General features: G+C 33.5%; 7 protein-coding genes across 7 annotated transcripts in view; 3 read left to right on the forward strand and 4 right to left on the reverse strand.

Annotated features, from left to right (window-relative positions):
• Positions 1–9060: 9060 nt before the first annotated feature.
• LOC111696372 (uncharacterized) lies at positions 9061–9813 on the forward strand. Its single transcript, XM_023465964.1, has one exon. The coding sequence runs from the start codon at positions 9071–9073 to the stop codon at positions 9692–9694; it is 624 nt and encodes a 207-aa protein (XP_023321732.1). The 5' UTR covers positions 9061–9070; the 3' UTR covers positions 9695–9813.
• A 3857-nt stretch (positions 9814–13670) lies between these two features.
• On the forward strand, positions 13671–19812 carry LOC111696341 (uncharacterized). The gene is made up of 7 exons (XM_023465926.1): positions 13671–14555; positions 14616–14678; positions 15482–15643; positions 16015–16224; positions 16593–16649; positions 18295–18469; positions 19572–19812. Exons 1-7 carry the CDS (start codon positions 13914–13916, stop codon positions 19742–19744), a joined length of 1482 nt encoding a protein of 493 aa, XP_023321694.1. The 5' UTR covers positions 13671–13913; the 3' UTR covers positions 19745–19812.
• An 8913-nt stretch (positions 19813–28725) lies between these two features.
• On the reverse strand, positions 28726–36929 carry LOC111696371 (sodium-dependent serotonin transporter). Its single transcript, XM_023465963.1, has 14 exons — positions 36836–36929; positions 35521–35575; positions 35057–35251; positions 34478–34542; positions 33864–33939; positions 33596–33801; positions 33016–33122; positions 32668–32813; positions 32229–32322; positions 31310–31965; positions 30964–31232; positions 30800–30903; positions 30184–30266; positions 28726–28885 (listed from the first exon to the last, which is right to left on the reverse strand). The coding sequence occupies exons 1-14, from the start codon at positions 36876–36878 to the stop codon at positions 28798–28800; spliced, it is 2187 nt and encodes a 728-aa protein (XP_023321731.1). The 5' UTR covers positions 36879–36929; the 3' UTR covers positions 28726–28797.
• A 4913-nt stretch (positions 36930–41842) lies between these two features.
• On the reverse strand, positions 41843–46438 carry LOC111696364 (uncharacterized). Its single transcript, XM_023465955.1, has 7 exons — positions 46427–46438; positions 46017–46124; positions 45087–45199; positions 44817–44893; positions 44634–44716; positions 43470–43535; positions 41843–42053 (listed from the first exon to the last, which is right to left on the reverse strand). Exons 1-7 carry the CDS (start codon positions 46436–46438, stop codon positions 41871–41873), a joined length of 642 nt encoding a protein of 213 aa, XP_023321723.1. The 3' UTR covers positions 41843–41870.
• Positions 46439–48269: 1831 nt separating this feature from the next.
• Positions 48270–50345, reverse strand: LOC111696370 (uncharacterized). The gene is made up of 6 exons (XM_023465962.1): positions 50141–50345; positions 49920–49990; positions 49521–49596; positions 49275–49388; positions 49151–49206; positions 48270–48770 (listed from the first exon to the last, which is right to left on the reverse strand). The coding sequence occupies exons 2-6, from the start codon at positions 49963–49965 to the stop codon at positions 48436–48438; spliced, it is 627 nt and encodes a 208-aa protein (XP_023321730.1). The 5' UTR covers positions 49966–49990; positions 50141–50345; the 3' UTR covers positions 48270–48435.
• Positions 50345–57228, reverse strand: LOC111696369 (uncharacterized). The gene is made up of 9 exons (XM_023465961.1): positions 57107–57228; positions 55692–55836; positions 53985–54087; positions 53469–53598; positions 52812–53053; positions 52480–52604; positions 52256–52323; positions 50622–50741; positions 50345–50551 (listed from the first exon to the last, which is right to left on the reverse strand). Exons 1-9 carry the CDS (start codon positions 57179–57181, stop codon positions 50366–50368), a joined length of 1194 nt encoding a protein of 397 aa, XP_023321729.1. The 5' UTR covers positions 57182–57228; the 3' UTR covers positions 50345–50365.
• A 6310-nt stretch (positions 57229–63538) lies between these two features.
• The window catches only part of LOC111696351 (ATP-citrate synthase), a 9172-nt gene continuing 1564 nt past the window's right edge, over positions 63539–71146 (forward strand). Inside the window, exons 1-12 of the mRNA XM_023465941.1 lie at positions 63539–63651; positions 64055–64124; positions 65008–65130; positions 65981–66249; positions 67024–67108; positions 67447–67628; positions 67745–68095; positions 68185–68347; positions 68682–69005; positions 69061–70146; positions 70428–70753; positions 70816–70907. Of these exons, the coding sequence (XP_023321709.1) occupies positions 63566–63651; positions 64055–64124; positions 65008–65130; positions 65981–66249; positions 67024–67108; positions 67447–67628; positions 67745–68095; positions 68185–68347; positions 68682–69005; positions 69061–70146; positions 70428–70753; positions 70816–70907 (3157 nt within the window). The 5' untranslated portion in view covers positions 63539–63565. The remainder of the gene's footprint in view (positions 63652–64054; positions 64125–65007; positions 65131–65980; positions 66250–67023; positions 67109–67446; positions 67629–67744; positions 68096–68184; positions 68348–68681; positions 69006–69060; positions 70147–70427; positions 70754–70815; positions 70908–71146) is intronic.

Below are 71146 nucleotides of genomic sequence, written 5' to 3' on the forward strand. Positions count from 1 at the left end.
AGACACACCTCAAACTTCTCCGGAGTTAATAACTTAACACTACCCCAGTACCCCACCCACATCGTTTTTTATCTGACTTTGGTATACAAAAATGACAGCATTGGACGGGCTGCAATGAATCGTATTCTAATAAATTTGCCAAAACTCTAAAAATAATTTATTAAATAAAAAAAGTTAAAAACACTTTTGCAATGGTATATGCCCCGCACAATAATAATTTTTCTTTCTCAAACTAACTAAATTTGAAATTATTTGAAAAAATAAGAAGATTAAAAAAAATTCTGTTTAACAATCCGGCCGTTTGTTCTTGAAAATGGAAATAATAAGAATATTGAAACAAAAGAAAAACTGTCCAGCTAATACCATGATGAAAAAAAACAGATTATTGTCTCTTTAACTCATTTCCTTTATATTTGTTCTTGAACGAATATATCTTACTTCAGGGATAAAAAGAAGAGGGGAGGGTTACCAGGGGGTTGGGGAACACCGGACAAGCATGAGAATTTCCCGGTATGGAATGTTAAATTACACAGTTTTTCTTTCATGATTAATTTTCAAAATAAACAAAAACTATTTTTGAAAATTAGTGTTTTACATTAAAGGTACAATATCCATGCAGCACATTCTTTCTGTATTAAGCTGTTTTAACAAAATAGTTATTTGAAGACCATGAAGTAAGTTCTGTTTTATATTTACATAAAATTAAATTGTTAAAAGTTCGTTTACACAGCATCCACATATTTTCTGGAAAATATCTAGTTTTTCAACGATATTAGATGTCTAAATAGACGAGTTTTCTTTTTGCTTACAATTTTTTACAAAAAAATAAAGTTTGAAATGACAATGGATATTCTCCAGGTTTTTATTGTGTTCCCAGGATTGGTCTGGGAAGGCTCCGTCCCAAGGTTCGGGTTTGGTATATCTCTGTGTATATATGGGAACATGGAGAAATCCCACGGATTTCACTCAAATCCCACGCTGGGGAGATTCTACTAACCAAACCTGGGAATACAACAACAACACAGGGTTATTTACAACCCTTATACAGCTCATATTCATATAAATATATATTTTATATTCAATAAATAATATATAGAAACATTTATGTGAATTCATGCAATAAAAATATGTTTATAAATACTTATATAAACAACGGATCGAATATAATGTACGAAACAAAAATTATTTTTTAATTTTAAAACGATATGCATTGTATAAGATTATAAATATGAAATGTGAAATCATTTACACTTCCCTGTGAAGCACAGTTTTTGGGTTTACTCAGTACTCAAAACGTTATCATAAACAATAAACTTCTACACTCAATGCATGTTGCAGGGTGAAAAAAGTTAGCAGTCCCTTTGGAGGTTGTTATATTATCGAATAAGCATCTTATAAATATGGTTTCAAAATGTCCACGCAACATCTGAGCCCAATGGAAATTTAGTTGGTTTTCGGAGAGGATACACAGGGAACATTATAGTTTTTTCCATCACCAACCATAATTTTAAAATAGAATTTTACAATGTTCCAGATTTAATAATAACAATCTATAAAATATAATGTTTTCTTCTAAAATTAATAATTATGTTTTTACAACATACATTTTCTCCTTATACACCTATAAACACGCTGCTTTGGTCGAGGTTCGGGTTTCATGTGTTGGAATACTCCGGAGTTCTTGCATAACAAGGTTTGAAACCTGAAACTTAAACTCAGGCCTGAACTAAACCTAGAGAGAAGAACTGATCATCTAACACTGCTCCTGCGGGTTTAGAAAAGTTCGGCTCCTTTGCTCCATCTTATCTTGATATAGGATATTTTGGTCGGAGAGGCAAGACAAACAGTTTGTGAGACTGATGAGAGGAGATACCGTCCTGTACTAAAAGCCGTAAACAAATTCTCTTATCTATCTATTATAATAGTTCTCACGAACTCAAGTTCTCAAATCGTCATATGATTATCTCTAGGTATCATGCTCTACACAACATACTTCTCTCCAAGTATGGAAATGGCTCTGAAACTGGAAACTGATCTGGAGTTTCCACATGATATGGTTTTCAGAATTTGTTTTAGACCCTGAGCTAGCAGAGCGGAGAGAAGCATCTTCAACAATGGTTGGAATCTACACACTCTCCTCTACTCAACCGTCGTTCCCAGAACATTCCCAATCCTAGCTTTCATCACATTCTCAAACCTTTTCTTCTAGGATTTATTAGATTTCAATATTGCGGATTTTCTTCAGAATTTGAATTAGATTTAGTATTTGTTTAATATTTACTAGCTGAAGGGCCAGAAGTTTCCCGTGTAAAAAATCTTTAAAAAATCAAAATAACAAAAAAAATTTTGAAAAAAATTCTACTTTTTTTAGCCAAAACACTCCGGCCACCCATGAGCGATTACTCTAGACGTCCATAGGTTTATATAAGTAATATATGACATGGCACTTTTCTTGCTCAAAGATTGAAAAATCTTCGCCCAAATGCCTTTCAAGGAATTATTAATGATATTTGACTTAATGCACGGTCTCCCTTAGATTTGAAAAGAGAATTTCTGAGAAAGGTTCCATTTTATATTTTGGTATAGAAATAAGTACAAAGAAGCAGGTGCCCCTTGTATCCCTGGATCCGGGAATCTAAGGATTTAAACATTAAACTTCTTCACACACATTCAATACAAACTAGACACAAGGAGAAGGTCAATTTTACACTTCTAGGACAACTTTGTGACATTGTAGCTCCTTTAGATCTCGTTTTACGCACAAGTGTGGGGAAAGCAAACTTATCTGTATACATATATAGAAATTCAAAACATTTTTATTCTTATCAGTAACTAGTTAAAAACGTTTAAGATTTAAATTTTAAATAAAATTTACTTTACTTAATTTACAAGAAATCAAAATATTTTTTCAGTAAAGAAGTTATGGTTGAAAACGGTTATAATTTAAATTTTTAATAACATTTTCTTTAGTTTAACTTGAATACTAAACACCGAATAGTTAGAAGAGAATAACATTGATTTCAAAATATTTCACAATTTTGTGACATAATCATGAAAGAGTACAGTTATAACTAGAAAACTGTGGAATATGAAGTCGACATTAAAAGCAACACTTAACAATATTTGATGTTACATCTGGCAAATATTTATACTTTTAACTTATACAATACTCATTAAGTGAAATTGGACACTGCACAATGGCTGTGTCTCATGTTCATTGACCTTTTTAAAAACAGAACTAGAGTGACAATGTCGTCTTCCTATTCCAGAGTTTTCTATTCCTATTCATCACTGTACTAATCTCTAATTGTGCATTTGATGACGCTCAATTTAATATCAAAATATTTATATGTTGATTTTAAGCAATCAATGTACTTACGTGGAGTTGCTTGGTTTCAATGTTTTTGAACATCAAAAGGTAGACACAGCAAATAAATCTCAGACTATCTTTAAAAATCCTGTTTCTGTATAAAGATTATAAAAGGTAGACACAGCAAATAAATCTCAGACTATCTTTAAAAATCCTGTTTCTGTATAAAGATTATAAAAACTCAGATCCCTTCTGAGATAAAACCAATTGATATTACATTCACACGCATATGTACAATATACATACACACTTTCATGAGTTAATTTCCGGAGATACGAATCCGTTTCCTCTTGATCCGTATCCATGCCGGATCCGCATCCACCGGATCTAGGAGAGGATGTTCGTCTAGGTTTGGAGTAAACAAAACCTCTATTAGTTCATTCTTCTTCGTCGGCATATATGGATTCCTAGCTGAGATGCCCAGTGTTGCCCGTGGACATAAAGAAAAATAAAATTCAAAATAAAATAGAATTTCGTTAGACTTTGTCACCCCGAGGATACTCATGGGTTTCCTAAAAATTAAGCGAACAGCTTTATTATATAGATTTTGTTTCCAGTGGGAGTTTAAAATGTAATCTAAATCAAAATTTAAAAAGAAAATTAAGTAAATGTACGTTTTTCATTTGAAAGATCTTGTTAAGTTTTTATTTTGAACCCGGAGCATAATCCCTGTTCCAGTATTTTTAAACCAATTGTACAGACGGAACCTTAATCTATACGATGACCTGAAAACCTTTATTTTAATCTTAGTAATTTAAGGCTTAGAATCTTTTGAGAATACAGCTTAAAGTAGAGGAAATAATAGTCAATACAAAACCTTGAAAATATTAAATCGTATCTGTATAGCTCTACAGCTATATAGCTCTATAGCTTGTATCTAACAAGAAGAAAACAAGCCAGACACCTGGAGACGTAAATAAAGAAGAAAAAATATATATATAACGCTTCTCTACAACTTCTCAAACTGGTTAGGAAGGTTCTCAGATAGATTTAGATTATGGATATGAGAAGATCAAATGAGTCATTTTAACCGGGTTCAATAATCCCCCCCCCCTACCCGCCACCTTTGTATTCCCCACCCCCTCCTGCACCACCTTTATATATCCCCCCCCTTATATTCCCCCGTATCCTCCTCCAAGTGGCCATTATCCATATTTGATTGGTTATACTCCCTCTGTGGGAAAACTGTAGGATATGTGGGAATATTCCTGGTTCCCTTCCTTTCCCGTCTCCGTCCTCAGGTTCGACTTGTATCTGAGAACTCAGGCTAATTATTCTCCGTCCAGAGGGAGATCCAACATTCCCCGTTCCCAAGAAGATTGTAAAAATGATAAGCTAGCCATATTTCAAAAACTATTATTTCTAATTTTCACTCCTAATTTCTGGAAAAGATTTGAGTTGTTTCGTTTACTTTTCTATAATCAATATCTAACAACAACTATATTATTTGTAACTAAGAATTACCTAGATGGATTTTTATGAAAAGTTGTCGACTTATTTTTGCACGACAAGCAACTAAAAAAGACAAAAGAAAAAAAACAAAGTAAAAAAATCAAGGTTTTTTATTTTTATTTTCATTCAACTGTTTGGACGGAAACATTTAATATAAAGTTATTTCCAAGAATATAATTTGATTTCTGATTTCCGGAGAAAAATGATTCTGAAATTGTTGAAAAGTTGCTAAATATTCAAAAATCTTTAAAAACCAAAACTCACCAAGATATTTTTATGTTTATTAATAGTGTAATAAAATCAAAAAAATCGATGAACTTTTTATCTGCTGCTATTGTTATTATTAATCCTATTTAATATTTTAAGGTTGATATTACACTGATTTTCATAATTATCTCAATTAAAAATCTCAATAAGACGACAAGTCGGTCTCGAAGGAATTGAGACTTTGCCAGAAACTTTGATTCTCTATTCCAAATATTTTTGAAATTTAATGTCGTATAACTTAGATATTTCAAACTATAAATTATGTTAAATCAATTAATAAAAGTTTGAAATATCAATGGTTTGCACCATCAGGCTGAAAATATATAGAGATGTGAAAATTTAGGTTTGTGGCAAATACATGTTTTGGTTGACACGGTGTATGTTTATATTTTGGGTGACACGGTGTATGTTTATATTTTGGTTGACACGGTGTATGTTTATATTTTGGTTGACATGGTGTATGTTTATATTTTGGTTGACATGGTGTATGTTTATATTTTGGTTGATATGGTGTATGTTTATATTTTGGTTGACATGGTGTATGTTTATATTTTGGTTGACATGGTGTATGTTTATATTTTGGTTGATATGGTGTATGTTTATATTTTGGTTGACACGGTGTATGTTTATATTTGGTTGACATGGTGCATGTTTATATTTTGGTTGACATGGTGCATGTTTATATTTTGGTTGACATGGTGCATGTTTATATTTTGGTTGACATGGTGCATGTTTATATTTCGGTTGATATGGTGTATTTTTATATTTTGGTTGACATGGTGTATGTTTATATTTTGGTTGACATGGTGTATGTTTATATTTTGGTTGACACGATGTATGTTTATATTTTGGTTGACGTGGTGTATGTTTATATTTTGGTTGATATGGTGTATGTTTATATTTTGGTTGACGTGGTGTATGTTTATATTTTGGTTGACGTGGTGTATGTTTATATTAATACAATTAATCTAAAATTACTCATTTTCCACTTCTCCCAAGATAAACACTAGATTCCTCACATTGTTTTCTTTTAGGGTTTAATCATTTTCAATCTACAATGCGTCATCAGGTTCAAGTATCCAGAATTAATTTATTATTTTTTCAATAAAATTGGGATTAAGAAAGGAACTGAACACTTTAGTTTTCTAGTCATCTTTGCAACCTTTTAAAACCATTTTATAAATCTAACCAATTTTAACAATACAGATAATTTCCAAGATTTTAAATGTAAAATATATTAGTTTTTACAAAATTTACCACAAATTTTAAGAAGAGTTTAAGCGTTTAAAATCTGAACTTTTTCTCGAGTGCACTCTGCCAAACCAGAGAAATAGTGCCTTCATATCAAATACTTTCCGTTGTTCATTAAATCTCACCACTTCATAAATTACTTATGAAAAAAAATATTTCTAACATTTGACACATAAAACGATTATGAAATTTTCCCCAAAACAATTAATGTTAGTTTTATATTCAACAAATAGGTTTAACTGAAGAAAGCCTGGTAGAGTTTACAGTTGAAATCAGTTTCCGTTAAACTATTATTAACCTGAGCGTCCCTATGCCAAAATGAACCCGGAGAAAGGACGCGGAGTATTCACAAGATTTGGGAAACCATTGAGACGGAGCAATCTTGTAAGACGAGAGTATTGAATATTAGACAGTTTTATTACACATGTCCAATTGTAAACTGAGAACTTAAATCATGGAATAGTAAGGAGAGGAGAAAAGTATATTTACAATCTCTGAATCAAGAATAAATCTAAATCTAAATCACAGAAAAATTTGACATTTTCCAGAGTTTTCAGCTAAATATTCAATTGTATTGAGAGAAAGAAGAAAATACCCCCCCCCCCTCTTTACATTTACTACTTTTCCCATCAGTTATATTTACATCTCTCTCCAGTAGTCCAAATACTCTATTTTTCTACTTTCAATCCTGTTTTCATTTTCAATCGGTTTTCTTATTTCCCGTTTCCTTCCTTTTCTCTTTCTTTCCCTGCTTCTCCCATTCACTCCATTACAAACTCACAAACACAAAGGAAACTTTCCTGAAAAAAACTTGATTGCCAGATAAGACCTATCTCCCATAATCCGCCATATACCAAAGTTCTTTCTACAGTAGTCTTTCTGAAGTTTATCATGATGCCCTGATAGTCCCATCTCATCCTAGCTCTTTTTCCTATCTTATCGTAGTCCTTTTTCCCCATCTCATTTAAGCCCTTTATTCCATTTCATTCTTATCCTTTCTTCTCCCATCTCGTCCTAGCCCTTTCTTTTCCCATCTCATCCTATTTCTCCTTTTCTCCCATGTGATCCTATTCATTCATTTTTCCCATCTCATCCTATTCCTTTCTTTTCCCATCTCATCCAAGTCCTTCCTTTCCCATCTTAATCCCTAACTCCTAATGATTAATCAATGTCTTCTCCCGTCCCCCTTCTTTCCCCACTTTATCTTAGCACCTCCTTTTCTACTAATGGTACCACCTCCTTTTCTACTAGTGGTACCACCTCCTTTTCTACTAGAATCCCTTTTCTCCTCCTTGCACCCTTTGTCCAATTTTATCACCTTAATTCCTCCTCATATCACATTCTTTACACCTTTTAGCCCCATTTTCTCTTAGAACCTCCTTTCCTTTTTGCACCTCCTTTCCTCCTCCTAGCGCCTTCTTTTTTCCTCTTAGCTCCTCCGTTACTCCTTCTAGCACCTTCTTTTTTCCTTTTAGCACCCTTTTCTCCTATTAGTACCTCATTTCTTCCTCCTAGCACCCTTTTTCTCCTCTTAGTACCTCCTTTCTTCCTCCTAGCACCCTTTTTCTCCTCTTAGTACCTCCTTTCTCCCTCCTAGCACCCTTTTTCTCCTCTTAGTACCTCCTTTCTCCCTCCTAGCACCCTTTTTTCTCCTACCTTCTCCTTCCTTAGACTTCTCCACTTCTATGCACACCGTCTGCATTTAACTAATTACAAACAGAAATACAAAAATCAGCTTTTATTACAATTGCAACTTAATGAATATTACGCATAAATGTTTTAATTTACAATGTAAAAACCCTAATGAAAATTTAAATGTAATATTTCAATATTTCTTTTTAATTTTTAATTATACCATTCGCGGGTAGACTGCAGAGTACAGTGTATAGTGTGTATACCCGAATACTAAAAAGCTTGCTTTATGTGCATATATAACAAGGTTTTTATTCAACCTCGGACAGGAACCGTTAAACGGATATTTAAGAATTCAAAGAATAGTGTTTATGCAGTTTGCTCCGCTAATTTCAGAGTAAGATTAACGTTATTGTTATTATATCTTTTCATCATGTTATATGTAGCTCTTCCATGTTAAAAGGTGAATATCAAAGTTTTTATTTATCAACCAACTGTTTCGCTAGAAGCGTAAACAAAGGGAATGATCTGATCCCCCCCCCCCTCCCCTAGCCCTGGATAAGTTAAAACTATGGTTTCTCTATTGAGCCCTCATCTGTTATAATAAAAAGGTGTCAGCCCCCTGAAAACATTCCGTTTATGCCCCTGCCTTTCAATAGAAAATATTAAAAGGCTCATAATAGGGGTGCACTGTTTAAAAAGACGAATACGGCAAGAATTTCTTAATGTTTTTGAGACTCAACTTTTAAATAATTTGTATTATCATTTACTTAGAAAGCCGACAAAACTTAAAATAAAAATGGATCTGTAAATACAGTTCTTTTCTTTGACAATCGAGGAATAGTAAAAACACTTATTTGAGTTACAAAAATGCCCTCCTCCTCCTCATTGATTAAGAATAAATGTATGAAATAACTTTGGTTTCTAAGTTTAGCGGAGAGAGGTTTGGTTAGCTGCCGCAATATCCTCCAATAGGAATCCTTGCTCCGGGGGGATCCTAACTAAACCCACGGTGCAGAGCAGTCAACCCGGTCCTAACTCAGATCGTAACGTATATCGTATTCAGTTCAGTCTACTTCCGACCCTACCCCAGACAGCATGCATATCCCGCAGTATACATCCTGTTGTGTTCAAAATAGAAAAAGAAGATTATCCTTCTCTTCTCACGAGAAGAATTTTGAAGATAGATCCGAGGATCGAACCCTGATATCTCCTGTAACTCCGCCCTGCTCAAGTTCTGAAATCTATCCTGATTCTCCTGCATCAGTTCTATCCTATACCGAGGACTCTGATTACGAAGAGGAACCTATGTCTAAGGTTCCAAGATATATCGGAACTATTTATGAGGAACGGCTTGCTCCCCTCAGTCCTGTCACTTCCCTCCCCGTTCCAGTTTATGTCGGAGCAGGACACGGAAACTCAAAGAACAATATACTTCAAGTTAAACTTTTAGAATTAATAAATCTTGGAGAGGAAACCGTTCTAGACGAATTCCTAGAGGAGAACGGGAAACATGTTGATATAAACCAATACAGTGAGGATGGAGTTACTCCTCTACAGTTAGTTTGTCAAGAGGGAAGAAAGGTTTCTATAGCCCGAGTTCTTGTCAAGTACGGAGCTGATCTTAAACTTACATCACGGGACGGATGGTCTCCAATTCATATGGCAACCTTTTCCGGAAACCTGCAGCTGATGAATTTCATCCGAAATTGTCCAAAATGAAGAAAATTACAATTTCCTTATAATTCATCTCCTGATTAGTCAGTTATTCAGTCTTGTCATTTATTTCACGATTATACATTCAGATCTTTAAATATATTATATATTCATATACATATTCATATCAACTTGTTATTTTCTGAATACGAGAGGAACCCAGTTCTAAATTAAATCATGTTAAATATTAAAATGTTAGACAGATACGAGATAAAAGAGTACGATTTAATATCCTTACAATTAAACTACGATATAAATTTTAATTTCAGCAATTCAAGGTTTAATTTCGATAGTATTTGAATTGATTTATCAAAACGATAGTTCTAGTTAAAGGATATTATGTATTAAATGTAAGGTTCACCTAAAAAAAATATCACAGAAGGAAAACTATGAGATTGAATTTACTCAAGAAAACCTGTTTTAACTGTCCTGAACTAACCCTAACCTAATCTAAGTTTAAAATCTAGAGAACTAAAAAGTGTAGCATAACCTAACATTTTTACTGAACGTTATTCTTTACTCAACTATACCAGGTGCTGGTTTTCTTAATTATTCAACGAAAATTTTTTTGAAAAAAAAACAAATGGTTTCAATTTAATTCAATGAAAATCTAAATTTTTTATTTCCTTTTATTTTAAATCCAAATTGCTCAGTTTTATTTAAGTTCGAAATAAAACGAGATTTACAAACCGGGTTTTATTCAACTATCAATTCGTTAATGAATGGGGTTCTTAAACTCTAAGTTATTCACGAGTGTTTTTAAAAGGGGGCTCTTGCAGAAGTAAATTCTTTAAAGGGGTGTAGTAGGTCACGTGGATTTAACGGTTCTGTCAATGTTTCAGAAAGCTGTGACTTTCGATCACCATTTGACCCCTTACACATAATTTTTTGACCTTTTTCTTTAAAATTTTTTTGTCGGTATATACGTTTTGAACGAAATAGTATTAAGTAAACAAATCTGTAAGTTTAAAGATTGTTGAATTATAGACCAAAACACGTTTGATTCCAAATAAAAGAAACCAAATGATTCTCACACTGGTTAGTTTGGGATGAGGTGTAGTCAATGTAATTCATAAAGGGATTATTAATATTGTCTTGGTCATCGTGCAATACAAATCCTCGAGATTTCTATCATGATCACATATTTAACAATTTTACCGAGTTTAACGATTTTAACGATTTTATGCGTAACTCCTAATTAAATGAGTGCCATTAACGATTTTAAATCTAGAGTTCTGTTTCAACCATTCTCTAAATTAAAATCTTCCAATTAATTCAAAGTGAACTTATCTTATTAATTTAGTTTATTCGCTCAATGAACACGAGGACTCCCTTGCAATATTTAAATCAAAAATGTTCTTTCAAAAATAAAGATCATTTGGAATCATAAACGATAACCAGAAAACCATTGAGCTTGCGGCACATCAATTCTGCAATGTAAAACAGACCCATTTCACTTAATAAGTGATATTTTAACTTACTATTAAAGCTATTTGCTTTTTAACAACATCAAAAATGCAGTGCAGTATTGCTTTAATGTCGTTTTCCTATTTTACAGTTTTCTGGGAGAGGGAGGGGGGGTAATGTGCCGGAAAAGGAATCGTGGTTAAAAGGAAGAAGTTCGAAAAGAAAAAAAGGAAAGAAGAAAGAATAGAAAGAGGGTAAAAGATGGAACTAAGAAGGAAAAATCGAGAGAAAAAGGTAGAAAAGAGGGCGGAGACGGAGAAAAAGAGGAAAGAAGGAAAGAGGGATAGATGAAGAGACGAAAGAGAGAAGAAAAGGAGGGAAAGATTGAGAAGAAGTAAGGTATAGAGAGAAGGAGAAGGAAAGAAAGAAGAAAGGAGCGAAGGAGAGAGTTAAGGAGAGAGAGAAGGAGAGAGAGAAGGAGAAAGAGAAGGAGTAAGAGAATGAGAGAGAGAATGAGAGAGAGACCGAGAGAGAGAGAATGAGAGAGAGAATGAGAGAGAAAATGAGAGAGAGAATGAGAGAGAGAGTGTGAGAGAGAATGAGAGAGAGAATGAGAGAGAGAACGAGAGAACGATAGAGAGAATAAGGAGAGAAGGAGAATTTTTTGCAGGTGGAGAAAAATGTAATAGGGTCCATTTTTGCAACATTTAATTGCGCTATAAAAATCGTTAAGATTTGCACACAGATTGACTTTCATGTTTAAATTATTGTTAAGTGACAGTCAGGAAATATTATTAAAGAGTTTTAATGTTTGGAACATTGATTTCATTCTTTAAGAACACTGTAAAATTTTTGTGTCCGCTGTTGCAAGTGCTATCTCCCAAAGGATATAAGAATTGAAAGCAGTATCTCCTGTAGACCAAACCAAGCCAGGATAATTATGAGAACATATATCCCGCCTATTGATCCCTGATTTGCACTCCAAGCCCCCTTTTCCTGATCTGTTTCTGTTCCGGAGAAAAATTCTCGGCATTCTCTCATGGTTGCGATCTTTGACAACAGTCTACAGTCTACAAAGTCAGCTCCGCTAAGATTGACCTTACAACCTATTTGCATTCCTAAAGCTGAACCTTCTTTGTGAACATATTATAATATTATAACAGATAATATACAAATATTCAAAACCTTTCTTTACAGAAAATAAATCTTAAATTCCTATCATCAAAGCGTAAGATTGCTAAGGTTTTTGTTTAAAAGAATTTTCACACACTAATTATTTAATGACCCTTTAAATAAAGACGGCAATTGAAAATTTACTTTTAACCTTTATTTGATAAACAATGATTGAAATTTTGTCTTTTTTATTTGGAATGTTTTCTATCTGGAATATTTTCTATCTGGAATGTTTTTATCTGGAATGTTTTCTATCTGGAATGTTTTCTATCTGGCATGTTTTCTATCTGGAATGTTTTCTATCTGGAATGTTTTCTATCTGGAATGGTTTCTATCTGGAATGGTTTCTATCTGGAATGGTTTCTATCTGGAATGTTTTCTATCTAAAATGGAAAAGTTTCAGATAATTTCTTTAAAAAAACTTTGGCTGAAAAACAAAACAAAATATTATAGAAGAAAACAATTATAATATTATGTAATAATATAGATAAAACTAAACTAAATCAAAAAGAAAAAACTAATTCAAAATTGTAAATATCTAAAATGTAATAGTAATTTCTTAATTTTCATTATAAATTTTGAAATCAAATTTTAATTTGTAAATTGTAAATTATGTAAATTGTAAATTGTAAATGATAAAGCTATGAAATATTTATGGTTTAGTGTCTTCATTAAAATACGCCTCTAGACACCTAATCTGAATATATTTAATTTCATGGAAAATAAATAACGTTTTCATAATTCTTGGAGATTACATTTAAAACAATCTTGTTGAGTTATTCTATCAAAACTTTATTTATTTCCATGTTGAAATTGATTTCAATCGGGTTTTTCTGTTTAACCGATTCAATTTAGAACTTCATCTGAGATTTTAAACCGACTTCATCTGAGATTCTAAACCGACTTCATCTGAGATTCTAAACCGACTTCATCTGAGATTTTAAACCGACTTCATCTGAGATTTTAAACCGACTTCATCTGATCTACCCGTGTGAGCTGAAAGGCTGGGTATATATACTGACCGTGAGAAAGGTTGAACTGAACAGTTTTATGTAGATGATTATACCATTTATGCCATTTATACAAAGCGATATCATCTTTTCATGCTGAGACAAGAGAAGAACTCTAATACTAGCTTCTGGTTTTTCCTTTATTCAACTAAACCCAAACCTTTATGAGATATCTAAACTACTCTAGGGTTGTAATTCCTTTATTATTTGTCCAATTAAAGAAAGATAACTAGTAAGAAACACAATATTATCTCAAGAGAGATAAACAAGGAAATAGAATTTAAAAAGATTTTTTGTCATCCGATGTTAAGATAACCTCGAGTATGAGAAAAACACGGGTTGGCAGGCAAACTCTCAGCTTTCTCTGGGGTTAGTTCAAGACTGCACACACCGGTCAAAGTTTAGAAATAAACTGCACTTGCAGACAAATATAATATTTTAAGTGAAACTAGTATTAAGTTCAGAAATTGTAAGTTAATTGAATTATTATAAAATATTCTAGACATACAAATGTTTTAGATATTTTAAGAAAATTCTGCAAAACATTCATTGAAACTAGAGATTGGTACAACAAATGAGTTTTGGTGAAATTATTTATGAATATTTTTTTGAGTGTTATATTCTGAGGCATATTGATGTCTAAATCGGTGAAAACGACAGGAGACTGGATGTCACTTTTTCTAGGATCAAAATCAAGCTCCAGAGATACCCAGAATACCAGTACCAGGTACTCAGGTAGGTACTCACCACCTGGTGACTACTCCGGATCCAGGTATTCGAGTAGATACTCACCCACTGCAGACTTCTCGGGTAGCAGGTACTCCAGAGATGCTGTTACTTCTCCAGTAGGAGACTTTAGCGGGAGAAGAAGTTTTAGAACCGATCAACCTTCTCCTGGTCTTGAATATACTGGGAGTCGGTACTCCAGAGACGAAATATCATCTCCTCCTCCATACAGACGAACTCAATCTTACACTGCCAGCTCCAGATACCTTCCACAATACACATCCAGGTTAACAGATGAGAGTTCAGTTTCAGAGAAACCAGATTCAGGTTCATATCTAAGACGAGAGAATGAATCTGGATCTTCTCTCCAGAATGGGAAAGTACAAGAGTCTAAAAGTCGGAGTTCTGTCACAGTTCTCAATGAAGGAACCATTGTAATAAGAAGAGAGGGAGGAGTAGAAGACTCGAGTGATGAGGATGAAGGGGATGAGGAAGAGGATTGTCCAGAGGATGAAAAGCAACTTCCGTCTCCAGCTAGAGATCCTCTAGAGGTAAGAAATAAATTGAGAAAAATATTTTTTTTAAATGTGTTTTAAATACCATATGTTTAGATGGAAGAGGAAGAATTGCTGATAAAACTTCAAACTGCTGGCTTTCTTCTTAGTTTACCAGAAGTATATACATTGTTCATTTTACGTGTTGATGTTTGGTTGTTTATCTTTGTGTTAATTTGTAAAAATATTGTCTAGTTGTCTTGTACATATATATTACTAGGCTTTGAGGGCTATCCCTCCCCCTTTTCTCGCAAAGTTTTTAACTTTTAGTTGTTGCTCTTTATGTATCCAGTAGATACAACAAATTTTGATTTTGCAGTTGGCGGGGCTTGAACCATGAATCCTTGGATTATGGATCAAACACGCTAACCACTTCTCCATCAAACCTTGATGATTTGGTAATGAAATAGGGACCAGAGAGCTCAACCAGATCATTATAAGTTGAGGGCCTTGCATAATGCTAATTAGTGCACCTATTCATTACCACAGAGTACTCAAGTTTAGCAGACTAAACAAGCATATATATCTGATATATTGTCTAATTGCTAATGTTTTCTTAATGTCAATTGTATATGAAATTGTCTTATTGTCGTGTGTGTATATCTTTGTACTATTTTACCAATTGTCCTGTAACATGAACTTTTGAATGGACGGATAGAGATAAGCTCCTTCTCAAAAAGCTAAGATTTGTCTTTGCCTCCGTTTAGGTACCTTTACAAGTTATTAACCCTATCGTAAAGAATTAAATCTAAAGAGTTAAACTCTTAAATTCAAAAGTTTCCATCGTGGATATTAAGAAAAGCTTAGGTCTATCTCGACTAACAGTTTTTGACTCTGTTTTATGCATAAATCATATATTTTTGTAGTAAAGAGTTTAAACTTTTGTAAATTATCCGTTCATTTTGTATTTGACGTTTTCCCAGGAAGAGCAGGCAAAGAGAAGATTAGTTGAGATCCGACAGATAAGAGAGAACCCTGATCTATTTAAACCTGAGAACTCCCGAGACTGGAAGTTTAGCCTGATATCTCAGGACCTTGCTAAACCTAACACTGCCAGGGCAGAGGAGGAGAAAATATTACTTTTGGTAAATATAAAATGAACTGAGGTTTTGCCCCAAACTCAAATTTTCAAATTTCTATATCTTCGCAACCTGATCGTGAAAACCTTTGACATTTTATCTAACAGAATTCATAGTTTGAAATATCAAAGGTCTCCGAAATTGAGTTGAATGAAAAGATATAGAGAAAATAAAATCAGGGTTAGTTGCAAGAACTCAATTTCTTTAATAATAATAATAATAATAATGATAATAATAACAATAACTAGCTGAAGTGCCCGGCGTTGCCCGTGGAATTAAAAGAAATTGGGCCACCTATATATATATATTCAGCACACATAAATATTTATATGAGCAAATAGCTTTAATAGATAGAAGATAATAAAAGTATTATTTAGAGGTTGTGTTCCCGCGGTATCTCCGACGTGGAGCAGACGGATATCCAGGTTCGGTTGCAGGAGCTCTGGAGAGACCGGAGAGAGGAGGTTGAGCGAGGAGTTGGAAAGTTAGAGGAAGAATATGAACATCATCTGACGGAGTCAAGCACTGAGATATCGGAGCTAGAAGGATCTATTCGAGGGAAACAAGCTGCAATATCTAAACTACAGGGATATACGATCAGGATTATAAATATTTCAGTTTTATAAAAAACCCATGGTTTAAAGGGACTGTACGCATAATTTCAAGTGACCCTCCATGCAAAGATAGCAATGCTCGATTCACAAATGAACCTTTGAAACCGTTCTCTGATCATTTATGTGGAGGATATTCTCATTTTTCTAGGCTTAAAAGTATGTTTTCCTGCAGCAAAATTTTCAAATTGAAAATTATCAGTTTTCCAAATTATAAACTTAAGCTTTTAAGGGTACCGTTGTAAATCGGACATTGCAATCTTTGCATGAAGGGTCACTTTGAATTACACTTACAGTCACTTTAAAGACAGTTCTGTTTTCTGTATTATATATTCTGGGTTCAGGAGGAGTTGTTGATTCTCAGTATCAGGAAAGAGAAGGTTGCTCAGGATATGGAGAAGGTATGTTTTTTCAAGATTGTGTTCATCATTAGATCATTATAGTACTCAGGGTTTTCCTCATGCAGGGGAACTCACAAAGGAAGAGACTTTAATGCCGACCTACATATCGTTGACTAACCCACTCTAAAAGTTAAATTTGGTTTTCTTTCCTAAATCTGTCTCTTAGTTGATTTGGGAAAGAAAGAATCAAATGCAGGGATCCATGTAAACAACAATACTGGACAAATTCCCTACACGCGTCTAAAAAGTCTCATTCTTTTTGGGTAGCCCTGTAAATATTTGCTTTGTCTGTCTGTTTGTATCAAATAACGTTAAAACGGCTGAAACGATCGCACCACATTTCATAAAGCTCATTTCGCGGATTTGAGCATTATCAAGTTTTAAAAATCTATACAACTTTTTCTGTTAAAATTTTTCAATTTCGACATAATTCTTCCCTGGGGTTATGAAAGATATGTAGTGGTGGTGATGGGAAATATTTGGTTTGAATTAAAAACTTTAAAAAAAAACTTCAAATATTTCAAAACTGCGTTCTGTTAAAGTTTGCTTCTATTTACCTTTGCAATATTTTTGTCCTAAAGAATATATAAGGGAAAAACAGATCGTTTGTGGTTTGTTTTTGGCTCGTTTTTTGTTTTTTTTTTGGCTCGTTTTTTGTATATATTTTCTCTGAGGGGCAAAATTTGGCAAAATGTAGGAAAAGCAAATATTTAGAATAAACAACTTTGACATTGTAAAACTTTCTGATTTTTGTGAAACTTTTTAAAAGTTCAAAAGCTCTCAAAAACGAACCAAGTTACTTCCCAAGAGATACAAGACAGAAATGTTATATATTATTTGCCAACCTTCTATCTTGACATAATGTTTTTGATAACATATTGACAGACATCTAAGAAAGGATTACTGTGTGATCTCTGAAGATAAATTAATCTAGAATTTATTGCATATTTGAATATTGTCAAGAATAGTGTTAAAATGTAAATTCTAAGAGAAGGCGTGAGATCTGTGATAAATTCTCGAGTGTGAGAATATTGAGATAATTGGTGAGACTACTCAGCTCCACCCCTCACTCTTATCCCATTAGTGGGTGTTTGAATACGAAACCCTGGATCCTCGTCCTGTCTAGCTCCAGTATAGGATTAGGTTTCCTACTTCAATATCAGCCAAGGTTTCTGTAAGGATCTTTTAAATCCGACTTTGACAAAGCGTCTGGTTTCCAGATCTAATGATAAGACTCCTAATCTGGGATCTAGAGATAAGATTGAATGGTTGAAGGAGACGGAGCTAAATACAAGACTACAGACCGGAGAATGATTTAACAAATTGACGGAAATAATTCAATTTAATTCTTTAATCTAATCCATACACTGTATAAAAGAGGGCTGACACCTGTTTTAACAATCAGTATTCAATATCTGAAAATTATTAAATACGTATCATTCTAATTTTCTTTTATTAGTTTATCAATTTAAAATTTTGAACAAATTTTAAATTCATCAAAATCCATATTCATCTCGAATAAATCAATAAACTTTCCTTCTATATCCCACGCATCTGAAATTCATAAACTATAATTTTAACTCCCCCCCCCCCGGTTTATTTTGTTCTTAAACCCCTTACGCTTTCTCAACTATTTATGTTTAAGGTTTCCGTGAAGCACCAGGAGAAGTTAAAGGAACTGCAGGATGAGATTGTAGGGTTGGAAACCCGGAGTTCAGAGTACAGTGTTGTAACCAAGAAGAGTAAGGAAGGAGAGAGTTCACTTCCTGAGGATGAGAGATCGGAGATAGAATCTGAGCTGGAGTGTCCGGTCTGTTTAGGTAAAATTAAAAAGCAACATAGGGCGCCATGAGATACTTTTGAACTACAAACTCCTGAAAAACAAACTAATGGTTACAACCTCTTGAAATGCAATTTCCTGAAATACAATCTCCTGAAATACAATCTCCTGAAGTTCAACCTCCTGAAATGCAATATCCTGAAATACAAGCTCCTGAAATAAAATCTCCTGAAATACAATCTCCTGAAGTACAATATCCTGAAATGCAATCTCCTGAAATACAATCTCCTGAAATACAATCTCCTGAAATACAATCTCCTTAGATAAAATCTCCTGAAATACAATCTCCTGAAATACAATCTCCTGAAGTACAATCTCCTGAAATACAATTTCCTGAAATACAATCTCCTGAAATACAATCTCCTGAAAAACAATCTCCTGAAATACAATCTCCTGAAGTACAATCTCCTGAAGTTCAACTTTTGAAATGCAATCTCCTGAAATATAATCTCCTGAAATAAAATCTCCTGAAATACAATCTCCTGAAATAAAATCTCCTGAAATACAATCTCCTGAAGTTCAACCTCCTTAAATACAATCTCCTGAAGTTCAACCTCCTGAAATGCAATCTCCTGAAATACAATCTCCTGAAATACAATCTCCTGAAATACAATCCCCTGAAGTACAATCTCCTGAAATAAAATCTCCTGAGATACAATCTCCTGAAGTACAATCTTCTGAAATACAATCTCATAAAATACAATATTCTGAGAAGACTCCTTAAAAACTCTAATTTATATATCTTCATATCTTATCAACCAAATGGTGTTAACCTTTGATATTTCAAGCTTAAATTAGTTGATGTTTAATGGTTTAGGATAGCGGGTTGCAAAGATATAAGGATTAGAAAATTAGAGTTTGTGGTAAGAACTTAGTTCCTTTGTTCCCGCATTACTCGGCCTCCTTGCAAAGGGGCCACAGATAGTGGTCTCTAACCTGGAACAAAAGATTTTTTTAAATGGCGGAGTTTGTTTATTTATAAGTTAGTACTTTTAGAAAATTCTTTTATACGTCCAATCAAAATTTTGCTATGGCGACGTAATTGGTCAAAACCTAGAATAATACATTAAGTTATTCTTTAGAAATATCTCGTCCCCCGATATACCAGTGTGGAGAAGGACATATAGTTTGCTCCACCTGTAAACCTTTACTGAAAACCTGTTGTCTCTGTGAGAGTAAGTACTCTGAGCCTCCCATAAGATGCAGGTTTGCAGAGAAACTTGCTGCTAAATATTTCAAAGAGGATGGAGATTAAACCCAAGATTTATACAAATTATGATTAACCATTATACTCGAATAAAAGGTAAATACTAAACCTGGAAACCTTGGTTATAAACGGATATCATGTTTATGTTCAAGATAAAGGTTGGGGGAAGAATTAATTAATTGAACGTATTCAGCTCACGTCTCCTCTCTCCTCTTAGTTTGGGAGAAATGTTCGCATGCCAAACCTTGAATTTATATATATACTTTGCTTGTCTCTGTCTGTCTGTCTGTCTGTTTGTATCCAATAAACGTCAAAACGACTGAACCGAACGGGCCCAAATTTTGTGAGAGACCTCAGGTGACACCAGGGAAGTTTTATGAATGATCAAAATGTAAAAATTTGTGTTTAACAGTTTTTATTTCTGTGCAATTATGAAAATGCGCGAAAAAATATTATGAAATCCGCAAAATTTTATTTTTTACTTTTTTATACTGTACAAAGAGAGATGCTCAAGATGCTCAAAGCCACAATTAAAAGTTAAAATTGAAGATGGACGCGAAGCGCCCGAAAAGCCTAGTATTCATAATTTAATTTTAGCATGGGATTAAATTTCAGATTGCTTTTACAAACACATCTGAATTTTGGGTTCAACATTTAAAAATGTTATCTAGGTCCAGGTTAGATACTCTCAGAGCAGTATGTATATATAGTTCTCTTGGTTCAGGTTAAATAATATGAAATGTTCTACAGGGATCAGCTGCCGATTCAAGTTAGAGAGAAGTAGTTCAACTTAGTCTACGTAATTTAACTACTTCTAGTTATTCATTAGATTTTGTCACAAGTGAAGGTCGAATATTCAGAAAATATTCTTTACAGGTTCAGGTTTAGTAATCTATATCGGTTCTCCAGGTTTAGGTGTAATCCTCGGACATAGAATCAGTTCTCCAAGCTTATAAAAATACTCAGTACCAGTTTAAAAAGGTTCAAAGTATGTAGCAAGAATAATTTTTAAAGGTAAAGATCAAATTTGTAATCCCAGTATACTCCAGATTTCGGTTAAATCCATTAAAAGGGGGGTAAGGAAAATTAATTACTTACAGCATCATTTATTAAAATTGGCTGATCGCATAAAAACTTTATTAACTTGGTATTGGTATTAAAGATTAAAGCCTTGCATCAGTTCAAGGTCCAGGGTAAAGAGTTGATTATCTGATGCATTATATTAAGGTCTAAACCAACATTTCTCTAGGATGTATCTCAAGGATTAAACCAACTTTTCTCTACGATATATCTTAAGGATTAAAACAACATTTCTCTAGGATATATATCAAAGATTAAACCAACATTTCTCTAGGATATATATCAAAGATTAAACCAACATTTCGTTAGGATATATCTCAAGGATTAAACCAAAATTTCTCTAGGATATATATAAAAAATAAACCAACATTTCGTTGGTATATATCTCAAGGATTAAACCAAAATTTCACTAGGATATATCTCAAGAATTAAACCAAAATTTCTCTATGATATATCTCAAGGGTTAAACCAAAGAGAATAGAATATATATTAGAGTAGAATTTAGAAAAAAGTGTAAAACGACCATTTTGTCGTACGGTTTCCATACTGCAGGTGTACTTCACACATTTTTGCTATATAACCTTTTGGGCCCTGGAACATCACTTTACAAACGATGATTTTCCGTTATAACTATAAATCAACTTATGTTTTTTATTCACCTAATTCATTTTATAAAGTTTATTTAACAGCTTTAAAATATTCGAAATTGAAATGGATAGTCTAGGGAACATACTGTATAAATGTACTCTACTGCATATAATTTGTGAACATTTATATGATTTGTACACCTTGAACTCCCTTTCAGGCTGAAAAAGACTGACAAATTTAATACCTAGGGATTGTCTAAATTCCACTCTAATATATATTCTCTTTGGATTAAACCAACATTTCTCAAGGATATATCTCAAGGATTAATCCAAAATTTCTCTAAGAAATCTCAAGGATTAAACCAACATTTCTCTAGGATATATCTCCAAAATCCTCCAAATAACAAAAGAATAGGTTCGTTATACACATCCTGGTCCTCCTTTACAAACCACTTTATCCCGGTTCATTGAATTAATTTTAAATTCTTTAAAATATCTATTTTCAGGTTTAACATGGATTTTCTTTAAGAACCTCGGGTCTCAGCTCAGAGTAATGCAACAGAATACAATTTTCATGAAACTTCTCCGTAAAAATATAAACTTCAGAGAATGATGATAAACACGATATTTTACAGAACAGAAACTGATTACTCCTCACAAAATTTTATTTTCAAATCCCTTCATCTTTGCAACTGATTATGTAAACAAATATTGTAACAAAATTCATTGCAATTTAAATATCAAAGGTGTACGATATCACATTGTAAAGATATAAGGATTACAAAATTAAAGTTTGTAGAAAGCGATCAGTTCAATTTTTTTTTCTTCAAACCATTCGACTCGAAGACAACTTAAATGATTACAGTTACGTTTGAATTAAAAAATATTTAAATCTTTTTAGGTTTAAATATTATTTGCTTATAAGTTAATATTAATATTTGTTTAAAGCTAGCGTGAGTTGCATATTAGTTTTAGTATTGTCGTCTCAGAGCCTAGTTCAGGGTACAAGAGGAACTATAGATACAGTCCTTTATACCTTGATGCAAAGGTGAACATTGGGGTTTCGTCCTAAACAGAGATATCTTTGATCCTTCGATCTTGGTTCTGGATTAGACCGGAGATGGTTTCTAGAGAGAGGTTTGATCGGAAACCTGGGATGAGAATGAGAAACTATGTTCCCCCTATTCCCAGGGTTTCTATGAGAAGGTTTCCGTTTCCTCTGGGGCTGAGAATATTCTCACTATGTGACATTTCTACAGAGCCCTCTATGGGAACCATGATAAAACTACATGGGTTGGTTTCAACAACTTTATAACTAAGAATGGTCTATTACGAGTTTTTATATTTTTTATATTTTTCTTCTCTTTAAACTTTTAGCCACTCATTCCTTCTTTTCATTCATTTTATCAGTTTTTTCTGACTGGATTCAGAATTTGCTTTTAATGTTACACAAAGAACTTGGATCTTTGTCACAAACTCTAATTTTCTAATTTTCATATCTTTGCAACCTGATGGGGCAAACCTTTGATATTTTAAACTTGGATCATTTAATCTAACAGAATTCATAGTTTGACATTCTAAGGGTATATGACATTGAGTTGTAAAGGTAAAGGGATTAGAAACGGAGAATTTGTGGCAAAATATGTATATCCAAAAAACAGATTTCCCATTTGATGTTTTTTTCAGGAAACCAGGTTTCCCATCTGAAGGTTTCTTTTCAAAAACCAGGTTTTCCATCTAATGGTTTCCTTTTAGAAAGCCAGGTTTTCCATCTAATGGTTTCACTATAGAAGATCTCTTAATCTGAAGGTTCCAATCAAGAAATCATTTTTTCCAACGCCAGGTTTCCTTTAATTAAAATCCTTTCTATCTAAGTTTCTTGTCAGGATTTCAGCTTTCCCAACATAAAAATTCCTGTCAGGAATTCAGGTTTGCACGATTTAAGGTTTTCTGTCAAGAATTCAAGTTTTCCAATTCAAAGATTCCTGTCAGTTATTTAGGTTTCCAGGTTCGAAGGTTCCTGACAGGGATTTGGTTTTCCTAGTTTTCCCAATTTAAAGTTTCCTGCCAGGAAATCATGCTTTCTATTTTAAAATTTCCTGACCGGAATTCAAGTTTTCCCAGTTTTCCCATTTTAAAGTGTCCTGTCAGGAAATCATGCTTTCTATTTTAAAATTTCCTGACAGGAATTCAAGTTTCCCAGTTTTCCCATTTTAAAGTTTCCTGTCAGGAAATCATGCTTTCTGTTTTAAAATTTCCTGACCGGAATTCAAGTTTTCCCATTTTAAAGTTTCCTGTCAGGAATTCAGGTTTAAAGTTTCTTTTTAAGAATTTATTATGTTATGCATTTAATCAATCATTTAAGTTAACAAATATTGAACACATCCCGCCTTGGTTAAGTTGATAATGTGAATATATTATGCAACCTAGTTGTTTGATACTGGATACGTTTAAATGCTGGGATTTAAATAATGAATAATAATATCGGAGTTGAGAATACATTTCCTCCTCTCCGGCCTCCTCCCCGGTTCAGCTCGGTGGGAAAGGATCGAAGCTCTGTGAGAAATTTCTCAGGTTGGCTGAAAGGCGAATCAACGCTTCTCCTGGTTCTCTCGACATTGTTCGGAACTTACATCCGTCCCTGAACCTTGAGGCGCCCAAACCTTGTAAATACTTGAGAATTATTGTGAACCATGTACCATCACATTCCTAGAATACTCTAAGATACTTAAGGAAGGTTCATTGAAAAATTAAAGTTTTTCTTGAAATAATAAGATTTCAAAAACGTCCTTCCTTTCTTTTTTTCCATGACTTTTTTCCTAAGCATGCGGCTTTATAGATTCTTTGAATTCAAAGCATCAGATATATCTAAGGTTTAAGTCGGCTAGCACATATTTTAACCCCTTTTGTGTGCGATACTTATTCTAAAACACTACGTATTTTTTATGGGAATTATGTTATGTAATCGGACATTTCTAGCTCTGTTTAGTTTCACGCTATACAGGATCTGTGAAACAACGACGGAAAACAAAATAACCGATTTCAAATTTTTAATATTTGGAATGCAATTTGGAAACATTAATCTGGACTCTCTGTATATTTCAAATATGACAAAAATAAAATATGAAAGATATTCTTGTAAAATATTCAACGTTGATTAAATTCTGAAAATGTTATAAAAAAAAACTCTTGCAACTTTTATTCTCCCAGAATTGAAAAACTTGAAAAGTAAAAAACGACGTTTCTGCAAAAACAGTTTATATATATTTATTCTCTCACATGAGTGTTGAACCCCCCTTCGGGTGGGAACGGCCGTTATAATTTCTGGATCTCACGGGGCCCGGCAGGGTCGGAGAGTATATTCTAGGGTTCATGATCGGGTCATATCCTTACAAATATCAATACATGAAGATACACATCCTTCTCATCCCAATCCTAAATATCACACCCGTCCCTCCTTCCACTTAGTATCCTAATAAACATGTTGTTAGATGGTTAAATCATTAAGATGAGACAGATGTGAATCCACGGTTCCAACTTCCCCTCTCTTCACACCCGTTTCACTTCCACTTGTAGTTCCTATATATCTATCCCGGCAAAAAATGCCAAGGAGTGATTGAAGATTCAAAAAAGAATACGTTAATTATTTGAATCCGAAGCTTTTTTTTGCCACGACAATCAATCAATCAATTGGTTGTTGTTAAGTATACGTATTCAGTTTGTCACTGACCGAAAACATTTCTTCTCTTTTAATTTTCCTTCCACCCAATCTCCATCTCTCCAAGTTTTCAATCTCCTTCCACCCAACCCTTCTCTCTCTATGTTTTAATTGGTATTTTATCCAACCGTTGTGTTTCCAAGTTTTCATTTTCCTTCCGTCCAACCCTTATTCCCTCACGTTTTTATTTTCCTTCCATCCAACCCTTCTATCCCCGTTTTCATCCTCCTTCCATCCAACCCTTCTATCCCCGTTTTCATCCTCATTCCATCCACCCTGTCTAACTCTAACCCCATTTCTCACTCTTTAGTCTTCACACCTAATCCAATCTAATTAAAACGAATTGAAAACCCTGAGAACTAGTTTCTGCTCCTGTTGGAAGAGTACTGGTTAAATATGTATAATATTAAATAATCTCGTGAACTCAAACAGTTTTTACAATCGTTTCTTCAACTACACCTTTTAACAGCCCAAGCCCTGTTTATCAGATACTAAAAGATAAAAGCAGTTCTCTTCGGATAACAGATATTGTTTGAATTAATTTAATCTTTCTCCTGCAGAATGTTAATTGAATTAATTAGCAAAGATTGCCTGCCTGGGTTAATTGTCTTCACTCTAACAATTTAACTTTTTATTTAAACTTTGTATTCAAGGTTTTTCCTGGCAAAGGTTTTTATCCACCCCACTCTTAATTTATTAATAAACATTCATTCAGTGTTATATTGTTTGAATTTTAAATAGTTTTTTTTTTGACGAGGATTGAACTAGAAATAAATTTAAATTTTAAAACAAGCATGAGACCGTGGGAGGGATGTCCCGAGGGTAGGGAGGGTGTAACCGTGCATGGTCCGTGGGGGGAGGAGGGGATACAGGAATTCATATGGGCTGAGAGGGAGGAGGTAGAGAAAAGAAAATAGACATGGGTAGTAAACATAGAACCACAGGAAGATGATATTTATGCCTCTTAACATTTTTAAAACTTTTTTTCTGAAGTTTTATAATTTATATGTTGTTCATCTCCTGAACCCTTTAGTTTAACATGTACTGTATATTGAGTCTCGAGTCTATAGGATGGGATTTGGGAGTATTTTTAGGATCAAGAGAGGGAGGCAGTGATCAAGAAGTATTAGGAGGAGTGAAGTATTCTAGATTATATGAACTCCAAGTATTGTAAAGCGGAGAATAGGGAGTACTAATTATATTTAAGTATGGAGTTGAAAGATTTAGAACACCTGACGGGTTGGGGTTGAGAAGGAGACGTCTACAGTTCCTTTAAAGTATATAATTCAAGTTACGTCTACAGTTCCTTTAAAGTATATAATTCAAGTTACGTCTACAGTTCCTTTAAATAATATGATTCAAATGGTGAAAGTATGATCTAGATACAGAGTTACCCACAAAGGATTTGACTTTAATTACCTGAAACTTCTGAAACTTTGCGGTCCTTATTGTATATTATTATGTAAATGATTGAATAAATGTTCTTAAAAAATGCAATCAACCATGAATTCAGTAGGCTTTTCAGTAAATTGAACGGTCGCTTTTTGGGTCATCCTGTATGTACTTTTCTATGGAAATCATTTCGATGTATCCGTTTGCACGTGATCACTGCACTGCATCAAATAAAGCAAGGAATCTTGAAGCTTAAAATCTTGTATGAAAGATTTGAAAGGTCTGTTTCGATCCATTATTCCAAGGTATTTGGATGAAAGGACGCTTCTCCAGGTCTGCTGGGAGATGGCGTGGATTCCGTGAACCTACTCACCCTGGATCTATATCGTATAATATCTTCTCAAGATCACTAACCATAAACTACTATTATAAAACCAAACTTGAAAACAATCTTTTTGAAGAAAACTTAACCTCAAATTTCAGATAAGTTCTTTATATTTTAGGAAACAAGTATCTTAAAACAAACTTTTAATGAATATTAATAATAATGTGTCCTATTTATTTATGTACGCTTCGCTTTGTGCTTTCTTCTAACACTAACATTTATGTTTTACAATAACGGCGGGTAGAAATTAAGAATTAAAAATGTGATGATAATAAATATGCTTCTTTGAAACAAAATAGTTTATAACGATCTTTACTTTTCCAGCATTTAAATAGATTCCAGCTTTTCCGGATAGAAGTCACTGCAATCTCAGAATGTCAGGGATTATGAAAGCTCTACTAAATTCGTATCAGCCCGACCCTTTCCTCGTACTAAACTACAGATTAATAACACGAATAACACCCAATGATTTGCTATATTTCATTAAAAGTTACAATATTTTAAAAATGAATTTTTCCGTATTCTGGGATTTGCACATGTCCAAATTCCAAAATGTGGTTTTCCTCATTTTTTTAATGTTTAGCATCAATAATGATATTTTAACCAAGTTTCAATTTATTCAAAAAATACGAAGTATTTTTTCATATTTGAACTTTTCCCTTCACTAAATCAGACCGTTTATTGGAACACGCTGTATTTACATCCCCGTTAAAACATTTTACTGGTTCACTCAAAATCCATCAAGATAAAACATCAAGAAAGAGTTTTTCTTATATAGATACATGTGTTTTAAATGCTAAGATGAGATATAGATACATTTTTTTACGACTTCTGACATATGTTAAAACATTTGTTTTTCAACACAAACCCTTGTTATCACAAGCCTACAGAGAATATCCCACCAACAAATATTTAAATTCTACAAAAGTCATTTCTAAATTTATGTAGCAGGCTGGAGGTTTTTACACCACGGGTTTCTCGTGAGAATTGTCATTTTTTGCCGTGAGATTTTCTCATAGTATCTCACGGTGTAATTGTAGGATTCTCTGCCGGGTAAGGTTTATGGTTGTACTTAAATCCAGGTTTTTGCATGCTGAGACTCTTATTATTAGAGAAATATTCAAGAATTTCATTTTTCATCCCTCAACAGATACCATGGAAGATAAATATATACCAAACCTTCTCAACTCAACTCAACAATTAGTTTCAAAAACTGCGCCAAAAAAAAAAGCTCTTCCTAAGAAAAAACAATCGTTCAAACCATGTTTTCATACCTGCAGTCTCAAACGTATGTATAGCATTAAAATATTACAGTTAGACCCATAAAATATAGGAAAACGACATTTTGCACTTTAATACGTATTTTGTTATAAAGAAAATGGTTTTATCAGTAGTTTGAAAATCAACAGCTTAAGTAAGATTATTTTCAGAGATATATCAGTTATGAAATACCATTTGCGGTATTTACAAATAAAAGGAATATCAGAGGCCGATATAATTCTATATTATATTGGTTATCTTTGTCGTATTTGCTAATAAAACAAATATGCATGTTAAATGTTAATTTAGGAAATATGAGAGAATTGCTAAATATACCGGATCATTGAAGAGATCCCTATATTAGTAAGAATTGGATCCAACGATATGTAGATAAGCGTTTACTGTAATAGTATACTTAAATTTAAATTCAACTTATTTTCTGCAGACCGAGGTTGCGTGATAAAATCAAATCTTAAATATCAAATAACTTAAACAGAAAATTTTATTCTGTAATTTTAATTAAATACCAAACCTCTTTTCGTCTGCTATATATAACACACATCTTTATAATGGGCACATTTCTAGTAGAGTGGAGGAACTTAACACACCTGTATAAATACTTTTTATTGCATAGTTTTTACAAGCATTAAGTCGATTAAAATGTCGGAAGCCAACAAAGTTAATTTTTATAAAAGTCCTCGTTAGGATTATAAGATTTGTATGATGATGAGTCACAACCGTTAAGATCGATATTTTCTCCTTTAGTCCTAAAATTTAAATATATTTAAAATCAAATTTTTTAATGGCTTCAGAGTTTTCTTTAAATAAAAATCTTAAATGCATGAAAATAAGAAATGGAGGAGGGGGAGACGGAAGGAGTGACGTAGGAAAGGGAGTAAGGAGGGAAGGAAGAAGAAAGGTGGAATGGCAGCTAGGAGTATTAAATTAAAGGCAGTTAGGAGGAACGTAGCAAAGAAGGAAAGGAGGAAAGTTTGAAAGACAGTGAGTGAGGAGGAAAGGATGAACTTGGGAAAAGAGGAAAGAAAAGAGGAAGGAAAGGAGGAAGGAAAAAAGAAAGGAAAGGAGGAAGGAAATGAGTAAGGGAAAAGAGTAAGGAAATAGAGGAAGGAAAAGGAGGAAGGAAAGGAGGAAGGAAGAGGAAGGAAAGAAGGAAGGAAAAGAGGAAGGAAAGAAGGAAGGAAAAGAGGAAGGAAAGAAGGAAGGAAAAGAGGAAGGAAAGGAGTAAGGGAAAGGAGGAAGGAAAAGGAGGAAGGGAAAGGAGGAAGGGAAAGGAGGAAGGGAAAGGAGGAAAGGAAAGGAGGAAGGATAGGAGNGAGGAAAGGAGGAAGGTAAAGGAGGAAGGAAAAGGAGAAAGGAAAAGGAGGAAGGGTAAGGAGGAAGGAAAAGGAGGAAGGGAAAGGAGGAAGGGAAAGGAGGAAGGGAAAGGAGGAAGGGAAAGGAGGAAGGGAAAGGAGGAAGGATAGGAGGAAGGAAAGGAGGAAGGAAAGGAGGAAGGAAAGGAGGAAGGAAAGGAGGAAGGAAAGGAGGAAGAAAAGGAGGAAGGAAAAGAGTAAGGAAATTATAAATGAACGATAACTATAAGACAGACATGACATAGGTAAAAAGAAGAAAAAAAACTGTTCAATGATAGACCAGGATTCACATTGCTTGTGGCCCCATATTTACCAAGATGAAAATTTGCAATAACATGGTCTAGAGGTAATTTTAAGTGACCCTTCATTTTTAGAGTGACAGGTCCGATTCACAACGGTATCCTTAAAAGCTTTGCCTGATCAAGTATGAATTAGATATCCAAGTTTAAAAATGTGCTTCCTCTACAAAAGTGACTTGCGCATTTCTGCTGATGAAAAAATTCAAGGATTATCAGAATTAAACCATTAAAAACCTAGAAAAACGAAGTTATCTTCCACATTGAATAGATAAATGTTTCAAAGGTTCCTTTGTGAATCGCGCATGGACCTCTTTTTTGTTTTTGTTTTGAAATAACAAGGACAGTCTCTAAACGTAAGAAAGACCAAAGAAACTGATTTATTGAGTATTCTACCTGTGTCCAGCCCGACCGAACAGCTGTGACCCGTACCCAGTGTACATCCATTTAAAACTTGTAATGGCTGAACCAATCGGAACCTAGGCGTAGAAATTAATTCATTTCAGTGACGAAACTTATAATATTTACCTTAAACTCTTGTACATAGAGTTTCTAAAATCTTACCTGAGCAAATGTTTTGATCTAAATGCCAGTATTTTTTATTTCGGTTTTTGTTGTCATTTGTATCAAAAAAAGTATTTTTCTAGTTGTAAAAAAAATTTAAATGTGAATTTTTACAAATCTTAACTAGATCCTATCATGCTTCCTACCTGGATCCAATCATCTTCCTACCTGGATCCAATCATATTTTCTACCTGGATCCAATTATGTTTTTTTTCTACCTGAATCTAATTATGTTTTCTACCTGGATCCAATCATGCTTCCTACCCGGATCCTATCATCTTCCTACCTGGATCCTATCATGCAATTCCTACCTGGATCCAATCATGTTTTCTACCTGGATCCAATCATGTTTTCTACCTGGATCCAATCATGTTTTCTACCTGGATCCAATCATGTTTTCTACCTGAATCCAATCATGCTTCCTACCCGGATCAAATAAGCTTTTCACCTGGATTATAGAAACCAGGGAGAAGAATATACCAAGATTAAAGGCCCAGGGTGGAAGAGGAGAAGGTTGTGGTACCGACGGCCAAACCACAAAGTATGTCACAACTGAAAAAATCCGCGTTTATTCTGAACTAACAAATTTAATTTATTAACTTTAATGTTTACCTAGTCCGAAAATAAATAGGGGATTAATGAACCACAGAAACTTGAAAACTAGTTGGAAAAGAGTTCCTTTCGTTCTAAGGGATAGTCTTTTAACCCCGTAGCACCAGAACACTGAGATAGAGAGAAGGTTTCCAAGAACAAAGATTGGAATATTGTATCCGTATTTGTGATACAGCACTAGGATACTGGATCCATTCTGGAAGATCAGAGGTAAGCTGAGAAGGAATCCTAGCAAGGAAAGGAGTATGCAGCAAATTAAAACCTTAAACCTAAAAAAAGTAAAGCTATAGCTATTTTACAACTATTGTTGATTTTATTAATTATATTTTTTTGTTAAAATACTAACCGACTTCTTGAGTAGGACAGTGCACAGATTGAAACAATATTTGTTGATACTCCGAGTATAAGGTTAAACCCTGACAGGGCTATAGCTAGATAAATAACCATGACGAAATATTCTCCGTCTTTGTACCCAGAGATTAAAACAGGAATCAGAGCAAATGGGAAATATCCAATTTCATTTTTCTCCCTGATATCTTTAATATCAAGGTTGTCAGGAAGCAGTGGTAGGATGCATATAGAAGAGAGGACTAGGAAGAGAAGATGAAACATGATTGCTGCGGAGGAGATTAGTTTATTGCTCCGAGATCCATCTGAGAGCGAGGTATAGGTTCCAACAGGACCACTAAATATTAATAATCCAGTTGTAACAAGATAAAACGAATCCAACCAGCAACCAGGGCTCCTGTAGGAGTGGGAAGGACTTAGACTGAGAACCATCTTGAAGGTTTGTAAAACATCCTGCTTCACGAGGTTCCTGATTGAGACCGCTCCGACTAGACAGAGCAGGAGAACAGATAGTACACTAGCTACACCCAGGACATGTTTCTTCAATAGAGGAACTATACATCCAGTTAATATCCATAGAACAGCGGATACAATCACTAGCTGAATATTCAGGGATCCAAGATCACCTAGAGCTCGCAAACCATGCTGATCCGTCTAGAAACATCTTTAATTCTTTTTTTTGTTTAATTTAGGCATACAAGCATTCAAGACTGAATTACTTTTGCATAGGAGCTGACATAGCTTTAGAGTTTCTGATGAGGATAAAAAGATCACACTTTTATTATTCTCATGAATATCCCTTTAAAAAATCAAAAAATCGACAGAAATATTTATCGTTGAATTGATAAAGAAAGAAAAATGTGTCAAAATGCAAAGAGAACTCACAACTTATAAATTTATAAATGTAAGATGTATTCCTGAAGAATATATTTCTCCCAAAACTGAACATGGCTTGGCTCTGAATGCTGATGACAATGGTCTCCGGCAAGATTGTACACATTGCAGAGAAGACTGAAAACAATTAATAATTACATAAAAACATTTGTTTAAAGAAAATAAAATATTGAATTTTTTTAGTCTATGTTATCTCTTGGGTACCCATATGGGTTTCCTAGAAAAAAATTTAGCCTGTTCGGTCCAGCCGTTTGGCCAGCTATAGCTGACATAATTTGTTTAATATATATGAGCGAAGAGCTTTATTATATCGTAGAAGATTTAGAAAATGAATCCAGTTTTTTAAAAAACAAAAATAAGTTATTCGGAGTTCTCTTTGGACTGAGTATATTCCTCCCAGAAATTTGCAGAACACTTTTTAGCAATATTCAGTATATTTTTTACTGTAACCAATAACCATACCTCTTGTTTAAGAATTGATGATCTATATCTGATGAAGGAATACATCTATCATCAGCTCCCCACCAACTCTCACACAACGTCCAGGGGAACGGATTGAACAGGGAGTTAATGCTGTACATGATACTATAGCTTGTCAGGGTACTTGCCTAGGTTTAGATACTTAAATACGCCTAGGTTTGAACCCAACTAAAATTAAGGGATCAAGAAGTTTTCCCTCAAATTTGAAAGTTTCCACCGTGGACACAGAGATAAACAGTTGAAGCTTAGTGCTTTTATACACAAAAGTTTCTATCTCAGAACGATCGGAAAAATATGTTTTCTTTGAGGATGAAATTAAGATTTTTAAACCTTAGTTACAAGGAAGAGAGATGCAGTGAGCAGAGCTGGTCCTAATCCTGACATTACAGGAACCAGAGTAGACCAGACAAACAAAGAACTAGACCTCTCTAAGGAACCTAGAGACAAGATGAAGGTTCAGAATTGTTGAGATTATGGAAACTATTGGAACTGTTTTTGAAAATCATTGACAAATATTAAAACCTACAGTAGGCTTAACTTTCAATGACCCTCCATTTACAGAAAAGGCATGTCTGATTCACATCAGTACCTTTAAAGCTTTGCATGATCATGTATGAATGAGATGTCCATGTTTTTTAGATTATTTTCAATTAATGACTGGCGGATTTCTCCCATAAAAACAATGTAGAAAAGTGTCCAAATTAAATATTTTAAGCCTCAAATAAATTCCACATTATTGACCAGATAAAGGTTTAAAGGGTAACGAATTGTTAATCGGGACCCCTCTTTCATAATGGGGGGGGACCTAAAATAACAATCTTAGTCCCCCGAAAAGGAAGTTTTTCAAAGATTTTTGAATTATTGTAAGTATTTTAGCAACTACTAAAAAAAGAAGATAACCATGCCCTACCTATAATATTTTCCATGAGGAAGATAGGAACCCCTATTAATGCCAGGACCAGGAGATAAATCATCAACCCGTCCCCTCTCCACTCCAGCAGGAACTGCGGGAAGAAGATGAAGGTTTCAATATTCATGACCAAACCCATCAAACCACACAATATCTGTGTAACTCCAAACCAAGATCTTCTCACTTTAAATTTCTTCACTGGAGTCCTATACGTTTAAATAAAGGTAAAAAATTATCTTTTAAAATCTAATGATTTAATTTTGCTCACCTGACATCACAGGATTTATCCAGAGGTTTGAAGTTCTCCAGGTTACACGGACTTAGGTACGTCATTACACTGGTTGCTAACACCCAGAACATATTTTTAAACTTGCTCTTTGATTCAGCTTTAGCGAACATTTTCATCGCAAAAGATAATGATTGTCAATGAGATTTCAAGATGATTCAAAAACTGCAAGTTAAAATTTTGTACAAGTTTTTAACAAGTTTCTAAAAGTGGTTAAAAGTTTCCTAAAAGGAAAGATTCCTAAAAGAGTTTTCCAAAAATGTTCTAAAAGGGGTTAAAAATGTTCTTACAGAGGTAAAAAAGTATCCCAAATAGGGTTTAATAGAATCCCAGAAGGGGTGAAACGGTTACAAACAAAGCTTTAAAGGTTCTCGAGTGTTTTCAAGTTTCTAAGGTTGAAGAGCTTTTAAAAAGAACCATTATGGGGACTAAAGCTGTTTCTAAAGGGATCAAAAAGAATTCCAAAGGGTTTAAAAGTTTCCTAAGGGAAATGTATAAATAAAAACCGGTTTCCATCCATACAAGAATAATCTTTGTGTGATTAAAGTGCGAATAAACAACCGACTTGGAAACATTATTAGACTGGATATTCATTCCTATAGAAGGTTTGAGTCCCATGTTATGCTCTAAGGATAGTTTGGAAACACTACTCGTACTTCCCCTGAGAAAAAAATGTGAAACATCGATAACGTAAAAAAGTTTGTGTGATTATTTTTTCTCATTTCGTTCGCCATCTCTCGCCGTGTTTTCTAATTTCAAGTGACCCTTCAGGAAAAGATGAAAATGTCCGATTCCCAACGGTACCCTAGGAACCTTTATCTGATCAATAATTTGGAAGATACTGTCGTTTTTCTAGGCTTCAAAGTGTTTTTTTAACTTTTATATTTTCCGATATTTCCTATATACTTTCCTCTAAAGTAGAAATACGCAAGTCACTTAAGAAGAGAAAACACTGCAATTCAAAATGATCAGTTTTGAAAATTATAAACATTTATAAATAATTCAAACTTGATCATACAAACCTTTTATGGGTACTGTTGTGAATCGGGCATTGCCACCTTTGCATTGAGAGTCACTTGAAATATTAGGCTTCTATATTTTTAACAAGTACTTACCCATCTCTGGTATAAAGATAAATGGTAAGTGAGTTCTGTATCTTTGATAAGTATACTTACCCCATCTCCGGTGTAAAGATTGCCTGGTAAGTAGGTCCAGCATGTCCAGGGGTATTGAAGAGGTTATCCTCCTTCTTGCTGGAGAATGATAGGTGAGAGCAGAGGATCGGAGTAGAATTATGATCTGGAGTTACGACATCACAGTCTAGTTCTGGAGAAAATACTTCCTTGAACCCGGATTGAACCTTCATCTCACTGCAGAAAAAAATATAATAAGGACTTAAGTTCCGAAAGCTGTAAGGAGCCAAAACAAAAGGAAAATTGACATGACTTATAAACTATTTGAATCTTAATAGTTTCTTCAATCTTCATTTAGTTAAAAAATCGTTCGGCTTTGCTGACCTACCCCATCCCACTCCTAGTTAACCTTAAAGGAGTCTCTTTTAGATATTTTAGTCACACCCATCCCCCCCCCCCAGGCACCCCACCCCACCCCCTACACCACGAGAAATAATTCTGCTTACATTTCTTGGTCGTTTCTTTTCGGTGTCCTTTGTCTATTGGTATTCATGTTGTCATCTATAAACAAGTTTTATTGAAGTTTTTTATTGTTGTTCTCGATTCTAATTAATTAGAGGAATTGTTAGTTTATGCATGCCCCACTCAATTAACTCTTAAATTTTATCAGTTTTAGAGGCATGCCAAAACAGCCATGAAAACTAAAAAAGGAAAATGGTAAAATGTTTAAAGATTTTTCTCAGATGATAGGAAATTATCAATAACTTTTTTAATTTTGTGCTGCAATGTTTACCTTTCTTATATATTAAAATATTTTAATTTAATGATAAAGGCATGAGTTAAAGATAAAAATACAGGGTATGACCATCCCGGGATATCGACGAGTAATTAAAATAATCCGTTGGTCCACATAAGATGGAGATTAATGCTTTTTCCGAAATTTAAAAGTTACGACTTCTGGTTGGAGAGATGAAGCCAACAAGTAATGTCGTCTTCAACGAATCCAAGTTTTAACGGAAGATTTTCTTAATATCCAGAATCTATTTAATCTTCTTCTTCTTCAGCTATAAATGAACGTTAACCATTCGAATGGTATTTTCCGTTCTTTCTCTAAATTTTTGTTCGTTTACGATCTAAAACTCATTAACGGCATTAACGGAAGATAGGAAGATATTTTAGAAATTTTTAAAGACAAATTTAAAAAAAACGTCAAAACATGTAAAAAAAACCTCATCTTTTCATTTTTTTATTAACCGCTAAAGATTTAAAAAAAACGATTTTTGCTGTTCAATTTCCAGCAGGAGGGGGGGGGGGCTCCCACCCAGTAGGAAGACAGGGGGCGTGCACCTCTGCGCCCCCCCCACAGTTACGGCCTTGGACACAGCCGTTAATTTTTATAAACTTGCTTTGTTTGTAAGCCCCCTGACACTAGAAAAAGCACTTCTATCACCTAAAATTCAATATTACCATTTCCCTGCACAATGTTTGTTTATAAAAGTATTGCTAAAAACACATGCCAGGATTCAAGTAAATTGTTATTTTTATTCTATAATATATTCTATAATATATTCTATAGTGTATTCTATAATGTATTCTATAATAATTGAGAAAACACGTTTAAATGGTACCCGCTTGACCTAAAGTTTTTCCGACCTTCTAAATAATTAGAAAGTCTTAAATGTCGTCGTGTTAAATTATCAACTGCAGTTATCCTTCTCTACTAATATGTGGGAAGAAAGATTGAGAAGAGATAACAAAAAGCGGGAACGTCTTTCCTCCGATTCGATAATCATAATTTATTTAAAGCACTATACAACTCACCACCCCCAAAATGAGAAATTTTTGTTCCCGAAAAAGTCAGCATATTGTTCCTGAAATATAAAGTTAAACATATGAAAAATGAATAATATGAAAATTGTAAAACAATGCATGAGTAGATATATAAAATAAGAATAAAAGAATTGATATACAAGACAAGTGTACAGTGTTCACCTGTACACTGATCTTATTTTTCACTGTACTGTAGTTTACTGTGTACACGTTGGTGACATGGAAACGCTCAACGCGGAAACGGATCAAAAATAAGCGGAAACCGATTAAATTACTCCTTTTTTAATGCATTTCCACGATTTCTTCAAATTTGTAATTTCAGATTTCGAGGAGTTCCCTCTTTTTTTTTGATCGATTTACCAAAATTGTATATCCATTTCCGCTTTCCCAATATTTTTGGTACGTTTCCTTATTTTTTTTTCCCCCGTTTCCTCTTTTTTCAAATACTTTTAAAATGATCTGTTTCCTCATATTTTTGATTGTTTTCCTCAAATTTTAGGTCTGTTTCCTCATATTTTTGATCCGTTTCCGCTTTTTACAAAAACTTTAAAATCTCAGTTTGTTGATCAGTTTCCTAAAATTTTAGGTCTGTTTCCTCATATTTTTGATCCATTTCCGCTTTTTACAAAAACTTTAAAATCTCAATTTGCTGATCAGTTTCCTCAAATTTTAGGTCCGTGTTTCCTCATATTTTTCATCCGTTTCTGCTTTTTACAAAAACTTTAAAAATCTCAATTTGTTGAATTTCCTTAAATTTTAGGTCCGTTTCCTCATATTTTTGATCCATTTCCGCTTTTTACAAAAACTTGAAAAATCTCATTTTGTTGAACGGTTTCCTCAAATTTTAGGTCTGCTTCCTCATTTTTTGATCCAAAACTTTAAATCTCTCAATTTTTGATCGGTTTCCTCAAATTTTAGGTCTGTTTCTTCATATTTTTGATCCGTTTCTGCTTTTTCCAAAAACTTTAAATCTCTCAATTTGTTGATCAGTTTCCTCAAATTCATGGGACATATCCGCTTTTTACACAAACTTAAGAAATCTTTTATTGTTGATAAATTTCTACTTTTTACAAGAACTTTGAAAATCTACTATTACTATTTAGCAAATTCCTCTCATTTTGCTTAGATTTGATCCATTCTTGGGTATAAATCGATTTAAAAAAAAGAGAGAGAGGGTGTAAGGCCACAATGACCTCCGGAGCCTACTTCACACCACTCTCCACTCTACTTTCCACTCTACTCTCCACTCTACTCTCCACTCTATTTTCCACTCTACTCTCCACTCTACTCGATCCACTCTACTCTCTAATCTACTCTCCACTCTACTCTCCAATCTTCTCTCCACTCTACTCTCAACTGTACTCTCCACTCTACTCTCCATTCTACTCTCCACTGTACTCTCCACTCTACTCTCCACTCTACTCTCCACTCTACTCTCCACTCTACTCTCCACTCTACTCTCCACTCTACTCTCCACTCTACTCTCCACTCTACTCTCCAATCTATTCTCCACTCTCCTCTCCACTGATAAAGAGAAAACTAATGAGAGCACTGAATACTAATTGAGAGAAGCGTCTGGTGTAGAAAGAGTACAATAGGTTAGTTTATGTTCGCCTCAACAGTACAATATCTCAGTACATATTCCGCTTTATAGTACAAAGGGTGAGCTCATGGCTGTCTTTCTAGTTTATTAGGAAATTGCAGTTTTAAAGTACAATTGGTAAGTATATGTATTATCAGTACATCATGGGTAAACATGTTGCTATTGAAGTACAGTAGTTGAGTACATGTTCATCTTTGCAGTACAAAGATTGAGTAAAAGTTTGTCTAAATAGTACAACAGGCAAATACATTCTTGTCTAAATAGGTAAACAGGTAAATACATGTTTGACTAAATAGTACAACAGATAAGTGCATGTTTGTCTAAATAGTAAAAGACAGGTAAGTACATGTTTGTCTGAATTCTAAATCGTACAGCAGATAAGTACATGTTTGTCTAAATAGCAAAAAACAGGTAAGTACATGTTTGTCTAAATAGTACAACAATAAAGTTAATGTTTGTCTTATTCAAAATGTTAGTAAATATCCCTTTTTATAGTACAGTAGGCGAGTACAGTGAAGGTTGAATATTTATTATTTATTATCATGCTTTTTTTTATTTTATCCGTTCCTTCTTTCCATCTCTTACTTCTTTTTAACCTTATTTAGAAGCAGGATAATGAATTCAAAGAATAAAGGAATTGAGTCTTTGGAACAAAATCAAATATTTAAACCTCAATAACTTTAGAACCCGATATTGTAAACCTTTGATTTTTCAAACTCAGATTATTTGATTTAACAAAATTCATAGTTTGAAATATCTAAGGTCTGCAACATTTGGTTCCAAAGATATAGTGATTAGAAAATCAGAGTTTGTGGCAAAAACTCAATTCCTTTGGATTTAACCCACAGTGAGCTGAGCATACATAAGAATAACAGTTCACCAACAATTTGAAAATTCTTCCAGATCTGAAAATACTCTTCAGAAGCAAGATTCTGTAAAAATCAGAAACGCAACTAAGTGAAAAACAATTCATATCAAATTTTTTTTTGTGATAAAATATTTACTTTTGTTTCTAATCAATTTAAGTTATTTTAATATAAAAAGTTTTAAAGCAACAACATTTTTTAAACTGTAGGTTTATAATTGCAATTGATTCATAATGCAGTATTGAGAATCAGAAAACTCTTAAATATAAAAACGACTTTTAGACTCAATCTATGACTTTTATATATTGTCTAATTGCTCCATTGCGTTGTTAACGGACCCATTCTGGATTAGTGATTTTATAACTGTCTTGTAAAAGTAAAACATCCAAAACGTCTTGTAAAAACATCCAATACACTTAAATTTGACTATAAAGTTGTCTTACTATTCTTAACTTTTGAGGGATTTCCTCGAATTTCTAAAAAAACGAAAATTCCTCCAAAATATTTTTGATCTGTTTCCGTGTTGATCTGTTTCCATGTCACCGCACACGATACCTCTCTAGCAGGGATTATACATTTATGGGTTTGATTTGACCATTGTTTTCTCTAAGGATTTTCAATGTCAAATTAAAAGTTAAATATACGTTTGTTTCTCGTAACCCATAAAACTATGCAATAAAAAACGTACCAGCTATCACTCCAGTTTTTAATTTTAAGTAGTTCCTATGAACATGAGACACGGCAATCTTCGAACTTGAAAAAGTCCGTCGTAGAGTAATCACAATTGAAAATAATCAATTTTCAAAACTGATAACGTTGATATCTAATTTATACTTGATCGAACAAAGCTTTTAAGGGTGCCGTTATGAATGAGGCATTGCCATCTTTGCCTGAAGGTTCACTTGAAATTTCGCTTTCAGTCCCTTTAATATAAAAACATTATGATGGTTTAACTCCAAGAATGTTTAAATGTCACCAATATCACATTACAACAAATAAATACATCTGAAAACAATAAAATATAGATTTATTTCAAATATTTTGCATTAAAATACAATTTTCAGAAGTACTGAAATCTTTTATTCAGTTTCGTATAAATTAGATATATTTTAGAATAAAACATTCCAAGTCTATAGGTATAGGTTCATTTATAGACAAGAAGTCAAATTATATTGTATGTTTGAAGGAAAAATACAGAAGGACCCATATACGTTGAACATAAAGTTATTTTAAGATAGTCTGCACTGAACGTGAAAAACACAGACCCATTTTAAAAATAAGATTATTTTCAAATCCACATAAGATTGATTAAATGACATCTTTAAATTCTTTCAGTTCCACTGCATAAACTTAGCACCGTAATCCTATTTCTGGCTGCAGCCAGGCTTTTTTTATAATTTAAAATGATATTTTTTAAAGCATTAAAAATCGTCCAATCGTAAACCACTTAAAAAGATATTTCAACCTTTTCGTAGAGATACCCACAAAAGATTAAACCTTCAGAGACAGAATGTTTCTCAGTCCTTTTTCTTATACATTCATGCGCAGGTCAAAATTAGCTTCATTGTGTAATAAATCATTTCGTAAACCATTTAAATACTAAATTGAAGGACAGAAAACCAAAATCAAGCAATTCAAACAGTCATGTTCTAGGAGTTTTGGGTCGTCATCACAGGCCCCTCCTTTGTGGGTAACCCTGCATAGATCTCTAATCGGATCAGTAAGATTTTGTATAGTAAATTTTCGTATAGTAACATATTGCCTAGGTTCATTTTTGTATAGTACACTTTGTATGGGTAACATCTTTTTATAAGTAACATTTCGCACAGGTAACATACGGGGTAATTTTTCGTAAAAATGTAAAAAAAAGGATATAACATTTATAAGCTATCTGAAAAGCTGTTGAACATATTTTTTTCTTTTTTACCGAATGATTATCTATCAGATTTCAAGTATTCTTGGATCAGAGAGGATGCCAAACTGTTCAGCAAGTAATTTAATGTTACACACAAGTCCTCCAATAGTTGACAGTCTTTATGGTAATTGTTTTGTTATCAACTATGGCATCTTCACCCTAACTCGAACACTTAGTAAGTCTTATCAGAGATAAATGGTTTTGAAAAAATTGTAAATTGGCGGCTTTCTTCATCAAGGTTCATAGATATCTTTGCAAACTATTTCCATTCTGTTATGGATATGTGTATATAAAATATTACATACACGAAATGTTACCTCTACGAAATATTTTCTTTACGAAATGTTACCAAAACGAAATGTTCCCTAGACAAAGTATACTATATGAAATGTTAACTAGAGAAAGTATTCTATACGAAATGTTACCTAGACAAAGTGTACTATATACGAAACGTTACCTAGACAAAGTGTACTATACGAAATGTTACTGTACGAAAATGTACTATACGAAATGTTACCTAGACTAAGTGTACTATACTAAATGTTACATAGACAAAGTGTACTATCGAAATGTTCCTGTACGAAGATGCCTAAACGCTAAACGTTACTGATCCCTCTAATCTAAGCCTTTATATTTGATCTGTTAAAAGTCGTGAAATTCGTATCCAGCCTGATTGAACACTTTTCTACAATTTAGGTTTCTCTCGACTGCAAATATTTCCTCACGGTTCAGTTCAGTTTTCCAAGCATCAAGGTTTTGTAGCTCTTGCTCAAAATCAGCCTGGAGTTTAGTCTTAGATCCTCCGTCCTCGGGAAACTCTACACTCTAGAAAAATATGCTTCTGGATACACGACAAGGTTTTGAGTTTAAACTAATATAGAAACCTTACTTTTTCAGTCTTAATCCAACATTATTTCTTCTAATCGTAAAGTCCAATTTACGACTTAGTTTAAAGTATCATTTCTCTCTTCGTTTTGAGAATTTGAGATACTTCGAGAGAAATACTAATTCTTTGCTTCACATTCCTTCTTCAGCATATCAGTAACAAAATAAACATAGAATTCAATGATTCATCACCTATCAAAATCTTTGCTTTACTGCCCATTCGGAGAGAGATTGCTTATAAAAATTCCGTCCTCCTCTTGCAAACGCTTTTTAGATACTGACAATATGCAGTTTGTTTCTTTTGCCACTGAATTAATTGCGAAGTCAAGTTTCGCTAAAGAATTCGTATATTTTCTCTAGGTCGGAAAAACCTTCGTTCAATTCGTAGGGGTAATTCTTTACATATTTCATGTATTATTTGAGATAAAACCTTAGAATATTGTTTTAAGATAATTTAAGGATTTTTTTTTAAATATGAAGACGCCAACGAATTATAAGTTGAAATAATCTTTAAAATAACTTTGTTTTGAATTATATCAAATCATCTTAGATTCTTTAATTGTGTAATCAGTTGCTCACGGGCTCTCTGAACAAGGCTCAGCTACATTTTGCCTTGTCACAATTTGCCTAGTCACATTTTGCCTAGTCACAACTTGCCTAGTTCACTTTTGCCTAGGTAACATTTTGCCTAGGTAACTTTTGCCTAGTTCAAGTTTGCCTAGTAACATTTTGCCTAGGGTAACATTTTGCCTAGGTAACGCAAGAGCATGTTTTTTGCCAATTGCTTTTTTATAACAAATTTTGTCAAAAATAACATCTGATGAAATTATAAGATTAAAATCCTATATTATGCATCTAGATGAAAGATGATTTTACAACATCTGATGAAATTATAAAATTAAAATCCTATATTATGCATATAGAGGAAAGATGATTTAACAACATCTGATAAAATTATAAAATTAAAATCCTATATCATGCATATAGAGGAAAGATGATTTAACAACATCTGATGAGATTATAAGATTAAAATTCTAGATTATGCATCTAGAGGAAAGATGATTTAACAACATCTGGTAAAATTATAAAATTAAAATCCTATATTATGCATCTAGATGAAAGATGATTTAACAACATCTGGTAAAATTATAAAATTAAAATCCTATATTATGCATATAGAGGAAAGATGATTTAACCACATCTGATGAAATTATAAGATTAAAATCCTAGATTATGCATCTAGAGGGAAGATGATTTAACAACATCTGATAAGATTAAAATTCTATATTTTGCATATAGAGGAAAGATGATTTAATCACATCTGATGAAATAGTAAGATTAAAATCCTATATCTACCTTGATCATATTCTCCATAGATTTTGTCCAGGGTATATTCAACGTGGAGAGAATTCCTCTCATTTCCTGAAAAGATCCTACTTCATATATTTATTAAACCATCTTTATGAAACGGACCAGAATAGTCAAACCTGACTCCAGGTCAGAAAACAACAGTAAAGATGTAAAAACTACCATAGGGAACGATCTAAATATGGGAGGAAGGGATATCATTTAGATAAGATATTGGTTTTTAAAGATAATAACTCTTCTATCAACTGTTATTGTAAGCTAAGAAAATAACAAAACAATCTAAAGCTTTACAGACATGAACAAGATTTAATAATTAAATGAACCTGCTCCTGCCCCTGATATAATAAACTATATTTAACTTGCTGAGGGTTTAAGAAAAGTAAAGATAGTTAGATTAGTAAAGATTAGATTTCTTTCTAATTTATGTAAAAATGACCTCAACACAGTTCTTGGCAGAAATTTATTTTCTATTGCAAATTATTGTTCTGTAAATCCTTTGGATCTTAGTAAAATGTTTGTTAAGAAACAAATAAAATATTTTGATGTCCCATTGGAACATGAATGAAAAGTTCCGGTTTTACAAGAACTTTTAAATACAAGAATGAATAATTTATATGTTGAAGGATTCGATGATTACGTAATAACTGAAATGATAAATATGTACGTTATGTAGTGAGTAAAAATCAATGTTTTCTATTTGTGCATAATTTTGCATATTTTTTCTCTTTTCTTTTGGAAACCTGTATTTTCCAAAAAAAATTTATTTAAACAAATTTAAACAACACCATTTATATATGTATTTATAACTTTGTGTGTGAATAAATCTGTATATATATAATATTCTCTTAAAAAATCTGTTATAAGGGAAGGAACCTTTTCATACAATTCTAAGACCAGGGCTGATATTATAAGCTAACAGAAAAATCTCAAGGTTTACGAATAGCACAGATTTAGTAGTTAAAAAAACCTGCTCCAGGTCTGAGAACACTATAACTGATATGATAACCCAACAAAACTATGTCAAGGTTTCCGAACAGCCCAGATTTATTAAGTAAACGAACCTGCTCCAGGCCTGAGAACACTACTGATATGATAACCCAACAAAACTATGTCAAGGTTTCCGAACAGCCCAGATTTATTAAGTAAACGAACCTGCTCCAGGTCTGAGAACAGATCCTCTTCCTTTACTAGATATGCTTGCAAGGTTGCAATTATTCTAGGGGATTCAAAGTCGGCTGAAATTTAATAATAAAATGTTTCAAATGTAGAAATTTGGGGTTTAAGATATGTGATTATGAATTATTATTTTTAAATAAATGATTGTTTAATGTAAACCTGTGTGTTCTAGATCTTCAGCTAGATGAGAACAGATTTGATCAACTGCTACTTTATAACTTCTTTTAGTGTATTGTCTTCGTAAAAATCAAAATTGTAAGTTTAGACCAGTGCAGTGCACTGGAAATCTCCATTTTAGAAAAACTAAGACATTACATCTAAGTTAAGTAAAAAAAGAAAAAATACACTTTTGATTTTAAAATTTTTATTATTAATTTATATAATGAAGTTTATCACGTTTAATGAATCTCACTGTGTATAGTATTCTACCTGACTACTCCGCTATTATCAACAAACTTCTTTAACCGTTTATATCCTGCCAACCTTGCTCTAGGATCTTGTATTAGGTAAATAGATTTCAACCTCCAGAACGGATTCTCATGCTAAAAATAATTCAATGAATACTAAATTTAAACATCTATTTCTGGATAGATCGCTCTGATTGTTCTGCCGGCCTGTTGGTTGAGGGAAAAAGCTTTTCTTCCAAAATATTATTTAATAAAATCCTTAATCAGTAATTATTTTTATAAATCCTTAATCAGTAATTATTTTTATAAAATCCTTAATCAGTAATTATTTTTATAAAATCCTTAATCAGTAATTATTTTTATAAAATCCTAAATCAGTAATTATTTTTATGAAATCCTAGTTCAGTAATTGTTTTTATAAAATCCTTAATCCGTACTTATTTTTAAAAAATCCTTAATCAGTAATTATTTTTATAAAATCCTTAATCAGAAATTATTTTTATAAAATCCTTAATCAGTAATTATTTTTATGAATCCTTAATCAGTAATTATTTTTATAAAATTCTTAATCAGTAATTATTTTTATAAAATGCTTAATCAGTAATTATTTTCATAAGATCATAATCAGAGACTGTCTCCTAATCCTCATATTTATACTCACCATATTCCTCTATATGGGTGGTTCACTTCAATTAAGTTGAAAGGATTAAGTCTTTGCCACAAACTCTGATTTTATAATTCCTTTATCTTTGCAAACCAATGTGGTAGACCTTAGATATTTCAAACTATAAATTCTGTCAATTAGTTTAAATTCAAATTTAAATCAGGTTGCAACGATATAGGGATTAGAAAACATGAGTTTGGTGCAAAAACTCAATTCCATTGATTTCAATCTTCAATCTTTCATTTGAAATGAAAATGTTTCTACATAACCAGAGTATATCTTTAATACCTGTAGAACTGCTACATCCCTTAATTTCAGCGTTGAGATTCTGATAAACTGATATTTAGGTTTAGAGCAGCGGTCAACTAGTACAGGTAGAGGATCAGCTATATAAACCTCCTCAATGTGGCCGCAGTGCTCGGCCCCCTAGCCTGTCCTAGTCGCAGCGCTCGGCCAAGAAAGTGTCTTAACCTAACCTAACCCAGAATAATAATAAATAAATACTAATTTACTGATTTCGTCATGTACAAAATTGATAGGAAGGGGGGGGGGTCCAAAAATCGTTTACTAGGACGGAGCCGAATAAATAAAAACTTTGTCTAGATAAGAATGATTCAAGAATTATAAAGATACCTTTTGATTCTTGAACGTAAGAAACAACAGGAAAGATTATGTTATACATTAATGGTATTTTAAACATTTTCGATCATTTCAGCAATTTTATTCCTACCTTGCTATTGGTTGTTATCAAAACAATTTTCTTTTGTTTTGAATTGTAGTGATTCTCATCAAACTTTGCTCCTTCATACTTACTCACCACCTTACTACTCGTAGTCTTCTCACTGAAATATAATTATAACTACTTGTAGACCTGGTCAAAGGTTTTAGGCGGGATTTTTACTTTTCAAGTCAATTTGCGAAAAATATAGAATTCCCAAATCAATGTTAAAATATCACATTTTTTACCCTTGACCAGGTACAAAGGATGATACTTCAGAGACGTACTTTTTTCGTTTTTTGCCAAATCATATAATAACCACATTCAATGCAGATAACTTGATTGTCGTATTACACGAGTTTCAGGTCGTCTTTACTGTCTCATCCTTTGTTGGTAACCCTAATATTTTTATTTTAATAAAAAACTATTTTCTCTCTCTAAGACAATTATATACAAGGGAAAATTAATGATTAAAATTTAGTCTGGACAATAAAATGTTCAGCTGGGACAATAAAGTTGTCCTGGATCAAAACCAGCCGGGGCAATAAAGTTTTCCTGGATCAAAACCAGCCGGGACAATAAAGTTGTCCTGGCTCAAAACCAGCCGGGACAATAAAGTTGTCCTGGCTCAAACCCAGCCGGGACAATAAAGTTGTCCTGGCTCAAAACCAGCCGGGACAATAAACTTGTCCTGGCTCAAAACCAGCCGGGACAATAAACTTGTCCTGGCTCAAAACCAGCCGGGACAATAAAGTTGTCCTGGCTCAAAACCAGCCGGGACAATAAAATGGAAAAATCTGAGTGATTGAGTCTGGATGAGGAAGGAAAATGATGTGATTACCAGGGATATAAAGCAGTTTACTGACCTGGAGGAAACCATGACTAGAATTAAAATAATTGTGAATCCAAAACCTCCCATGATATAAAATGTTTCAAGTCCCAGACTTGTCGCTAATCTTCTCAACATTCTTAGCTTTGCCATTCCAGCTAGATTCATGGGAAAATTATTCCATTTTAATTTTTTTGTTAAATTTTAAATTTATAATTTTTTTCCTGAAAGAAATTAAGTATTTGTCAGAAACTCTGATTTTCTAATCCCTATATCTTTGCCAACCAATGTCGAAAACCTTGAATATTCAAAACTACGAATTCTGTTAGATAAAATCATCTAAATTAGAAATATAAAAGGTTTACTCCATCAGGTTGCAAAAACATAGAGATCAGAAAATTTAATTTGAGTTTGTGGCAAAAACTCAATTCCTTAAAGTTGAGTTCTGCAGAGTATGGTGGATACTAAGAGTAAGATTTTTGTTTAGTATATAAACTAAACCTTGAGAAAGGTTTGGGTTGGAATTACTAGGGGAGACAATACTATCCTGAATAATAAATCAGTCACAAACTTTCTCAAACTTGTCTTACCGTTAAAAAAATCAAATATACATATTCAACCAAAAACAAATTTGATTATTGTACATCCATTGAAACATGTATTTAAACAAGTTCATAGCTTTCAAACTTTTATTATTTCTACTTATATCATGTATGTAATCTTTTAACGTCATAAATAATTAAATTAAAAAAGGTTAGGAGGCTTTTAGGTTTAATCTGTTAAAGAAATAATAGTTTATTGAAATATTTACAGAGTGAAAATATCTAATTAAATAATATAAAAGACTAGCTGAAGGGCCGTTGTTGCCCGTATAATATTTTAAAAAATTTCGATTCTTGAAAAAAATAGTGTTTTAAAGAAAAAAAATCGATTTAAAAAAAATTTGATTTTTAGCCTATATTACCCCCCAGGTACGCTAGGGTTCCCTCAAAAAAAAATCAGCCCAAAATAAAAAACACAAATATATAGATAAATAGATATTAGAGATGGGACCGTACTACCAAATCTTTACTTTCTTGAAACAACTTAGAACTGTCATGCAAAATTTTAAAAGAAAAACGAATAGTTTAAAATAATATAATTTTTATTCGTAAAATTGTCTATATGGATTTAGCTCCTGTTAAGAATCTGATGTCCATGGAAGAAATCCGTATTGGAGTTCCTCTGTTCCTAGGATAGGGTTGAGAAATGTCTCCGTCCTCGCAAATGAAAGTGACCTCCTGCGGTTGTCCGTCCACGAGATCTCCGTAGGTAACTGATCTCTGCTGGGTGAGGACGGAGAGTGGAGGAAGGAAATCATCGTCTGCGTCCTGAATAGAGTTCTTCCTACTCGGGAGTTCAAGATTATCAGTATCCGGAGTAGTTTCAGGACCTGGAGCTTGTTTTCCAGGTTTAGGAGTTCTTAGAAGGGGAAGAAGAGATAAAATAAGACAACCTGAAATAAATGAAAACTTAATGATTAAGATTATTTGAAAGGAATTGTGTCTTTGCCACAAACTCTGATTTTTTAATCCCTATATCTTTGCAACCCAATTTCGTACACCTTAGTTATTTCAAACTATAAATTCTGTTAGATTAAATAGTTAAAATTTTAAATCTCATGGATCTACTCCATCAGGTTGCAAAGATATGGGGATTAGACAATTTGAGTTTGTGACAAAGACTCAAAAAGTAATCATTTCCTTTCTAAAGGAAATAAATACTCGCCTTAAACTCTCATTTTCTAATCCTCATGCATTTGCAACATACGGCTGCAAAGATTAAAGGATTAAAGAATTGTAGTATGAGAGGAGTAATCAGTTCCTGTATCCTCACCTAGTAGAATGGAGAAACTACTGAAAAGGTAGCCCAGGTTATATCCGTAATCTTCACTATAAAAACCAAAATCTTTATTGTATTCTAATTTTTCAGTTTTAATTTGTTTTCTCCTAAGTCCAACCTGATTAATCTATTGATGAGTATCCCTACCGGAGTAGGTCCGGCTTGAACTAGGTTCAACAATGAAGACGACCACAACAGGTTCTTTGCTTTCATTCGGTCATAAACTAACATTCTGAGAATATATTTTTCGATTAATTATACTCTGTTATCGTTAAATGTTTGTTTTCTTTGTTGTGTTTATTCTCATAAAACTCTCATTTTATATATTTCTTTTCTTCTCTCTCTCTATATTACGTTTTTAAACCTGAATACGAATGTATGAGCTCCAAAGGGAATTCCATAGATCCAGACGAACACGGTCAACACAGGTTTAGATCCATCTTTACAATATTATCTTTCATTATGGTTGTTTTGTTAAATCAAGAAAACTCACATTTTTGTGAATTTTAAGCCCATTAAAGTATAGAAATAGAAAGAGGACAATTATATATTTTTGATGTTGTTGTAAACCAAATAGTTTTTCAACTTAAAAATTAATTTATTGAACTGGACCTGCGTTCACTTGTTCAATTGTTGTGTTCATTGTCCCTTATACTATTTATAACTCAAGTACAACAGTCGTCTTCTTATTTCATAGTTTGTTTGGGTCCCGACCCAACCCACTGCTGGATGAACAAGCAAAGTCATGAAAGTATAATAGAACCTAGAACTGGAATAAGCATTGATACTCCAATCATCAGAAGAAACATCTTAGTGAGGAAAAATTTCTTAAATCTGAAAAAAAATCTATAATCTGATCTTGCATGAAATATACAATATATACTCTAATTGTTGTATGGTAATTTGACTGTATATATAAATTTAAGACAAAGCCTATAAAGATTTTTATCTGGTTGAAAATGATAAACTAGATTAAAAAGTAACCTGTAGTGTACCAGCGTAAAACCAAGGATGGATCCTACTCCTATCCCGAGTCCTAGTTGTAACTCCAACCCTACATCTCCGGTCTGTGCTGGGATTAGGAAGATCGGAGAGAGGATTCCTAGACTAGATACTAAGCTTGAGAAGGCAAACACTTTGAAGGAACGGGTTCGAGCACATGTGAAGTCGAACACTGGAGCCTGGACTAATATTTTGATTTTATTAACCCTATGCTGTTAGAAAACACAAACAAACCCACAATTTTGCTGGAAAAAGTATTAGAGAATTTTGGACTTCCCTATCTTTTGTTGCTAATGTTATTGGCTCAAAACCTCTGAAGGACTTGTAATTATGAAAATTAAGATAAAAGATTTCCTTGATTTCTTGGTGTTTCGGAGCTCCGCCTTTTTTACACTGAAAAAATTAGCAAATCAGATTGAAAACAATTTTTTTTAATTAGATTTTTATGTTCTATTTCTTGGACCTTAATCTTCCTCTTTTGGTTCTTGAGATGCAAGATTGCTCTTCTTTGCGGATGATACAGTGAGGCAGATCGATAGAACATTCCAGCAATAGAAACCAGGACCAGTAGGATAGAACAGGACTTTAACAGAAGATTTGGTTTAGAAACCAGGACTAGTACGATAGAACATTGGTTTAGAAAGAAAGACTAGCAGGGTAGAACAGGACTTTGATAGAAGATTAAGTTTAGAAACCAGGACTAGTTAGGATAGAACAGGACTTTAACAGAAGATTTGGTTTAGAAACCAGGACCAATAAGATAGAACAGTTCTTTAACAGAAGGTTTAGTTTAGAAACCAAGACTAGTAGGATAGAACAGGACTTTAACAGAAGATTTTGTTTAGAAACCAGGATTAGTACGATGGACCAGTTCTTTAACCGAAGATTTAGTTTAGAAACCAGGATTAGTACGATGGAACATTGGTTTAAAAACAAAGACTAGCAGGGTAGAACAGGACTTTGATAGAAGATTTGGTTTCATATTTCATATTTTTCATATTTTTATTCAACTACAAAGCACGAGATAATACATATTAAAAATCACAGTTTACTATGTAGTTTGGACCCGCCTAACCAGAGTAGGTTGTTTTTATTGGTTGGCCCACTATAAACGAATGAGAATTGCAGATAAAAACAATGTACATTGTACATTTTAAACATAAAAATGATGATAAATTAGGAAAGAGGTAAGGAGGAGGTGAGGGAGTATAAGGGAAAGGGAGGATACTCAGCGTAAGGGTTGGAACAGAGGGTAACATAAGTTATTAGAATCATGTTTATGAACTACAGGGTGAAGAAGATAGTAAAGACTAAGTTTATCCACATGATACACAGTTTTTTTTTTTAAGATATAATTTGCATAACTATCTAAATAGATCTTGGCGACTTTTCTTTTAAACGATTTTGCAGATTTAGTTTCTTTAAGCTCTAATTCAATAGAATTCCATATTTTTGGAAATAAGGCAGAGGGAAAACTTTCTAGGGTTTTAAAGAGAACTCGCTCAAGTTTATATGATTTTGTTCTATTTGGTTCAGCTAAAGAATTAAACATATCCTGGAAGGAAGCTGGAAGGTTTTCATAAAAGTATTTATGCATAAAAGATAGAACACCTAGTTTATATGTATCATCAAGATTTAGGAGTTCTAATCTGAAAAATATTCGATCTGAATGTGCCTTAAATGAACTATTATTTACTGCTCTAATTGCCCTTTTTTGCAAAGACTTGATTTTCTGTAGTTTAGCATTTTTTACGCCTTACAAGTGCATTATAGACTAGTAGACGAATGTTTAACGGTAAAATGTTTTTAATCTGATTCAAAGCAAAAATTGAGCTAGCAAGCAAAAATTGAGCTAGCTTAGAAACCAGGACTAGTAGGATAGAACATTGGTTTAGAAACAAAGACTAGCAGGATAGAACAGGACTTTAATAGAAGATTTAGTTTAGAAACCATGGACCAGTAGGATAGAAGGAGAGAGTTAGAAGTTTAAAAAGATAAAGTTTGAATCGGTTCTTTTCGAGATATTTTCTACTAGAGTCTAAAATAACCTGTATTTCATCTTTATATTGTTAGAAGTGTATAATAAGATAAGATAACCTGGAAACATCTCCTCCATCCAAACTTGATGAGGAGCTGGTTTAAACTCCAAGGAACTACACCAATCCCTACCATCAAGTAAGTCTGGTCAAGGTAATCACATGGCATTTAAAAAAAGGATAATAAACATAGAGAAACTTATAGATTTCTCACCTAGAAAAAATATAAATGACATAAAACAAAGTGGTTCCTTTAACCTGCCTAATTCTATAACCCAAACCTACCTCCTCCAGTCCCAATGATTATCACTGCCTCCACCATCCCTCTCTTCTTCTTGAAGTACTGCCCCAGCATTGATGGTCCTGCACACTGCACCATAGAGTATCCAACCCCAACAAAGATGGCATGACTAGAATCAACAGATACATAGAATATGAATCTCAAACAATGTCTACTCACTACACTTCGGAAATTGTTCAAATAAACTAAAATTTTAATCCCTTAGTTAAAGAATTACAAGGTTTGCAAAGATAAGGGCATTAGAAAACCAACCAGCGTAGGTTTAAATCAGGCAGACCACATTTAAAAATCTGCTAATTAGATAGATATTATTCACCTGATAAGAACCTGATGATATTCTCTAGCAAATGAATTAAAAAGAGTTCCTAGTGAGAGAACTATTCCTCCAAGAACTGCGCAGAGTCGGGATGATTTATGTTTACAGAAGCTGGTGACTAGAGGAGATATAAGGTAGGATACAGTGAGGGGTGAGACCCAGAGGAGCAGAACCTTATACTGGGATGGTCTGTACAACCAGATCGTAGCTTTAGTAAGAATCCCTGCTCCAAAGACGAGTCCCTGTGAGTAGTAATGTGTATTAAATTGGTGCGTATTTGGTTCTTTTTTGCCTATATCTACTTTAGGGTCAAATTTTGCATAGTGCAACTAAAGCAAATTTTGCATAGTGCAACTAAAGCAAATTTTGCATAGTGCAACTAAAGCAAATTTTGCATAGTGAAACTAGAGCAAATGTTTTAAAATTGTTTATTTGAAACATTTGTTTTTCTCATACTAAAGCCAATTACAGAAAATATATGCAAAAAACGAACCAAAAACGATGCAAAACAAACGTGTTAGAACGATCGTTTTTGGATCGTTTTTCAAATTTTCTTAGTTTAATGAAAGCAAACTTTGACAGAATACAGTTTTGATCTCTTGTAAGTTTTATTAAAAATTTCCAAAAAAAACTAACCAAACCGATTAACGACACTACCTGTGAGAGAATGGTTACGATGATGAATGAGAAGAGAACTATATATCCCCAACCTCCCTCCGGGTAGTATTGTCTGAAGAGAACAGATCCTTGTATTCTACCCCGTAGCAACCAATCACCAGCCTCAATCCTACAAAACCATTAAACATGGAAAATACCTTTCACCAAGAAAATAGAAATAAAATTATCAAAAGTTCTCTCTAACCACTGATTTTAAAAGAATTTTTTACCTTTTATAAAACACATAAAATATCTGGTGGTCAATAATGGATTCTGATGTTTTATCAGGTAAAATATTTCTTTAAACTTCAATTAACAATAGGAATTAATTATAAATATTTTCAGGAATATTGATTGGGAAATAAATACGCTATAAAGTCACTTCGTTGCTTTTCTTTAATCACGTATAAATGGTATTTTGAATCTATGCCATTAGCTTGGATTATGCACTGTTTGCATAGCAACAGTTTTGCAACTTTCGTAAGAGACCTTTTCTGAACTCTAGTCTAACACTACCTTCTCCGGCTGAGCAGAGATTGACAAATATCAACCTTTCTCCGGGTTACAGGCCAACCTTCAGGGGTTCGTTTTAATCTGCAGCTCCGGCACAAATCCGAGCCTAGAGATTTTTAGATTAAAATTGCAGCTAAACATTACTGCAGCTTCAAGATGTTCCTGACTCCTGTGAGCAAGAATGTCCCAAACTCTCTGTAAAATGTTTATTCAGAATCCCGCCTGTATCGTGCATTTCGCGGTTTAAAAAAAACAACATTTTAAGCCATGCAATTCATAAAAAATATTAAGTAATTAAGTCTTTGCCACCAACTCTGATTCTAAAATCTCTAAATCTGTTCAGCCCAATATTGTAGACCTTAGTTATTTCAAAATATAATTTCTGTTAGCTAAAATAATCTAAGTTTAAAATATCAAAGGTTTACACTATTCGGTTGCAAAGATCTAGGAATTAGAACATTTGAGTTTGTGGCAAGGACTTAATACCTTTAAACTAACTTCTAAAAAACTGGTTAAATTTCGTTCCAGTTCAATGTGCTTTAAGTCCTCATTTGCAAGGAATACACCTGTTTTGTGTGACAACTTAAATATCTGCATTTCTGGCAAAAATACATATTTTACACTTCAATACAAATTTCTATGAACTTATTTATCATTAGTTTTGCATTTGGCATTATTTCATATCAATAAATGTTCGTAAATCTAGCTAATCTAGAAAAATACGAAAAATAAAAAGCTTGATTACACAAAAACGCGATGGAAAGGAATTGAGTTTTTGCCCCAAACTCAAATTTTCCAATCCCTATATCTTTGCAACCTGGAGCCTTTACATACTTTAAACTTGGACTATTTGATCTAACAGAATTCATGTCTTGAATTATCAAGAGGATACAACTTCTGGTTGCAAAGATAAGATATTTATGGATTAGAGAATCATAGTTTGTGTTAAAAACTCAGTTCCTTGTTCAAGTTTAGTTATTTCTTAGCCTAGGGAACATCGCGGTAAGACAGACTTAGTAATGTTCCTAATCCCAAATATTTAGAATTACGAGTATTTTGAAATGTAAGTGAACAATCCCTTTAAGATCCAGGTCATAGAGAAAACCTTTATTTTCTTGATAAAAGTTAATTTGATAAATGTGAAATTTATTTTGACATTACGATCAAGATCTCGCTCATCTAGATTTCTTGAAATTCATTCATTATTTCTCTTATCTTGAAGGAAAGTTTGGTAACAAACCCCAATATTTTGTGGAGAGGAGCTGAGTTTCTAATCGCTATATCTTTGCAACCCGATGAGGTAAACCTTTGATATTTCAAATTGTAAATTATGCAGTTAGATTTTATAGTATGAGTCTGAAATATCAACGGTTACAACGATGTAAGGATTAGAAAATTTGATTTTGTGACAGGAACAAGATTCATTATTGAACCGAAATATGTGTTTAAAATGTACTTTTTAGGAGAATAAAATTATTTTTTAATAAGGAATAAGGTTTCATTGCCATAGAAAAGTACTGTTCAAAACTTCATTGTTAATTGAATAATGAACATTTGAAATCATAAAAAGTTCTTAAAATCTTTCTTTAAAAAATTAACAAAGATATGCTTAAACAGCAATAAAAAAGTTCAAAGTTTAATTATTTAAATTTAAAGGGTTATTTAGAGTAGAGGGGTTGGGGTGCTTTGACATATTATATTTAAAGACACCTTTGCTCCTGGATTCATCTAGATTATAAAATATTCCCTCTTGAGGTTCAATATATACTGCAGAGTGGGAGCATTCGTCCGGCTCCAGGTGTGGAGAACCCTGTTCTTCTATATCTCCAGGTACTCCACCTTCCTGGCCAGGATCCTGAACAGGCCCGGATAAGCAAGTTTCGTAAACATGTTTTTAGTGATGGGACTAAACCACTCAGTCTAGTGTCACTTTTCCTATTCAGTCTAGAGAATATGATAACATGGATCCATGAGTCGATTATTAGAAAATTTATGTGGAGAACTGCTCAATGACTGGTCAAACAATCTGAAATCTAATTAGAAATCAGGAGAAACAATGGGTTATGGAAACCATGTCAGAGAAATTAAATTATATATTTAGGATGTGGATCAAGATTTTCTATTATAAATAAACATTAATACATCAAGATTTGAAATAAACATTAATACATTCGAATTACATTTTTTATCAAACAATCAATTTTTAATCAAATCAGATGCGTTAGTGTTGACAAAAAAATAAATGGTTAGCTCCATCATAACGATTGTTAACTTCTTCAGCGATTTAGAACGAATAACGATTGATCATATTAGCCATTCCTCTCACTAAAACGAAATGAACCTCGACTGCATCTTTTTGTAGCAAAAACAACGAGGACGCTGTATAGAAAAGTCGCGCGCTAAGGTTGTCATGTCTAGAGATAAAGCAAAAGTCGGAAGTTAAAATCATGAAGATCCCCGTTGCAAATAATGCATTGCATTAAATCAAATCTTTAGAACTAGGGAGTTAAGCCTGGTTGAGATTTTGCATTGTGTGTCCTTTGTAACCGGAAAGTTAATCCTGGTTGAGATAGCCTGTGTGGCATTGAGAATAGAAGAGATAGTCCTGGTGGATCTTGGTATTGAGTGTACCTGGATAGATACATTTAGAGCAAAATTGTTATGGAGTAGGTATTTGCTACAAAACTATAAAACTCATTAGAAGTTTCGTACGCGAAATTGTTTTAAAAATTCTCATTTCTTTTATACATAAATTATAAGATTGAAATGGTAAAACTTTTTTTTAAAGTGTTTGTTATTGATGCTTTTTCTTACAGAAGTTATTAGAACAGTGCTTCTAATAGCGTTAAATGACTCTTTGCACTCAATCCCCGATATTCACAATAGCATACCCTGTAAACAAATTTATTTAGAATTATGTTTAACTTCGCAGCCTTTTGCGAACCCTCATGAAGATCTAAAAATCTTTAATCTTTAAAAATGGACGAGAAATTTTGATTTTGATACAGGTCAGTCTGAAGAATATATAAATAGTAAAATATTTTTGAAACAATGATTGACTTTATCCACAATCATTCTCGTAGTATTTATATATCTATAGATTTTCAGCACCGAAATGGTAAAACCTGCGCTGTGGGTAAAACAAGAACCATCTCTCCTAGATACGGAAGAGAGCTTGATCTGCGATCACTGGTGATCATTTTCTGTATATTCTCTCAAGATTAAGTTTACTGTTTACTCCGATATGTTTCAGTCCTGAAAGATTAGCGGAGAATGAACCCGGTATTCCCTGTCCGTGTCCTCAGGTTTATTCTGGTTCCAATCTCTTCAAGAAACCCATTTCTTACAATCCTCACGGGAATATTGAAGTAACTCGAAAATTGTAATTTTTCTGTTTTGTCACACAAACATTGAAAAATACACAAAAACAATCAAATACACAAGCAAATGGGATATCTCTGACTGAATATTGATATTTTGATCTTAATTAAGATTAAACTTTTGACGAACATAAAATATGTGAATCTATGTATTTTGCTTAAGCTTGTTGGTTTCGTATTCAATAAACGCCAAAACGGCTAAACTCGGGCCAAACTTTTTTTAGTGGCATCTTATATATGACCCAAGGAAAGGTTTATGGAAGGTCGAAATTGAAGAATTTTGCCTAGAAAAATGTAAATTTTAAAATCTTTGTAAATCCTTAAATAAAAACTGAACAATTTTTTAGTTTTACGCTGAACAAACCAATTGTCTAATATATACAACATACATTTTCATTATTTTATTTGTTTGTTTGAATCCAATAAACTTGGAAACAGTTTAACCGATCGATCCCGTGTTTGCGAAACAGCTCCAGGGGTGACTTATGCATTGTCAAGATTAAAAAGCTTAAAAGTTTCATAAAAATCTATCTATATAATAGCTCTTTGCTCATTTATATCTATTTGTTATATGTTAGCTGAAGCTGGCCAAACGGCTGGACCGAATTGGCTGAATTTTTTAGAGAACCTTTAAGTACCCCGGGGTAACATAGTCTAAAAAAATCTAAAAATTGTTTCTTAAAAATTCAATTTTTATTTTTAAAATTCAAAATTTTTTTTTCAAAATTCAAATTTTTTTTTTAACTATCTTTAAAATTTCACGGGCAACGCCGAGCACTTCAGCTAGTTGATAAATAAAAGTAATAACAAAAAATTCACGAAAAATATCTGAATCAAAATATTGCCGAATAATTACAAAGATCGTAAAATGGAACTTTTTATGCAAACAATTTAGTCATGTCAAAATATATATAATTTAAAATATTGAGATGTGATTATAATATTGATAATGCTTATAAGGCATGAAACATGATGAATCTTTATGATTTACGGCGTTGGACGCTTTTTCTCCATCAGTGATCAGTTCATGGATGCCAGGAATATGAAATGAATCTGAAAACCATGGAAACATGGAGTTTCTTGTCCTTACTGACCTACTCCTTACTGACGTATTCAGATTGATGAACTCATTTTTGTTCAAATAGAAAATAAAAATTCAGCGCGGAGAGCAAAGAAAAAAAAATTATAAAAACTTTTTAATAAAATTTTGTCAGAAAGGCAAAAGTTAAAGTTATTTTAGAATATAAAAAAAGTTGACAATTTATAATAAAAAAGTTGACAATCATCTATATATAAATTTGGCTTGTCTGTCTGTTTGTTTGTTTGTATCCAATAAACGTCAAAACGGCTGAACCGATCGGGCCCAAATTTTTTGTGGGACCTCACGGAGCCCCAGGGAAGGTTTATGAATGATCAAAATTTCAAATATTTGTCTCCATCAAAATTCGATCTTCATTAAATTTTTGAAAATTTTGAAAATCCACGACATTTTTGTGAAAATCCGCGAATTATTTTTGTTTTGTTTTACGATGTACACAAAGAGAACATGTTCACAATTAATTTAGAAGATGGGCGCGAAGCGCCCTCTAAGGCTAGTATAATAAAAAAGTTGACAATATATATTAAAAAAGTTGACGATATTTAAAAAAACCGAATTGTCCCTTGTTACGAAAAGCAGGAGGAAAGTTTCTCACGAAGCTTTTAAAGACAAAGATTTAAATATTACAAATAATTAATCAAAGAACTAGGCATTTTATAATCTTTAGAAGATAAGAGAACCAGAGAAAAAAGTACCAGAGGAGAAACAAATACCAAATTCATAAAAAATATTTTAATTAAACTTTAAAACTACAAAAGTAGTAAACTAGTAAGGTAGTCTACTAGTAAACTCGCAAACTATTAAACTATTAAACTATTAAACAGAAGCTAGTAACTTTGTGGAGCTATCAACTCTGCTGAACTATTAATGTTGCGGAGCTGTTAGCTGTTAGCTATTAACTCTGCGGAGCTATTAATTCTGCGGAGCTATGTATTTAGTTTAGCTATGCAGAATTATATGTATCCTTGCTTGTATATATTAATATAAATATCTATAACTAGCTATTGATAGCTGAATATACTTATCAGGCTATATTATGTTAATAGTCTGAGTTATGAATCAATATAAACTTGGGAGCTGCACTTAACCTAAGGTAGAAGATTATATTTGTATATAAGTCTTTCTACTTGTAAGGTTCTTTGTGCACTCCGTTTCTTTTTGCTTTGATTCATTATATAGAGCGCTGGCAGCATGTTCTAAATATATATGTCTATATATAAATATATACATGAATCCTAATTGGTATTCCTAATCCGTTCTAGATTACAACAATATTCACTTTTTAAAGAATGTGTTAAGAAAATTATTATTCCTTGAGATTGTTTCTGTCATGAAGATTAAAAACACACTGGTTAGTTTATATGGCGTATGTATAGTGTATAAAGGTGTGGTGGGGGTTGATCAGATCTAATTAACGAACTTTAAATCAGGAGGGGTATTTAAACCTTTTTAAGAATTTATAATAAACATTACTCTTTTTTTTAAATACTGAATTACAGTTTACAATTAAAAAAAACTATTTTTTTCTGTTTATTCTTGTAAGTTCAGTCATAAAATCTCTGATGTATTTAGATTCTCGTACTTCAAATAACCTTCTCCTGAGGTCCCAAACCTTCTCTAGAACGCTAACTTTTAGACAGTAGAGTTCATGTCCAGGAAGGTTAAAATGTTCTCCTGTTATAGGCTAGTTTGTTTGCAGATTTCTAATGTAACCAATATGTTCTTTCACTCTTTCATCTAAAGATCTTGTTGGCTGTCCTATATATTGTAGTTTACACTTCTCAGTTACATGTAATACAGTGAACAACATTTCTGGTCTTACAGTTGAAAGTTCCATTAATCTGAATCTTTTCACTGGTATTAGAGGATTGTATAACTGTTCCAGGCTCTAATACTAGTAAACTCTATATCAATGAAACTATTAAACTATGGAACTTTTTAACAATTTAACAATNACTATTAAACTATTAAAATATGAAACTACTAATCTATTAAACTATTAAACTATTAAACTATTAAACTATTAATCTATTAAACTACTTATCTATTAAACTATTAATCTATTAAACTATTAAACTATTACTTATTTGGTTAATTTGAGGGTTAACCAAATAGCCTATAAGCTATTCATTGGTATGATACCTTTGCATTCACACTATTTGTATATTTTCAAAATATAACTTAATCTTATTTTTAAACATTTGACGGTTTGCTACGTTTTCTCTACTTCCCCCAAAATCCCCGTGATTTATTGAAGCTTTGGAATCTCGGAACCGGTTTGTCTGAGAAAGAAAGTCGTCTTTGCATATATGTGTTAATGTCATTGACATATGATAATTTTAGATTTTATTGGGCTGCTGTTACAGAAAAAAAACGTTTAATTAGTGTCTATGCAAAGGTATCACATTCACACCTTTCCGCTGGAATTCTAAAAATTAAATCGGTTTTTTTCTCCGGTAGTAGTTGAAAGACTAATACCAATGAATAGCGCAATATGCTTATTAGTTTACCATGAAATTACCCAAATAAGTGAACGGTCCCTTTAAACTAACGGCCCAAAAAACTGTTTAATGAAAATAAGAATATTTCAGCAATCTTATTAGTATTTGATGCTGTTAAAAAGCAATTAATATTACCAATTGATTGAAAACCAACTTATTAAGTGAAATGGATCTGTGTCAACTAAACAATTCATTTATTTCATGTTCTTTGAACTATCTAAAGTCATAACTTGAGTCAAACAGTCGTCTTCATATTCCAGAGTTTAATGGTTCTCAAAGATATGAAGATGAATATATTCCTATAGTTAAACAATAAGAATAAATCTTGCGACGATAAAAAAGCGAGGTTTTAAGATAAATCTCTCAACAGTCTCATGACTGGAGGCCGTCCTTGAAACCATGAACGGAGGTTGGTTGGCCTCTTTAGTCTCAGTCTCATGACTGTATCATGAGTTCTAAGAGATATTCTCTTTTATATCCATTCATGGTTGAAACACTTTCTTCTATTCATAATTTAGAACACAATTTTGGTTTTAACATTTTATAGAGATTGTGAAATAAGTAATTTAAAGGATTTAAAGTGATCTCACAGCTTCAATGATTCATTGTATAACACTACTACTCTTTAACCTTTAATTAAAAACAATTACCTGTAAAACCCATAATATTGTGGAATAATAAGACGACTTTTAAGCAATCTTTTGTATATTTATTGTTGTTATAAAGCAAATTGTTTTACCAAATATAAAATTTTTCAGTGAATTTGTTCTGTGAACACTGCACAATTGCCGTGTTTTATGCCCATTTGAACAAATTGAAATCATAGTGGTCAACCTTTTCCTCATTTGTATGGGCCCAAACTCCCACTGCAGAAAGCTTGTTTTTTTACGTGGTATGGAAAAGAGCCATTTGGCCAAATAATAAATGATAAAAAATCTGACTTATATTTCTTGAAGAAATATTGCATATTGGTGATACTTTTAGCGCTTTATGCATTTTGCATTTGCAAGAGGAGATATTATTGCATGTTATTATGATAGTAATAGTATGGAAAATGTTGCACTAAAAAGTATGAGAGATAAATGTTGTTGCTGTAAGGAGTATTAGAGGAATCAGAGTATGGATCTAAAAAGTATAGGAGTATGGATCTTTAAAAAATATAAGAGATACATATTGTTGCTCTAAGGAGTATGAGATTATGAAAGAGTATGAAAAATAAATATTGTTGCTCTAAGGAGAATGAGAATATGGATCTCTGAAGAGTATATAACAGATAAATTTTGTTGCTCTAAGGAGAATGAGAATATGAATCACTGAAGAGTATGAGAGATTAATATTGTTGCCCCAATTGGAGTATGAGAATATGCATGATCTCTAAAGAGTATGAGAATATGGATCTCTTAAGAGTGTAGGAGATAAATATTGTTGCACTAAGGAGATAAAGAATCTGAAACTCTAAGGGAGTATGAAAGTATGAATCTCTAATGAGTTTGAAATATTGTTGCTCAAAGGAGTATGAGAATATGAATCTCTAAAGAGTATGAGAGATTAATATTGTTGCTCTAAGGAGTATGAGAATATAGATCTCTAAAGAGTATGAGAGATTAATATTGTTGCTCTAAGGAGAATGACAGTATGNGTTCAGAACTTTTTTTACATTAAATGTTTACAATAGCCTTTAGCCTTGAGAATTGAGAAAGATAAAAATATTCTTTTTAAAACTAACTATTGTGTAATAAAATTTCTACAATAACTCTATTGGTTTTCTTATTCCTGTGATACTGATTTTCGCCATTCTTTCTTTCTTTTCATTCTGCAGGGGGGGGGCGCCCCCCCTCTCAGGTGCTAGGGGAGGGCGCGCGCCCGGCCACCCCCCCCTAGTTGCGCCTATGCCTGTATCCGCCCCTGTATGCATGGTGCCTTAGTTATTGTGGAAAAATGACTATACTGCAGTAGAAACCAGAAAACAATTATAATGTTGTCATCTTTCTTTCTATATATATCTTGGGAAATATGACTAATACATGGATTTTTTTGAGACTGAATACTAATTTATTTCTAAAAAATGTGCACGAACTTACTGCAAAATCATGCTCATTGCTTTATCAATTTAGTTCCATAGCTAACATAATGAATGAACTTTATGACATCAAGACTACATCTGATGATCTGTCCTAGATTTTACTCAGGTATACCAGGTGAATCCTGCTGGATTAGGAACTAGAAAAACACACTCAACACACCCGTTGGCAAAAATAATTTCCATAATTTTCTCTGACCTGTTACACGTAAGTTTGTGTGTCCGTGAGAGTGTGTGTTTGCAGTTTTATGTCTGCTAGGAGAAAGCTGCACGGTCTTGCACTCAGCTGGTTGGAGCACCAGGGCGCAGGAATTCTCAAACCGATTCCCGAACCGGCCGGGACAAAACTCAGTCAGTCTGAGTCCGACTTTACTTAGGTCTTGATCTGGATTCAGGAGAGATACGTGCATTAAAACTTGAGAAATTATCCGGACGCTTACTGTACGAGTTGTACTGTGTCTTCAGTATTTAATTATCTCGGAGAACATGAAACTTGAACTCTAACGTGACAATTTACAGAAACAATGTCTGCGCGAGCTATCTCTGAAGCTAGTGGTAAACGACTTCTCAATGAGCAACTTGGAGTAGAAACTGGAGCTGGAACTTGCAGGTTTAATATCACAAGTTTACAGATTTGCACCATGACGTTCATAGATCAATTTTAAATGACAACAATGTAATCCTAAGACAATCCTATAACCACGGTCATTAAAATGCACAATGTATATTGTATATGTACTTTAGGTACAATTGGGATTGGGTCTGTGTCTTAAATTGAGACTTTTTGGACAGGGTGGAAGGCCGGGCTTGTTTACTAACTGTGGTTTAGGAGCTGTTGAAATATTTTAGAGTAAACTGTACATGAACCATATATCTCATACCTTTCTTACATATGACCTATATTTTTGAAACTTCTGAAATTTGGCAGTGTATCTTAAGAAAATCAATATAAACCGACTAATTTGAAAAGAAAAAAACGAGATGACAGCGTTAAAAGTAAGAAATATCTGTAGGTTTGCTGCCTTTGAGTCCGGAGACAGTTGGGAGAAGATTGAGAATGCATACCCATGGCTGAAAACGGAGGTAAGTAAGAATTCTCAGAATTGTGGATTTGATATAGAACTATTAGCTTGAAGAAACACATATTTGGGGGCGGGGAGTGGTGGGGATTTTTTCTTTTTTTGCTTTTCTCTTAAAAAAAATGCTTCTTTTGGTCTGTACTGTTCATTTCATTAGAATGTATATTTTTGTACTCCTTGGTTCCTGGAGTTCTCTGAACCATTAAAGATCAGATTCTGTAAAGTGCACTGTATAGTTCAAATGTTAAACTGATATTTATCCTAAGTTCAACTTCTCATTTCTATATAATCTTGCAACCTAAGGAGTATGAGAATATGAATCTCTAAAGAGTATGAGAGATTAATATTGTTGCTCTAAGGAGAATGACAGTATGAATCTCTAAAGAGTGTAAGATATTAATATTGTTACTCAAGGNCGGTGGTCGAAGGCTTCATGTTTTGTATAGCATTAGTTCCCAATTTTAAATGTCGATGAATTTTATAAATCTACTGCAATAATGTTGCTTTATCTTGTGCAAACATTGATTTTATAAGTTAGTAAATCATACGATTCATGTTAGGATGGCTTCAAATTTAAAGTAAATGACTGGAAAGGTTTTATTAACGGGTTTTTTTTAACTTACTAGCTGAAGAGCCTTGCGTTGCCCGAAGAAAATTTTTTGAAAAGAAATGTTGAAAAAAATGTTGAAAAAAAATATAAAAAAATTCTAATTTTTTAGCCCCTGAGTGTCCACAAAAAGTTTCAACCCATTCGGTCCAGCCGTTTGGCCGGCTATAGGCAACATATATATATTCGAATGTCTTGTTTTGATAATAGATAATTACTTTTAACTTGGCATTTAGTTTTCAATGATTTTTTAATATTTATTGAATTACTAACTTTTCAGAAATTAGTTGTTAAACCCGACCAGCTGATCAAGAGACGGGGTAAGCTTGGTCTCATCAAGGTCAATGTGGACTTGGAGACGGTCAAATCATGGATCTCAGAGAGAATGGATCAGGAGCAGAAAGTAAGTTGTACACTGTTTATCTCTGCAATATGTATTCTAAATTGCACTGATTGAGAATGATTTCATGATACCCTCCCCCCCATCCTCTCCCTCCCCCCAACTTTAATTCTTATGATTTCTGACTGCAGTGCTCGGGCCCCTTCCCTGTACTTGTCTAGGAATATGTTGGCTAAATATCTATTTAGTTACAAGGCACAAAAAGTCATTCTTTTCTAGGGTTTAGTTCAACAGATTTTTATTTCATGTTTTCTTCATGATTTAAATTAACTCTATCACCTGTTGAGCAATTAATTTTTAAAGTTTTTATTTAAATCTGTTGAAATATTAACTGTTTCTTAAATAAACGCATTTCTCAATTTACTCTTAATTGAGTTTAGTATTAAAATATGTTTACGTCATTTTAAAAATCATTATCATTGAAATCGACTCATTTTAGGATCAGAAATAGTTAGGTTTACGGAGTGTTAAAGTATTTTATTAGATTTCGATTTTACAAATGAAATGTTAGAAATGCATACAAATTTGGGAAGTGAATAAATACTGTCGAAAATCATGCTATTTTACTACCTTTGTAAAAATATTTTTCATGTGCAAACTTTGCGTAGGGCTGGGAGTGGGTCTAAATTCTGTTTCTTGAGCTTACATCCAATAAAATGTTTAGTTTACCTTCGAATTGATCTGCCCAATTTCTTAGTCGTGCTACCATAAGTAGAACCATAATCACACAATGGTTACGCACAACCAGAGCAGTGTAGACAGAAGGATACGAACTATGGAAGAATGTTTAAGAAATTGGTATATCAATACGAACTCGGGGCATTTATACTCTAATTTCTTGTATTGAATCTAGATCGGGAAGGCGAGCGGTAAACTGAAGAAGTTTATCATAGAACCCTTCCTAGCCCACCAGCAGTCGGAAGAGGCGTACGTCTGTATCTACTCCCAGAGGGACAAGGACGTGATCCTGTTCCACCATGAGGGTGGAGTTGATATTGGAGACGTGGATAGCAAGGCAAGCAGGCTGGAGGTTCAGGTGGAGGAGACGATGCAGGTATCCTTGGAGTCCATCAAAACTACGCTTCTCACACAGTTCACAGGGGACAAGAATCTAGTCGGAAAGTAAGTTTTTCCTAATTAGAAATTAGTTTTATTCATGCCAGTAGATTTTGATGCTTATGAATTAATTTATATAAATGAAAAGAATTTCTTTTAACTAGTTTTCGAACCTTATCTTCAGAAATTACTCTTGCAAAAACCTCCTGGATTTCGATGAAAACTATTTATTGTTTAATGATGCAAAGGAAAGATTTTTAAGTAAATTAGGAGATTAGTTTTAAACGTGACTCAGAATTTTGTAAATTCTAAGAAACAGATTACGTTTTTACACAGTTATGAATTTAAAATTGGCCCACTGTTTTAAATACAATTCTCTATAAATCATCCACTTTCTTCCATTCTCTAATCTCTACTAATTCTTCCATTTTCCATTATTACCATATGTTCTTAAATTCTCAATAATCCCGACCCAATTTAGGGGGGAGTGAATTTAAAAATTTCATCACACAATTACTGTGATAGTTAATTCCTATGTAATTTTTTTTTTCATAAGAATTGACTATCGCAGTACTTCTGTGATAAAATTTAAAAAATGATTTCTTGCAATTTTTTTTTTTTGGAAATTCACTCCCCCCTACAATCTATTTTTAAAAATCTCCATTAATCTTCTTCCATTCTTTTCAATCTCTATCTATTCTTTCATTATAAGCAGTACATTAATTTATTCTTGTGTTTAAGTTTATCCAGGGTCTATACAAGCAGTGCATTAATGTATTCTTTTGTTTAGGTTTATCCAGGGTCTATTCAAGCAGTACATTAATGTATTCTTGTGTTTAGGTTTATCCAGGGTCTATACAAGCAGTATGTTAATCTATATTTTACCTACCTGGAGATAAATCCTTTGGTTGTTACTGGAGGAAAGGTAGAAAAAAATGAAATTGTTTTTAATATTTAAATATTTATTTTGCCTGTCTACTAGAAACTGTCGTAATTTAAAGTGACGCCATTGAAAGAGGGGAATACGCATACCCAGTTAAATCATCGTCATTTTGTAGTTTGAAACTGTTTAATTCTGACAATTTTCTCCATGTTGTTTCTGAAGCAGGCAAACCATATTTGATGATAATTAACTTCCAATGAGAAAATGGTTTATATCTCGTGCATTCTTGATCAGCCGGATTTTTCAAGGCTTATATCCCGGATTTTGTTTGGATTTATATCCCGGATTTTGTCTGGATTTATATCCCGGATTTGTTTCAGGTTTATATCCTGGATTTGGCCGCAAAGCTTGACGCAACAGCAGATTTTGTTTGCCGAGCTAAGTGGGGAGAAATTGAATACCCGCCTCCATTTGGCAGGGATGCTTACCCAGAAGAAGCATACATCGCAGATATTGACGCTAAGACTGGAGCATCACTTAAACTTACAATTCTAAATGCAAAGTAAGTAGGAAATGGTTTCATTAATGAACAAGTGTTGCTAAACAGTTATACCATATGAAGACGTTTACTGCTGTTTAATGTTGATATTATGATTATGTATCGTCTTGACTTTTCAGGGGTCGGATCTGGACTATGGTTGCTGGAGGCGGAGCTAGTGTTATCTACTCCGACACTATCTGCGCTCTCGGAGGTTCAGACGAGCTCGCGAATTACGGAGAATATTCTGGAGCTCCGTCCGAGCAGCAAACCTATGATTATGCGAAGACTTTGCTCTCTTTAATGACAAGAGAAGCGCATCCTAATGGGAAGGTTCTTATCATCGGAGGAGGAATAGCTAACTTTACTAATGTTGCTGCAACCTTCAAGGGGATAACCTGCGCACTGCAGGAGTATCAAACCTTGATCAAATCTCAGAACATCAAGATATTTGTGAGAAGGGCAGGACCTAACTACCAGGAAGGACTCAGGTACAACTTCCAAGAACATTTAACATAAACAAAACTTTTTGAAGATGAGAAAAATTTCGATTTTTGAGAATCAATCGTCCTGTTTTTAGAGGAATGCGTGATGTTGGAAAGAATCTTGAAATTCCTCTGTTTGTGTTCGGTCCTGAGACCCATATGACTGCTATAGTTGGGATGGCTCTTGAGAAGAGAAATGTTCCCAATGAAGTTGAACCTGCTGAATCTGCCACGGCAAACTTCCTGCTTCCAGGATCGGTAAATCTCTTTTGTTCGCTATTCAGTCAATACTTCTATAAAAATGCCATTAAAGGTTTGAAGATTTAAACTTGTATCTAAGCAAGAATTATTAAGATCTTTGGTTTTTCATTCTTAAATTATTGAATTTTTTTGGGGTATTGCTGTCACTCAGACATCGATTTTCAGATAAGTGCTTAAATGTTAAAAGGCAGTAATTCGTGATTTTCAAATTATGGTGACCCTACAAAATGAGAACAGTCTTTAATTATATATTAATAAAATCATAGATTCTCGTTAATTAGTAAATCAAATTAAAGTTTTGCCATTTTTTTAATGATAATTTTATAACCAGGTGAGCGATGGTCCCCAGGAAGCTAGTACAAAGGCAGAACCAGCAGAGATTACTCCAACCTCTGCTGAATCTGTATCTGCTGGTCAACTCTTCTCTAACGGAACTCGTGCAATTATCTGGGGTCTTCAGACCAGAGCAGTCCAGGGAATGCTTGACTTCGACTACGTGTGTCGTCGACCAGAGCCTAGCGTAGCTGCCATGGTTTATCCTATGGTTGGAGGAGACTCTAAGCAGAACTTCTACTGGGGTCACAAGGAGATCCTGATCCCTATTTACAAATCCATGGCTGATGCCATGGCGAACCATCCTGATGTTGATGTGATGGTAAGTTTTTTTGTATTGAAAAAAATCAATTAAATAATAAGTTCCATTATTTCAGGTTAATTTTGCAAGTTTGCGATCAGCGTATGACAGCACAATCGAGTGCATGGAGTTCCCTCAGATTAAAACGATTGCCATCATTGCCGAGGGAATCCCTGAGAATCTTACCAGAAAGCTGATAAAAACTGCCGAGGCAAAGAATGTGACGGTGATAGGACCTGCCACTGTTGGAGGAGTGAAACCTGGATGTTTTAAGATCGGAAATACTGGAGGAATGATGGACAATATTCTCCACAGCAAGCTCTACAGACCTGGTAGTGTAGCTTATGTCTCTAGGTCCGGAGGAATGTCGAATGAACTGAACAACATTATTTCTCACCAAACCAACGGAGTGTTCGAAGGCGTCGCCATAGGAGGGGATAGATATCCTTGCTCCACTTTCATGGATCATTTACTTCGGTATGAAGCTAACCCTGACGTAAAGATGCTTGTTTTACTGGGAGAGGTTGGTGGAACCGAAGAGTACAAGGTTTGCGAAGCAATCAAATCAGGGAAACTGAAGAAGCCCATCGTCTCCTGGTGTATTGGTACCTGCGCCGATATGTTCTCTACTGATGTACAGTTCGGACACGCTGGAGCTAGTGCTGGGGCCGATGAGGAGACTGCAACTTCTAAGAATGCAGCGCTGAAATCTGCTGGAGCTTTTGTTCCATCCTCCTTCGACGAACTGGGGGAAGAGATTCATCGTGTTTACACCGAGCTCGTTAAATCTGGTGTCATCGTTCCAAAACCGGAGATTCCACCTCCACCTGTTCCCATGGATTACAACTGGGCAAGGGAACTGGGATTAATCAGAAAGCCGGCTAGTTTCATGACAAGTATTTGTGATGAGAGAGGTCAGGAACTCCTGTATGCCGGTATTCCGATCACGGAGGTATTCCGTCAAGACATGGGGATCGGAGGAGTTCTTTCCCTTCTCTGGTTTCAGAGAAGGCTTCCACCCTATGCCTGCAAGTTTCTTGAGATGTGTTTGATGATCACGGCGGATCATGGTCCAGCAGTATCTGGAGCTCATAATACCATTGTATGCGCAAGAGCTGGGAAGGATTTGGTCTCTTCTCTTGTCTCCGGACTACTAACTATTGTAAGTATGCCCGGTGCTCACTCCAACGGCGATTTTGGTCTTCTCAAATGGGGGGGGGGATTTGATATATATTACTTACGTTCATCGGATTATGGTGAATTCTTAAACTTCTACTTAAAAAAGTTCTGATTAATTTATCGTACTTTTTATCACTAGAAATTTTTACCCCCAAAATTTCGTATTTATGTAATTTTATGGCGCAAATAAAAACTTTGCCAGAAATAAATCTCAATTTGTTTAATGTTATATATTTTACAAATATAATTGTAAATATATTTTAGGGAGATAGATTTGGAGGAGCGCTAGACGGTGCCGCCAACATGTTCACAGAGGCATTCGACTCTAATCTAATCCCCATGGAGTTCGTGAACAAAACTAGGAAGGAAGGACGTCTCATCATGGGTATTGGCCACAGAGTCAAATCCATCAACAATCCGGACAAGAGGGTGACCTTAGTTAAGGAGTTCTCTAAGGAGAACTTCCCGAAGACCACCCTGTTGGACTACGCCCTGGAGGTTGAGAAGATTACTACGAGTAAGAAACCTAATCTTATTCTCAACGTTGACGGTTGTATTGCTGTGTGCTTTGTAGATCTACTGAGACACAGGTGAACAATTATTTAAGATATTTCGAAAAAATAAACTTGTATTTTACAACCGTTTGTTTCAGTGGATGTTTCACCAAGGATGAAGCTGAAACTTACATAAAGACAGGTTCTCTGAATGGAATGTTCGTACTGGGACGAAGCATCGGATTCATTGGTAACATTTAGTTTCATCCCCTTTAAGTAACATTCTGGTATGGCTAATCGTTGAACAGTTACATTCTTTCTACTTTAGGCTCAAAACCTAATACATTTTAATCTTTAAAAAGTAACATTTCCTGTCTCGATTTATCTTAAAACAGTATCTTTATGCGAGTCAGAGCCTATTTTACAGTAACATTCTTTCCATGTTTATTTTCAAAAACTTAAACAGACTGTCTCAATTGTATCTTTAAA

This window comes from Eurytemora carolleeae, unplaced genomic scaffold (genome assembly GCF_000591075.1).
Source record: "Eurytemora carolleeae unplaced genomic scaffold, Eaff_2.0 scaffold28, whole genome shotgun sequence".
Lineage (NCBI taxonomy): Eukaryota > Metazoa > Arthropoda > Copepoda > Calanoida > Temoridae > Eurytemora > Eurytemora carolleeae.

Bases quoted from the DNA above. Each gene is read 5' to 3' on its own strand.
- LOC111696372 (XM_023465964.1), top strand. From the start codon at position 9,071: ATGCATATCCCGCAGTATACATCCTGTTGTGTTCAAAATAGAAAAAGA.
- LOC111696341 (XM_023465926.1), top strand. From the start codon at position 13,914: ATGTCTAAATCGGTGAAAACGACAGGAGACTGGATGTCACTTTTTCTA. The intron at 15,644-16,014 runs GTAAATATAAAA...AGTATTATTTAG, and splicing joins AGGAGAAAATATTACTTTTG to AGGTTGTGTTCCCGCGGTAT. The intron at 18,470-19,571 runs GTAAAATTAAAA...GTTATTCTTTAG, and splicing joins GGAGTGTCCGGTCTGTTTAG to AAATATCTCGTCCCCCGATA.
- LOC111696371 (XM_023465963.1), bottom strand. From the start codon at position 36,878: ATGCTGACTTTTTCGGGAACAAAAATTTCTCATTTTGGGGGTG. The intron at 34,543-35,056 runs GTAAGTATACTT...TTTTTTTCTCAG, and splicing joins ATCTTTACACCGGAGATGGG to GGGAAGTACGAGTAGTGTTT. The intron at 30,904-30,963 runs GTAAACATTAAA...GGATTTTTTCAG, and splicing joins CCTATTTATTTTCGGACTAG to TTGTGACATACTTTGTGGTT.
- LOC111696364 (XM_023465955.1), bottom strand. The intron at 44,717-44,816 runs GTTTACATTAAA...ATTAAATTTCAG, and splicing joins TGAAGATCTAGAACACACAG to CCGACTTTGAATCCCCTAGA. The intron at 43,536-44,633 runs GTTCGTTTACTT...GGATCTTTTCAG, and splicing joins TGTTCTCAGACCTGGAGCAG to GAAATGAGAGGAATTCTCTC.
- LOC111696370 (XM_023465962.1), bottom strand. From the start codon at position 49,965: ATGTTTCTTCTGATGATTGGAGTATCAATGCTTATTCCAGTTCTAG. The intron at 49,389-49,520 runs GTTTAAAAACGT...ATATATTCTCAG, and splicing joins GCTCATACATTCGTATTCAG to AATGTTAGTTTATGACCGAA. The intron at 48,771-49,150 runs GTGAGGATACAG...CATTTATTTCAG, and splicing joins TAGTTTCTCCATTCTACTAG to GTTGTCTTATTTTATCTCTT.
- LOC111696369 (XM_023465961.1), bottom strand. From the start codon at position 57,181: ATGATCACCAGTGATCGCAGATCAAGCTCTCTTCCGTATCTAGGAGAG. The intron at 50,742-52,255 runs GTTATCTTATCT...CTTCTGTTAAAG, and splicing joins GATGGAGGAGATGTTTCCAG to TCCTGTTCTATCCTACTGGT. The intron at 50,552-50,621 runs GTCCAAGAAATA...TAATTTTTTCAG, and splicing joins ACCAAAAGAGGAAGATTAAG to TGTAAAAAAGGCGGAGCTCC.